A 72,089-nucleotide genomic window follows, 5' to 3' on the forward strand; every position below is an offset into this window, starting at 1 on the left:
GTTTTCATTTGATACGCACAGGAGCAAGACAGGTTGTATTTTTCCAACCAGTTTTTCTGTTAAGTTTTTGTTAAATTTGTACACTAAAACTGTTTTGCAGTAGCGTTCCATCTCTCAGAGGTCCTGACGAAAGCTAGGGACAAAAATACCCTTAAGCTGAATCATGTAGACCTGCCATTATATATGACCTTGAAACAGTTATTTGTTACAAACTGTTAACGCACTGTTTTTATCTTTTGACACTAGGATAGCACTTAATAAACACTTTTAGTATCTTAGGAGTCAATTTTAAAACACCACTTTTTTCACTAACACTCATTTTGCACTGCAACCCTCACCCATGACATAAATTTGAGACAACTCATCTTGGGTTTATTGTTATCAACTATTTGTGTTTTATCTGCTTGCTCCCTTCAATACTTTGGAAAGGTTGTAGCATACAGACACACTGGGGCTATTACCCAGTGGGATCCCAAATGATGAAGCATTGCCACGGAAGTGGGTGATGGGATTCTATCCTCATAGGAAGACTCTTCTAAAAAATCCAGTTTGACAGTTTGTTGTAGTTTAACCATTTTTTCCTAATCTCTTTTCTAGACCAGTAGTTTTTCTATTATTGTGTTATGTAGGTTGGGGACTTTATTCTGTTTGGTCTTTAAAAATACTTTCCCTTGGACCCTTTCTTTAAACGAATGGTGTAGCAGGTGAATGTCATAGCCATTCCTTCCAAATCCCAAATGGATATCACATATCTCAGTGTTTTACAATGGAAATATATTTACAAAACACTGAAAAATTACAAACCCCCGAATTGAGGTGTTAAGCCCTTTGCAAAAGGGAAGAAGTCCCCATGTGCACCTCCTTACCCTTTGTGAATGTTAAAAAATGTTTGTTGGGGAGTAGGGCATGGGCCTGGGGCCACTGCCAACTCTCAAATTAACAAATAAACATTAAACATTTTTGTTTAAATGCAGCACCATTGTCTTAAAAGGAAAACGGGCTGTATTAAGCTTTATAAAAGATATAGCTTTATTAGAAGGCAGTCACCCAAGCAGGCTACCACCTCTGTGATGTGCACCAATCAGAGTGGGTCACAATTTGCAGCCTACCTCATTGATAGTCAGGAAGTTCGTTTGATTATGACCCACTCCAAATCAAAATTTTATGAACCGACGTATTAGTACATAGATCGGTTTGTGAAATTCTTCAGTAGTCAGAAGAATGCTATTTGTACATTGCAATCAGTTTTTCTTTTTTTTACCAGTAATTCATACAACTAGCCTTTAGTCTCTGAAATGAAAGTCAAAATCTTCAAGCAGGGCAAAGTCCAAGGCTGTGGCTAGAAAGATTCCTTTGAAGTTTGATAAGTCATCCATGAGTTCCTGCTAAATACTTTGGTTTTGACACTAAAATCTCAGAGCGTAATAAAGCTGGATTTTGTGACCGCCGATGGTGCTTTGCCTGCTAGATAGATTTGCCACCGAACCAGGGTCCAATGTTGCGTTCAGTCTTAGTCACCTTTTGGAAGTCTGAATGTCCCAGTGGGGCAAGGCTTGAAGCTGCAGCTGGACAGGGTTCACATGGTCAGACACCTTTATCTCAAGGTTTTTCTGAACCTGCTTTAAGAGGGCAAAAAGCTCTGAAAGGAATTAACCTGTTTTTCTTGCCCATGTAGGGAGAAACCCTCTAGTCAAGACTCATCACTATGTACCATTAGTCTACAGGTGGGAAAAATGACTTACTCCCACTTTGTTCAACTGTGGGTAAAATTCCTTTTGGTCAGCCCTTCACCCCATATCTCCTCAGGGCAGGCTTCTAGGTATTAGGTCCATCTATATCCAGGTGCAATCTCCTGTGGTCAGCTGGTTGGAGTTCTGAAGTGAGTCCATCTTGGAAATTGGATTCCTGGTTAAGGGGGGTGAAACCTTACTCAAGCAGATGCTGCATTTGCTGTCAGGGTGAAGTCACAAGCAAACCCCATTTTAACCTGTGCTTAACCCTCTAGTAGCTTGGTACACAATAGTCCAGCTAAACATAGAGACAATGTCTAAAGTATTTATGCAGCACTTCAAACAGTTATAAAGTGGAAACACAATGGAAGAAAAATACCAGACCAATTTAGAAAAATAGAGTAAAATTCATTAAATGTTTTGAGATCAAAATTACAAAATCCAATCAGTAGACCTGGAGATATGTAATTCCAAATTTGCACCTAAAAATAGTGTCTAGAAGGACTAATCACCAACTGTGGTTATCAGGGAGCGCTGGTTCGGTACAAATGCAAAAACAATTGATGGACAGGATGCAGAACAATGTCATACATTCACCCCAGTACAGGGATCTGTGCCTAAATCCATTGTTTTTTTGCTCCCCATGCCATTCTAGTTTGAACCCAACCATATGCAAATCAGTCTTGACCCTGCGCCGAATGGGAACAGTCCAGCCCAAACTGCCAGGCCAGGTCCTCCCTGGACTAGAAACAAGAATCCTGGGACACATTTCGGGGTTCCACCCCTCATTAGCCAGGATAGCTTGACTCCGGTGGCATGGAGAGCATGGGACCCACGTCTGGGCACACTCTTTCCACTCGGGGTGATGCAAAAGCAACAATTGATAAACAGAATGCAGAACAATGTCATAAATTCACCCCAGTATAGAGATCTGGGCCTAAATCCATCGTTTTTTTGTTCCCTATGCCATTCCAGTGTGAACCCAGCCATATGCAAATCAGTTTTGACCCTGGTCCAAATGGGAACAGTCCAGCCCGAACTGCCAGGCCAGCTCCTTCCTGGACTGGAAACAAGCATTCTAGGACAGGTTTCGGGGTTTCACCCCTCATCAGCCAGGATAGCTTGACTCCAGTGGCATGGAGAGCACCTGACCCACATTTGGGCATACCTGTCCCACTCGGGGTGACGAATGCAAAAACAACAATTGATGGACAAAATGCAGAACAATGTCATACATTCACCCCAGTACAGAGATCTGGGCTTAAATCCATTGTTATTTTTGCTCCACATGCAATTCCAGTTTGAACCCAGCCATATGCAAATCACTCTTGACCCTGCACCCAATGGGAACAGTCCAGCTCAAAATTCCAGGCCAAGTCCTAGGCTGCTTGTTTCCTACTAGAAACAAGCATCCTAGGACCGGTTTTGGGGTTTCACCCCTCATCAGCCAGGATAGCATGGAGGGAAATGATGGATTTAACCCAGATCCTTGTGACTGGGGGTGAATGTTTGCATTGTCCAGCATTCCGTCCCTCAATTGTTTCTTTGCATGGTTCAGTACAAAGGTACAAGTTCAGGCAGGTAGCTATGGAGTGCGGGCCAGATACAGGGATCCAGCTAGGCTCACTGAACAAAGCACCTTAAATCCTGGTTGCAGAGCATTGCTAGTACCCACATCGAGAATGCACCACACAGCAGCAGTTGTGGGGACGCTGGGGGACTGCATTGGTGATTCCTGTATTGTTGTTCAGGATGCCATCAACGAGGGGCGTTCAAAGTGACGTCCTGCGTTGGAGATGCGTCACATAGAGATGGTATAAAAAATAGGTGCGGTGCTGCGATGCAAAGTCTTGCGTCATCGTCAAGGCCATAGGCAAGGGGCTTGCAATGTGAAGGCCTGTGTCGCGGATGTATCATGCAGAGGTGGTTCCAAGGAAACTGTGGGCTGCGATGCAAGGTCCTGCTTTGGGGAAATATTGCACTGCGGCAGTTCCAAAGCAGAGCTGCGCCATGCTAAATCAATCCTCGCACAGGACTCCACCCGGGCTGGCAGGTCACCTTCAGGCCCACTTCCAAGGGGGGAGGACTGGGGTGTCACCACTTGGAGGACTAGACTTACAGCAAGTAGAGTACTGGTGCTGGGTTTAAGATAGTTGGAGGTTTTTTCTGTCTTTGGGGCTTTGATCGGGAGGCCAACCAACTAACCCTTAGAGTCACTCTGGTGGTCCTGGAATCAAGATACAGCTGCAGTCCTTACACTCAGGCAGCAAGGAAGTAGAGCAGAAGACAGCAGGGCAACAGAGTATCAGCCCTTCTTGCAGAGCAGCACAGTAGTCCTTCTGAGTCTTCCATAGGTCCAGAGGTGTACTGAAGAGTTGGGTCTCAGGGTCCACTATGTATACCCAGTTCCCACTTTGAAGTAGGAGAAGGTTCTGGAGGTTTCCTCCCCCAATGGAGGGTTAGAGTTTCCTGCCTCCCTGCCCAGGTCATAGCTTGTTTGGGGTCACAAAAGACTAGTATCAAAACCCTTTGTGAGTGCGCTGGGCAGAGCCTTTGTGATGTGCAAGTGTGGTAGGTGACAGCTCCTCCCCCTCATCAAGTCAGAGAGGACCCATCTTGTCAACATCAATTCCCCTTACTCTCACTGTCTGGGAGTAATACACAAAATCAACTGCCAGTTACACCTAGTCATGTGAACAAGGATACAGGCTGCAGGCACCCAATGGTTAGGACAAAAAAATGCCAACTTTCTAAAAGTGACATTTTCAGAATTGCGACTTAAAATCCGCTTTTAACATTAGAGAATGATTTAAATTACAATTATTTATACACCAAACTCGAGATTCATACTTGCTCCCAATTGAAAGTTATCACTTATTAAATGTATTACGTTAATCCAATGTTATTCTATGGTAAAGGCAAGTCTTGCAGTAGTGAAGAACGGATTTAAGAGTTTTTCACTACCAGGACATGTAAAAGCTAAAAGTACATGTCTAACCTTTTGAATACACTGCACCCTGCCCTATGGGCTCTTTTAGGGCTTACCCTGAGGGTGATTGATATGTATTAAAAAGGGACTTTTAGGCTTGGTAAAAGGGTTATTTTGCCAGGCCAAATCGGCAGTGTAAACTGCAATCACATGTTGCCATGGCAGGCCCGAGATATGTTTAAAGGTCTATGTAAGTGACAGGCACAATCAGTACTGCAGGCCCTCTAGTTGCGTTTAATTTACAGGCCCAGGATACAAGTAGCACCACTTTTTTTTATAAAATACAGAACGGGAATATTGTATTAGATATTACATTAATTGCAATACAAAATTTACATCATATGTAAATAGTTGCAAGTGCATCATAATATATGTGGGAAGTACAGTTTGATCTTTAAAGTCTCTGATGCAGGAAAATGTAAGGGCACTGAGGAATGGGGATAAGAAATATTCCATGACAAATCATTACAGTGAAAAACATGCGAGCGATTTTGGACTATGGTTTCATAGAATTAACCTTAAATCTGCCTATGGGCGTGGTGGGAGCAGAGAACTACTTCTTAGATGGAATGAAGGAGGATCGATATGCTATGTAAGGTCTATTGAAAGTGTCATAATACGGACAGTGAATTCCATTATGTTTGATGATAATCACTGATAGATTGTGTAAATTGAAGGACAAGATTGATTGGAATAGATTTTTTATAAGGTTGAAGATGTGTGTGGCATCATATACAAGGTATTTTCAAATATGCAATTAAGATGTATCCAGGTAGTTAATGGAATGGTTTGGTGTATATGACTTTAAAACAATGAAATACGATGATTTGGTGAATGTTTCTATTTATAGTGGTTTCATTTTATTTGCTAAGTGTCCCTAATGAAGTAGACCTAGTCCTAAATATGAGGATCTGGGTAGAAGATATGCAATTTAAATAATTCATTGATGTGCTACACAAAGGAATATACAGAATAGGAGACCATATTATGGTGTGTGCAGGATCACCAATTAGTGATTAATATTTGAACTGGAATGTATAAATTAATGATGGTATATATGTATTGAGTTGTATAGGTATAGGTATTAGAATCTCAATTGGACAACAAAACTATTTAACTTGCCTTTCTCATGTTCCTTTCAATATTTGGGTGATTATGATCATTGTGTTTTTAATGTTGTATTAATTGTACAATTTTTTATATAGAATTTTGTATGGATCAAATGATCATCACATGATAAGGGATGTTATCACAGGTACAATTATGTTGTTTTTATGTGATTTTTGTATATGTTTCTTATATATTGTATGGTACTGTAGTCCTGAATAAGTTCACAGGGTTAACTGACAAAAAATCTACCCTCAAAATATCCCCTTACAAAATATCATTACCAAATATCGATGTCAAAAATATGGACGTCATATACTTATAATGGTAAGTACAACAATATATAAAAAAATATAATTGTAATAAATATCGTATTAAATATTGTTTTTTAAATATATATATATATTAGATATTAAGGGGCTGATTACGATGGCGGTCGGAAGTCCCTCCCCGGTCCTGTCGGAGGCGGTCGGCCCGACTGAACTCGCTTCGGGTGCGTTCGATCCGACCGCTACATTATGATAGTCAAAACTAAGCCCGGGCGGAGTCTGGGTAGCCATACTACGTGGAACTCCATGAAGTGAAAAACTCACTCCACAGCGCTACATGGAGTTCTGCTAGCAGGTGGAGTTACATAACATGCACTAAGGCAAGGGCTAAAAGCTGAGCCCATTCAGGGTTCGGAGGAGGCAGCCATAGGCTTGGGATCTTCCTTACCTTTTCGTCCAGCGACGATGCGAGAAGGTCCTTCGGGACTCAGGCTCCAGCAGTGGCAGCCGCAGGAAGAGGTTTGGTCACTTGTCTAGCGTTCGCCTGCAGGCAGCACTCAAATCTTTTCTCGCCGCTGCTCCTGATCCTTACTGAGTCCTGCACCGGAAGTTACATGACCGGGTGGGACCGGTAGTGGTTGTACTCTGCCGGCCCCTGGTTTCCTTGGCAACTGCGAGAAGCCACTAAGCCAGCATCTGCGTGATCGAGTGGTCAAGCTTGGCCAGAGTATTGGGTGGTGGTATAAAAAAAACGGGCCGGAGTCTGAGGCGTGGAGTGGTAAAGCTCTGCTAACTCCGTCCGCGGTAAGTAAGACACCTACCCCTCCATATCAACCTAAATAACCTGCAAAAGTCAATAGAGTAGAAAGTGTTCCGTAACATGTTGAGCATGGCAAATGAGAGGGAATGTCATCATCAGGTATCTACAGTCTGACCTGTAAATACTGGGAGAAACACAAATTGTGCATTTTAACAGGAATGCCCAAGGCTCCAAATATGTATGTATACCGAAATAAATGGATGAGTACACCACAGCACACAAAGAAACATTACATGGCATCAGAACATCAGACACCACTCCTAGATTCATCATTTGGCCGGGCAGAACCTAAATAACTGAAACGCATATAAATACCACAAGATGTCATATCATAGGAGGTCACATTGCAGGAAGTGACATAATTCACCATAATTACCTTGCCATTTCTCAAACACCATAGTAAGAAGCACCTGATCTAGTCTGTATATCTTGAAATTGGCCAACAACATGTATAAACTCCACATGAAAATGATGTCAAAATATATGGCTAATCTACCAAGTAGCAATACAATACATCCACCCAATCAGATGGAAATGCTAGGCCTATCTTGTTTACAATCTCACACCTCACTTAACCTGATGCACCAATTGTTGACAGATCAATACATTGCTCGAAACACCAAATTGACTACTGTAGTCCAACCTGGCCTGCCACTCTCCCATCAGCACAATTGCGTTGTCCCACATCCTGTGTCCTGATAAGTCCAGCAGTGTCCGAGCAGGCATCCACCAAGGCCTCGGCTCTTCATTATCTCAGCCTCGCTGAATGGCAAGTAGACAGGTCATCATAGGGAGTCACAACCAGCATGGGATGTTGGATGTGTCAGGAATTACAAAATGTAAAGGATCCAGCACAGACCCAGAGCAGGACTCAAACAGATGAATCCCTTAAATACAATCCCTAGCATGCACCCAGGTCTGCTTGCATGCACATCTCACTCAAATACATTAGGACGCAACTATCTTGGGGCCCCATTTGCTTTGCCAGGCCAGGTTTTTATACCCCTGGTAGACATGTGCCATTCCTCCACCATTGTTCACTGAGGCCAGCCTGTGGGACATGAGATAGGATACCTATCTGTACAGTCAGGACATGGTATCAAAATGTCCCACTTAAGTTACAGCACTCAAAAAGATCTACAGTGATAACAGTCCACACGAGCAAACTTCAAATCTGCAGGTACATAAAGGATGGTTCATTATCCAAAACCTTTGGGGAATGAAGATGCACATACCAAAACTAAGACAATTTCTTACATACAAAAGAAAGAGACACAGAATTGCGTTCGCTGGCATATGGCTCAATGCATGTACCTGCACACAAGTCACAAGACATTTTAACATCCAAACAAATCCCTTACTATCAGCTCATTATCATGTCTTGGGCACAAATTGGGATGGGTGTATATCATCTTATGTTAAGCAGGCAATGCATATCTAGTCATCTGGGCGAAACAGACATTAATCATTAAGTTAGGCATACCACAACAGGAACAAATGGTACAATATTGAACAACTTCAAAAACACGATAATCATAACAAGATGCATCCCCTCTAATGGAAGGAGGTTGAACCAATCCCTCACTGGGCCAAGTAGTTCTACAACTCCGGACCACAAGTTAGCAGCATACAGCCATGCCCAAAACATACGTATCAAATGCAAAATAGGTGCATTACATCATGGACACTAAGGGCAGGACACAAATTTCAGGCGTCGGACAGCTAAGGTGAAACATGACCTGTGCCAGATGTATAATTGAAGAGACTGGAGTTTGGCATCACAAGATACTTTATATCCGTAGTGCCTAGTGTATTCCTACTCCTCGGCCATGAGAGCTAGTAATATATCAGTGTCCCATAGCCAGTGAGAGGGTGACAGTGGGTTATTCTTCATGTGTTCAAACAAATAAGGTCACCAGTCTCTGACCTACAACCATGACGTGCAGGGCGTGGGTTGGGGGGGTGCGCTGATTCAGTGTCTGCAACTCTCCACAGGTGTCCCATCTCAGCTATCAGTGTGCCATGTGCAAAGTAATGGCCTCCTGGAATGTCAGGACCTTCCTGCAACAGGCCAAATGTAATGTGCTCCCGGACCCTGAATAGGTCCCCCACTGAGCTCAATCCCATGTCTGTTCATGCCGTCAGTCTTTCCCAACAATGCTTCAATGGAAAAGTGCTAGGAAGTGCAAATAACAGATGAAGAGTATGGGATTATGTCCCTTACTAGCCTCAGGCCCTTTTAGCTCAAATAAGCCACTTTCACCAGACTGTCAGCTCCATAGAGATAGCTACGCTCCAGGAAGCAACATTGATCCCACCAACTCCTCTGCCCAGCATGTTGGGAACATGCCCACTTCGTACAAGTGCCTCCCAGCCAAACAGCACACCGGCTATTGCAGCGGTGCTGACACATAACATCCAATAAACAATTATTCTGCAAATCTGATAGTCTCACAGAAACTCTTGAATGTCTATACAGACTGAACATAGAGCAGCATCTTGTCTGCATCAATGGATACTACATGACCCTCATCGCCTAATGGAACTCACCATACTTACCACCCTTGACAAATTTGCTGGGCTAGCAGCTACATTGTCATGGCAAAAAGCAGCGGGGAAAGGGGACAGCCCTGATGAGTCCCCCTGCCCAATCTAAAAGGTGACATGTCTATTAGAAACTTGACTTGGGCAGTTGGCTTGGTATGAAAAAGACATGTGTTGTTGCAGCTGCCCTGCAATGTCCAGTTTTGACAGAGTGGTAAACATCTATACCCAATCAACTGTATTGAATGCCTTCACCAATTCCAGCACTAAGCAAGCTATGTAGGGACACCTCCCCCTAACCAGCTACAGCACCTGATTTTGGATATGAATGTTAAGCGTTGTGGATCTATCAGGGGTAGAATGTTTTTGGACACCATGCACTAGATGCAGTATATGTACCAGCAGGCGAGGCGCCAGTACTGTACTAAGGATTACAAATCCATTACAAGCATAGACAATGGATTGTAGGATGTCAGTTAGGCCAGACCACTGTTGGGTTTTACCAACGATCACAAAAAAGATCTCCGCATGGATTGTGGTTGTCTTTGATCACTCAAGGTGGCTGGAGAGAGCTACAGTCACCTGTGGGCCAGTACAAGCTCATAGGCCTTGTCAAGCTTGGACGGGAGCCCGTCCAAACCTTGAGTTGTCAACTTGGCAGTGTGCATAATCACTCTGTGTATCTCTGGTACCAGCCAACGGGTTTTTGATCACTGCATGTGCTGTCAGATCAAGTACAGGTAGATTCAATCCAGTCAGGAATTAGCAAACATCTACCTTGCATTCAGACTCGGGGGGAATGTATAGGCCACAACAATACACCGTGAAGGATTCATGGAGGGCTGCCTGACTATTGTGGATCTGGTGCAGGTGATCCCTAATCATCTTCATCTGCTGGGTTGTTGTTATGCAACAAAGGAGGCAGGACAGGAGTCGCCCATACTTATCTTCCCCCGCATGCATTTCAGCTTGTCATATTTCAAAGTAAAAGCAATGCAGTTGCTCAATTAGATGGGTGTGGTGTGTTTGAGCATCTGTCACCGTGGGTAAAATCACAGCCTGCACCTGGACCACAGTCTCCTGCTGATCTAGTGGTGCCTCTGTTTATATCAGAGCCCTGTGGGTATTGGTCCTAAACCCCACCCAAGCCCCAATCACCCGCCACTCAGAACTGCTTTCAGTGCTTCCCACTCCAACAACCTACAAGTGGCTGTGTCCCAGTTGTCTGTGAAATATTTGGAGACGGAATCCCTCAGTACTGAGCAAAATGCATGGGCCAACAACAAAGTAGGATGCAGTCACCATGTGTGGACTGGGGGGTGCTGCACACTACACCCAATGCGTATGAGTATAGGATTATGTTCTGAAAATGTTCTTCACAGGTATTCAACATCTAGTACCTTAAGTTGTAGTGTGAGCTGCTGACAAATAATTCCATTCAGAGTGTGCAGGTTGTGTACTGCAGAGTAGTAGGAGTACTCATGGGTCTCAGGATCCACCAACAATATCGGAGGGAACAGTGTGCAGCCTATCGTGTGAGGCATGCTGCCATCATTGGAGAGGAGGCTGGGGGCAGGGGTTGGGGGGTGACAGTTAATATGTGGCTCTTGGACACAATTGACATTGCCATCCTCAAGCCAGGGGATATGGGTGCACCTCATGAGTATGAGGGATAGGTGCAGAATGAAGTCTGGTTTGTCCACATTCAGCACATCTTGCCCCATAATCTTGTAAAACATCAATGAGCCCCTCTACAATATTGCCCTTCGGCTCCATGGCAGTGTCTAAAGGGCTAAATGGGACCCCCATATGGACCCACACATGGCCTACCCTTGCCAAACCAGAGTAGATTATGCAAAAATAATGGCTCTGCAAACACTTCTGTAACTGGGTCTAATGTTCCGGTGTCACATGTGTCTCTTGTAACAGTGCAAAGTTTTTTTCAGAGCGCATTCAGATATATCGTCACAATACATGTCTCTTCCTTGTCATCCCCATAGCTCTGTCATTCATAGTCATAATGCCATGAGTACCCATGTGTGTAATGTACAGGTAAGTGTTGGGAGGCAATTCTGGAGTAGTCTGCCACCAGGTGGCCCACCAACACACATCCTATAAATTTCACTTGTGTGGGGGCATGGGCCTCTAATCAATGGACTGCCATTCAATGGTTCTGCCTCATGAAAGTAAACATGAACTGTCAACACCTCCATCCCAGTATCCAAGGGTAAGACTGAGCAATCAGTGACAACATCAACCTACAAAGGGTAACTTAGCAACTATATCCACACACAACTCAGCCAAGGCAAAGCTAGGTGGAGGGAACGTGTCCTGTGATGCCAATAGGTTTTGCATATGCTAGTGTTCTCCTAGAGGTCTTGTCAACAATCTGTCACAAACAATCAGTGTCTTACTGCAAGCAGCAGCTAATACATACTACATCCTAAACTTTAACCTGGCAACTGTTTTTGCATACTTACATCTACCTATCCTCTCCATGTGTACATTTCAACATTACCACTTAGCCTACATAATCTCTACTTGTGCTGGTCTGACCCCTCTCACATCCACCTTAAAGTACATGCTCATCTCTCAACCTATCTTTCATACACAAGCTCTTTACAATCACCCTCTTTTTCATCCTTCCTTAAATCTATTTCTGCCCTCCTAGCTCTACCCTTGTACTCTAACTCTTCCACCCAAACTCTCACATTCTCATTCTGTTGCCACACCTCTTACATCCACACATACATTCCCAGCCCTGCTCTTCACCACCATGTACACAACACCTCTCCTCTTCATGCTACGTACACAATGTACTGTACTCCTCAGCAGACGATGACCGTACTATCTCAGATGTACACCTCAAATCCCCATTTTTCCCCTCACTTATGGCTTTAACCGTACTTTTTTAACAAGTTTCAGCATCATATCCAACTCTGACATTCACACTTAACACCTCACCACATCTCTCATCCAAACACTTACATTGCTCACTGAATATGTCCTCATTCATTTGCCTCTCATCATTCACTCACCCTACCCTGCTTAAGGCCTACTAATAGTCATTTGACAAACCAGTGCATCCACATATTCAAATTAACATACATCTACAGTCCAACACCTCGCATATCCCCATCCAGCACCCTAACTTTCACAACTGGTGTATACCCTTGACATACGCCTATCCGCTTTGTTTTACCTAAAAACTTTAGCCTTTTCTCACTGTGAGTCTGTCACATCCACATCTCAGTTCCTTGCTCCATACCTCTATTCACTTCTGTACATTAACAACTACCTTTCTCAATGAAACTGCCCTATCACAGTCATCTCTCACCGTAGTGCCACAGACTACAGCTCTCGTCTCCTGCCAGCCTTAAACTTGTCTAGCTGGTTCTAACTCACACACATCTACCTGATCCTAGCATACCTCACCCAGGCTTTAACCAGTTTTTCAAAGTCCCACACTCTTATTCACACACCCTAGCATTTCCAAAAATGAACATAGTACTAATGAGGATACTTCATGTATCCTATCCAAGAACTGCCTTTGACCTTAACCCTTTCGCTGCTAAGCCTTCCCCCCCCCCCCACCCACCCCTGTTCTAAGCCTTTTTTGGGCTATTTGGAGTAGTTCACGCTTAGACCCCTGTAACCTTTTGACCACATAAGTGAGGGATAAAAAAGTAGATTTCTTGTATATAAGTAGTGTCGGACCTATATTATGTTAGCATGATGCATCTATGCGTATACTCCCTGTTTGATATATATACATTTGCTTGGAGGAAACTTGTTTATTTCCTCCCTGTATATCTATTGCTAAAAGAGTAGGCTGGGAACCATACAGACGCCATCTTCTGAACATATGCTCGAGCACGGGCCAAGATCACGCGTTGATCACGTGCAATTGTCAGGCCCCAGTTCATTTGAGTTACTGGTAGCAGCTGAAGGTAGGCTGATTTACTTTTACTGTTCTTAGACTCAAGGTCGCATCTGGCTTTGGGGGCGATAAGCGCATTCCTGGAGGCGCCGTGTCTACACTCCCAGGCACCAAGAGGAAAGGGAGTCACCCCTCCTGACCTCATCAGTAATAGATAGTCAAGCCTTTGTACTGATCGGATGTGTGCCATATATGGTCCTTTCCTGGAGCTCGAGGGCCAACTGGTGTTTTTCCTTTTACAGGGATTGTATGTATTGAACCGAAAAGTATATAACCTCATGTTTGAATACGAGCCAACAGTCTTCTTGGCGCACCTGATGGGTGAGGTTCAGAGAGGTTCCTCTATAGAGTATTTTGCTTAATAAACAATTGAACCTTCTTCACTGCCAACTGGCTTATTATTTGGTAATGGTGTTGGGACTATTGGGAGGTATAGCCCTTTAGTTAATTTTTATGGTACATCAGTTGGCGACTCCGCCAGGACACCGTGACTGGGTCGTCCTCCCCGTAAATGGGTGATAAGGACAAGGGGTGATTCTGGTCGAGCGGGTGGACGAAAAAAGGATCCTTTGAAATTTAGCCATCTTTGGTATGAACTTACTCCACCCTCATGATCAGAGAATCCCCAGCTGCTAGTGACCCTTCACCGGAGTCCTACGGGCGTAACCCAGGAGCTGACCGTGTTGGTCTTCAGGAGTTGGCAGTGGAGAACACGCAATTGTACCTGTGTGCACCAGGTGAGTGGAATGTTTTGGTGTTCTTGGTATGCACTGTTGAGCAGTGCTTTTGAAGCAGTTAACTGTGTAAGTATTTGGTGGTCAGTGTGCCACGGAGAATCTTGGGGGTCTGACGGGGCAGCATTGTGGGGGCTGCACGTATAGATGCTCCACTGACCTTTTGTGAATAATATAGACGCCGATCAGACACCCGGTGTGGCACGTGTGGTGTGCGCCCAGCCGGACTGCTCTCGGAAAAGCCTGTGGCTGTACCTGGGTAGCCTTGGGAACACATCTGAAGCAGTGCTAATGAAGCAGGCTTAGTCAGAATAGTCCCAAGAGTGAACCAGGAAGGCTGCAGGATGATCCATAGGTCGGTCTGTGGTTGTACCTGTCTGACGATCTCTTGGTAGTCTTTGGACTGCTTGATTTTGGTATCTGTCGGTCTTGGAATCTGAATTTGATTGGTTCTCCATGAACAGGAGTCGACGGGCTCTGTTCTTTGTTTGAAAAGACGTCATTTTTTTAATATCTTTGTATGTATATATATATTATTGTCTTGTGTATGTTTGAATGAGCGTGAGGTGGTATGTTTTATCAATGTTTGAACATGGCCATGTTTGGAAGTTTATTTTTATGATCGAATGAGGAACGCGTGACGATAATCACCATGCTGTGTTTTAGCAAATTGAGTTGTTTTGGGTGTTGTTGTCTCCCTAATGATACGCGTTTGGCTGAAAGTCAACCTGCCCCACCTGAGGGCAGCTCAAGTTATGATATGTACGTAAAGCATGGTATTACACCTCTCTTGTTTAATACACTATGGCATAAATATACTAAAGATAATGTGGAATTGCAATGGCCTTTAACCGGGTCTTTTGATGAAAAAAAGATAAGCTTCCTGCAGGATCGATTATTTTCTAAACGTAGTCGACAGTCAATGTTTGACTCTCTAAATCTGTGGCAGAGGGAAGCAAAGCGTAGACGTATGCGGGAGGAGAAAGTATGTAGGATGAGAGGAAATCAAACGATTACACAGAAAGCTATAGCTTATGATAAAGCACGAACTGAACAAAGGAATGTGCAGACAGACAATTTAGACTGCAAGTGGATAAGACCTATGTGGCTAGGACTGGACGAGTCTCGCGAGAAATGCGCATGCGCAGGCGTCCGCGCATGCGCATTTGTGGAAAGAAGTTGTCAACTAGGAAGAGGGAGCCCCGGAGACGCCGCGCTACAGGTAAGGCATTATATTTAATGTTTTTATAACAGTTTTCATTATTTTAAAAGGAGGACGGACGGGAGGCGGGCGGCGCGTAGTGGGGCTACGCGGAGCGCGCAAGTGTGCGTAGATTTGGGCACACTACGCGCTGCTCCACGTAGCCCCACTACATCCACTATGCCCAGGCTTGGTAAAAATTGGTGTGGTGGAAGAGACAGCTACTAATGTGTGCACCAGCCCCATTTTGCCTATCTTAAAGAAAGCCACTGTTGGAAGCGATCCTGACTATGCTGATACCTATTGTTTTGAGATTGATTTGCGCGAAATTAATAAAATAGTGGTGCCTCAATACCCTGTGGTTTCAGACTTCACTACTATTCTCATTATGATTCTTTCTACTGCTAGATATTTCTCTGTGGTTGATTTAAAAAATGCTTTCTTTAGCATTCCGATTCATTCTGATAGCCGCCATATTTTTGGCTTCTCATTATCTGGTCGCAGCTTCCGGTTCTGCCGCGCTCCCCAGGGGTACACAGAGAGTCCTAGTATTTATAGTCAAGCTTTGAAAACATTTTTGGATGATTTGGTCTTGCCCCCTGGTAATGTACTTTTGCAATACGTAGATGATCTGTTAGTGGCCTCTGATACCGAGGAAGGTTGTAAGAAGGCCACTGTACAATTATTGTCTCATTTGGCTGCTAATGGCAATAAAGTATCCCTTTCTAAATTTCAATATTGTCGACAGGAGGTGACGTATCTCGGTCATCTACTGTCGAAGAAGGGGAGGAGACTAACCCCTGAGCGTGTGACTACCATTTTTAATATGTCTGTACCTCGAACTCAGCGTGATGTTCGCGCATTTCTCGGCATAACTTCCTACTGCTGCCAATGGATCCCTAATTTTTATTTATGAAACCTCTTCTGTACTTAACCACTAACGATGTGCATGAACCTTTACCCTGGACTGATGCTTGTCAAGATGCTTTTGACTCTTTGAAAAATGCGCTTTGTTCTGCACCTGTTCTTGGTACTCCTGACTACCGAAAACCTTTTGTGCTTTACGTACACGAGGTGGACGGTTGCTCGCTTTCTGTGTTAACACAAGAATTTGGTGGTAAGCACAGACCTTGTGCTTATTTCTCGGCGGTGTTGGATAACGTCGCCAGAGCACTCCCTAACTGTTTAAGAGCTACTGCTGCGTTTGTGGTGGCTATTCAACAGTCGGAAGGGCTCGTTCTGAACACTGACCTCACAGTGATGGTACCGCATGCTGTGGATACATTATTGAACGAAACAAAGACCCAGCACCTTACGAGTGCGCGTCTTACCGGATATGAATTGACTTTGTTTGCTCCACACATTACGATTAAACGATATGCCACTCTGAACCCTGCTACGTTACTACCCCTCCCTTCGAATGAAACGAACAATGATGTTCATGATTGTATATTTCGGACTGAGGAAGAAACGAAGGGACGGGTAGACCTGATTGACACTCCTCTATCTGACCCTCAAAGGGAGTTGCATGTCGATGGCTCTTGTTTCAAGTTACCAGATGGCACGACAACTGCTGCATATGTGATAACTACTCTTCACACTATAGTTGAGGCTTCTGGAGTACCCTATCAGTCCGCACAGGCGGTTGAATTAGGAGCATTGTTTCGGGCCTGTGAGTTAAGTGCAGGACTGAGAGTAACTATTTACACCGACAGCCAGTACGCCTTTGGCGTGGCTCATAGTTTTGGCCGACTTTGGTCAGAGAGAGGTTTTGTTACTTCTCATGGTCAGCGAATACAGCATGGCCCTTTGATTTTGCGATTACTGACAGCATTGACGTTGCCGGAAATAGTGGCTGTAGTCAAATGTAGTGCACACAAGGCAGTGGTTGATGCAGTGGGGGAGGGTAATGCCTTTGCCGATCAAGTAGCTAAGGAAACTGCAAAATCCAAATTGACCTCAATGTTTGTGACAAGCTCTGCTAGGTGGGTGGCTGAAACAGAGATGTTTGATAATACCATGGAGAGTGTCCGAGAGATACAGAAAGAAGCTACCCCTATTGAACTGGCTCACTGGAAAGAGCGAATTGGGAGATTAGAGGCAGATGGTTGTTGGATTGATCTGACAGAAAAGCAGCGGTGGCTATTGCCTAATGCATTAGTGAATGCGGTGGTGGCAATGGCACATCGTTACGCTCATATTGGGGTTGAAGGTATTTGTGCATTATTAGATCCTGTATGGTACAACCCCAATATTGCGAGGACCGCTATTCATTTGGTACAATATTGCATGGTTTGCTTACAGCATAATCCAGGGGGCAGCAAGCCTGTTCTGAGTGGAAACTTTGCACCACCATCTTTGCCTTTTGAGGTGCTTCAAATGGATTATATCCAGCTGGAGCGCGTTAACAATTTGAAGTATGTTCTGGTTTTGGTATGCGCTTTCAGTAAGTGGGTGGAAGCCTACCCGACAAAAGAAAACACTGCTTTGGCAACGGCAAAAGCGTTGGTGAAGGAGTTTTTCCCGTGCTGCGGATTGCCTCGTGTGATCTGGAGTGACAATGGAAGACATTTTAATGCAGAACTCATCATGGACTACAGATTAAACAGAAATTCCATGCGGCTCGATACCCCCAGACCGCTGGGTTGGTCGAGAAGTATAATGGGATATTAAAGCTCAAATTAGCTAAAATTCAAGAAAGTACTGGATTGAGGTGGCCAGATGCTTTGCCGCTGGCATTAATGTCAATACAAGTTACCCCACATTCCCGTTCTGGTTTATCTCCGTATGAGGTCATTTTTGGACGCCCTGCTAATGTTTGGGGAGTCCCGAGACCCAGAACGTTTCGTGATATAGAGTATCCTATGCTGACAGACTATTTGTATGCTTTGACTAAAGATCTTCGTTCCATTAATCAACAGGTCTCAACAGTTTTGCAGCCCCTGCTGGAGGGTCCTGGACATCGCTTGGAACCAGGACAGTGGGTTCTGGTCCGTAATTATCAGCGAAAATCCAGTTTGGATCCTCGATGGTCTGAACCGTTTCAAGTCTTGTTGGCCACGCGGACGGCGGTAAAGGTAAACAGCAAGCGACACTGGATTCATGTGTCACATCTGAAAAAACGACCCTTCCCGCTTCCATATGATCAGCGAATCCAGGACGGGGTTCTGACTCAGGAAAGTGAGCGAGTTCCTCAATTCATCCCTTATTCTGACGCCCAGGTAACTAGAGAAGGGCAAGGAGAAGGTGCACCAGGCTCGGAAGGGGTGCTGTCAGCAGCACAATTGATCGCCCCAGATTCTGTTGTTCCTACAGCTAATCCAGAGGCTCGCAGTACCCCTGTTTCATCAGATTCATCATCCTCTATTTTGTTCTCTGATCAAGAAGTGCCTGGCCATACTCGATACAACCTGCGGCCCAGAAAACAACACGGTACACCAGGTGAACATGGTAGGAGATAGGGAGAGACTTGAGTGATAGGGTACAGACCTGTGCTATGAATGTCTGTTAGATACGCTTCTGGTGTACTGAGCGAGACACTGGACTGAACGCGCTGAGAGCCTTGAACATTTGTTTGCTCTGTTCAGAAAGAAAGACTGAATTTCATGTTCAAAGGGGCCCAGGTTGTGTTTTTCTTCAAGGGTTTTGCGAGAACATAACTCCAACGTGAGAAGTTTGTTTTGATATTATCTGTGATGAACGATAGGAGCCTGCCTGTGAGGCTCTAAACAGACGCAGGAAAGAAGCACCCTCTGGCAGGTTGGACTGCATTGCCCTAGTTTATTGTTGGACTTTTAGTCAGCATGTATCCCTTTGCTCGTTTTGTTCCTGAAGAGGAACGTCCTTTTGTACCACGCTATTTTCCTACATTTATGCCTGTCTTTTCTAGTTGGGCCAATCATGTTAAAATTGCATTTATAGTTACTATAGCAATATTGCTAATTATATTACTGGGAGTACTCATATATCTAGAATTTCGCCATCCAATGCATACTGTTTTAGGAACAACTACCCCACCTTTGGAACATGTGTTTCATACTTTAGCCCCTCATAAGGAAAGGCATCGTCAGACCTATGTGAAAAACGCATTCGTTGAAATGCTTCATCAAACACACAGTGCCACCAATACTAGAAATTGTTGGGTTTGTGGTCTTTTACCATATGTTATGCACAAGCACGACCTATTTATATCTCTACCTTTGTCTCATTTGGGAAGTTGCGAGGCTTGGTTCAAATTGCTTTCTATGATGTATATGCATTACACTGTGGACGCTCAAAGGTTTTCAGAGAGAGATTATGAAATGATTTTAGCTTATATTGAGGTTCATCAAGGATTCAACCCCGATGGGAATAATGGAGAGAGAACCTTAGATCCGAACGCCTGTATGAATATGTATATAACGTACGAAAATACCACTTGGTTGGAAAATGAAATTTTGGACTTTGTTGAATTCAAATTCAATATTTTCGACACTTTCAGGACCGTAATGTTAACGAAGATAGGGCTATTCCAGTGCCGGTATTAAACAGTACCTCTGCGTTTTGTGTTCAAGGAGCAGGGTACATATCAGTAGGGAAAAGCCGGTGTAATTACGCATATCGGTTGCATACCTTTAGCAGCCTTCCGTTGTTAACCCCTCCTAATGTATATTTTGTCTGTGGAGAAAGTGCCTACACTTGGCTTCCAAGAGGTTGGAATGGGCGTTGTTACCTATCCTTCCTGTACCCTCCAGTCTATATTGCCCCTTCTGACTATCACAAGAATCACAGACTAGATAAGCGTAGCGTGCTTATTAGGAGAAAGAAAAGAGTGATAGATACCACTGATATAGATCAGACCGATACTCCACTGCAGTATTTCACCGACATTATGAAGGGAGTGTTACCCTTTTGGGGGCCTGTGATCACTAGCCAAGAAGTACGACGTTTGTCTAGAGTAGTTGAAGGGGTAATTTTAACACCACAGCAGGAATACTGACTAATATAACAGCAGAGGTACAGGTGACCAGACTCGTTTCGCTTCAAAACCGTATGGTTTTGGACGTTATCTTGGCAAATCGAGGAGGAGAATGCCTTGTGATCGGCAGCTCTTTCTGCGTTTACATTCCTGACTCCGTCCCCTCCGTTCATTTGGCTATACAGAAGCTACATCGTTTAGCTTCCGAGATACATGCAGAAACTGGTACGTGGTCTCTCTCTGGTTGGTTCTGGGGTTTGCTGTCTACTTGGGGATGGAAAATTTTGATGGTGCTGGCATGTATAGCCGGTATCATTTTCACGTGTTGTGTTTGTGTACAATGTGGACCTGCATGTTGCTCTTATTGCGCGACAAAACTCACTTCCTCTGTGTCTGGTCCATCCCCAACAGCGGTAAAAGCTCAGCTAGTTCAGCAGGAGCTCAAAGACTTAATGCAGATTGATGAGGGAATATTTGAAGATTGAACTGTTTTAGTTAGCTACATCATGCTAAAAGGGCCGTTCTGAGGGATAAAAAAGTAGATTTCTTGTATATAAGGAGTGTCGGACCTATATTATGTTAGCATGATGCATCTATATGTATACTCCCTGTTTGATATATATACTTTTGCTTGGAGGAAACTCGTTTATTTCTTCCCTGTATATCTATTGCTAAAAGAGTAGGCCGGGAACCATACAGACGCCATCTTCTGAACATATGCTCGAGCACGGGCCATGATCACGCGTTGATCACGTGTAATTGTCAGGCCCCAGTTCATTTGAGTTACTGGTAGCAGATGAAGGTAGGCTGTTTTGCTTTTACTGTTCTAAGACTCAAGGTCGCATCAGGCTTTTGGGGCGATAAGCGCATTCCTGGAGGCGCCGTGTCTACACTCCCAGACACCAAGACGCAAGATAGTCACTCCTCCTGACCTCATCAGTAATAGATAGTCAAGCCTTTGTACTGATCTGATGTGTGCCATATATGGTCCTTTCCTTGAGCTTGAGGGCCAAGTGGTGTTTTTCCTTTTACAGTGATCGTATGTATTGAACCGAAAAGTATATAACCTCATGTTTGAATACAAGCCAACAGTCTTCTCGGCGCACCTGATGGGTGAGGTTCAGAGAGGCTCCTCTATAGAGTATTTTGCTTAATAAACGATTGACCCTTCTTCACTGCCAACTGACTGATTATTTGGTAATGGTGTTGGGACTATTGGTAGGTATAGTCCTTTAGTTAATTTTTATGGTACATCATAAGGTATCCACCTCAAATTTGCATCCTTTTTGTCCAACATCATGGGGATTCTAAAGGTACCCAGGGTTTGTGGGTTTCCTTGGAGGGGAACCAAAAACTTGCCAAAATACAGCAAAATTTAGTTTGGGGAAAAAAGAGCTGCAAATGAAAGCATCTCTTTTTTTTCCCTGCAAAAAGTATCAACAAAGGGGTTGACAGACTTTTGTCAGAAAATCAACATTTTTTACACAGTTTCGGCATTTTAGTGGGACATAGCCTAGTTTTGCTATTTTTTGTGCTTTCAACCGTCTTCCAGATAATGGTAGAAATTGGTATGAAAGCAATAACGGATCCTGGAATGCTATACATTTGAGAAAAGTGGACAAAATTGTGAATTCATCAAGGGGTCATTTGTGTAGATCCTTGAAGGTTTCTTTATAGAAACTAACAGTTGAAAATAGGAAAAATGTAAAATGAGTTGAAAAAAACAGCCATTTTTGCCAACGTTTTCCCCTGTAACTTCTTCTAATTATGACAGATGTTTGAAAGCAATATACCGTTACATATCTTGGACCTTTATGGTTGAGGGGATATATAGGACTTGTAGGTTCAGCAAGAACCCGGTGAACCCAGAGCCAAAAAATTGAGCACCGTCTTGCAATGTTTTTTATTATGTACTAGGTATATAGCAATTAATGAAAAAAGTCCTAACTATCGTAAAGGAAAATTTCAATTCTATTAAGGACGCGGAGGCGAGGATTAGGCTGTTCTTTCTCACTTTATTACTCCAGCAGCCATAACAGCATAACAAAACTACATTTCCCATGAGCCCATGGGGAAATAGAAATAGAAAAAAGTCCAACAAATCGTCCAATCCTGGTCCGGATGTGCTGTGACCTTCCCCTGTGGCCGCTCTAACCTCCTCTTTCTTCATGCGACCGCAGCTTGCCAGTCATCGGGTTATTCCTGTTTATTGACATCCACACCTAAGTTAAATAAGGAAAAGTGTTGAAATTCCGTAATATGGAACAACATGAACTTATTTTAATCTCGGAGATTCTACAACAAACATAGACTGAGAAAACCATCAATGCTCTAGCAATTATTAGGAAGATTCGAAAACAAGTTACTCACCATGCGTACAAGGATGTTCTAGGAGGGTTCTGCAATTGGGTGGGCTAATCCTCGCCTCCGCATAGAATTTAAACTTTCGTTTACAATAGTCAGGAAATTTTTCATTCCATATCAGGACCGGAGGCTTCGGATTAGGCTAGTTTAAAGCTTATCTACCACCAGCGACACCAGTGAGGGAACTGGTTTGAAGTAAAACCTTTTGAAGATGGAATTAGATGACCAGTTCACGGCATTTAGGATATCCACCAGCCGTGCCCCCAAAGAAAAAGCCTTCGATGCCATCACACCCCGGACCGAATGAGCTGCAAAGAGAGAAGTGTCTATCCCTGCCTCCTGTATAATCCAGCGGACCCATCTGGCAATCGTAGGTGAGGAGATCCCTCCATGTGGTTTAGTAAGGGCTATAAACAATTGTTTGATGCCCTGTGGGCGTATGTCAACTGTCGCCACCTCATAGGCTTTCAGTGCCCTGACCACACATAACTTTGGGAGATCCGGGAAGGCAGGATAGGACACACACCTTGAATTACACTTCGTCCTTCTAGAGATATGAAAAGTAACCCCCTCTGGAGTGAATACTCGACCCGTAAGGTCTAAGGCTTGTACATCTGAAACCCTGCGACAAGATATTAGGCACAAAATGGTCGCCAATTTCACCAACAACTGTTTCCTGGAAAGATACTTATTCGACGGCCAAGACTGGAATAAATTCAGGACTTTATTGACATCCCGAAGGATAGAATACCGAGGCTCCGGTGGTTTAGAGAGCCTGATACCTCTTAAAAGTTTGCACACAAGTGGGTGCTCCCCAATAGAATGGCCGTCCACCGGTATATGGCCCGCTGATATAGCGGATCGGAAGATATTAAATGACTGGTAGGCCAGGCCCGCTTTGGCCAGAGAAGCCAAGAAATTCAGGAATTCAGGACATGGACAACGTCTCCTCCCATTGGATCAACCTGCTGTCGAAGACACCAACCTCCCCATCTGGCCCAAGCCGAGCGGTACCTCTTGTTGGTACTCTCTGCCCAGGATTGTGAAAGTAATGAGGCAGCGTCCTCCGAAAGGCCTGGCACCTTCCAACATTGCCTGTAACCTGCCAGGCCATCAGCTGAAGGCCCCCGAGAGAAAGAGGTGATGGGGAGTCCCCTGTGGATCCATGAGGAGATCTTGAAACTGGGGTATATGGATTGGAAAATCCCAAGAAATTTCCATCAGAATTGGAAACCAAGCTTGAGATCTCCATATCGGGGTGATCAATACCATATCCGCTAGCTGTCTTCTCATCTGGGATGACACCCTCATGATCATCACAAAGGGCGGGAATGCGTAGCCCCGTTCCATGCTCCAGTCGTGCAGGAACGCATCCGTTGTTAAAGCTTCTGGATCCGGGTGCCAGCTGTAATACCTCTGCAACTGAGTGTCTAGCCGAGAGGCAAAGAGATCTATCGAGAAGGGGCCCCAGAGAGACTAGAGTATGTGAAAGACTCCCGGATGCAGACGCCAAAGGCTGGTATCCTCCCAGTGGTGGGAGCACCAATCAGCTACCTGATTTGAAGTCCCAGGAAGGTGCTCTGCTGAAAGGGGAAATCTGATTGGATAGACAGTACATCCAAAGGTCCTGTGCTAGGTCCGACAATGCTCTGGATCGTGTCCCCCCTAAGTGGTTAATGTAGTGTATTGCTGCCACATTGTCCAACTTGAGAAGGACACAACATTGGACCTTGTCTTTGGTCCAACATTTCACCGCAAAAGAGCCCGCCATCAGCTCCAAACAATTGTTGTGAAGGCCTTGCTCCGCGGAGAACCATTTTCCTCCGGTAGAAATATTCCCACAACGGGCACCCCAACCGGAACCACTAGCGTCGGATTCGATTACCAGGTCGGGTTGTGACCCAAAAATCACCCGGCTGTTCCACACCTCTATGTGTGAAATCCACTTGCGTTGGATTCGATCACCAGGTCGGGTTGTGACCTGAAAATCGCCCGGCCGTTCCACGCCTCTAAGTGTGAAATCCACCATTGAAATTCCGTTTTGGCTTCCTCCGAGAGGGGAAAAAACTGGGAATAAGTGAGGCCCTTGCCAAGGTGCCATGCTTTGAGTCGTTGAAGGGCTCTGTGGTGTAAGGGGTCCAGAAATATGGCTTGAATTGATGACGACAAGAGACCCACCACTCTCGCGAGTTGGCGAAGAGATATTGTGGGTTTGGCTAGAGTTCGTCGTAACTCGTGCCTGATCCTCGCCAACTTGCGAGACGGAAGGCTCAGAGTAGCCTCAATCAAGTCTTCTAGGAAACCTAAGAATTGCATCTTCTGTGAAGGAAGGAGGTCTGATTTGGATTCGTTGATCACAAATCCCAGTGACTCTAAGAGATCGCTGTAGGTGGACCGACAGGCTCCGGGGACACTGATTCATCAACGGGATGTCATCTAGGTAGACAATCATCTGTATGACCTCCGATCTGAGGCGCTCCACCACTGGTTTCATCAGTTTGGTGAAGCACCACGGAGCGGAGGACAGACCGAAAGGAAGTGACGTAAATTCAAATGTCTGCGAATTCCATTGAAACTGAAGGAAACGCCTGTGAGGGTGAAAAATCGGGATTTGCGAGATACGCATCTTTGAGATTCAGGCGGACCATCCAATGCCCTGCCTGAAGAAGGTCCCTGAGGAGGTGGATACCCTCCATCTTGAAGTGGGGGTAGATTGGCCACCCGTTGAATTCTTTGAGATTTATTACAGGCCGATAGCCCCCATCCTGTTTCACCACTAAGAAGATGTTGCTGAGGAAACCGGGGGGTGAGGAGTCGAAATGGCTATTGCCCTCTTCCTCAAAAGGTCGGAGACGTCCCTGTCTTTCTGATCCCTCTGCTCTCCTGAAAAAAGGATGGGTCATGGGGAATACATTGGGTAGGGTGTTCGATGTATTCTATCTGAAACCCCTGCACCGTTTGAAGCACCCAGGCGTCTGAAGTTAAAGAAACCCAAATGTGATAGAAACTCTGCAATCTTCCCTCTATCACTACATCTACTGAACTCTGAACACTCCTCTTGTTGAGGATTGTAGCCGCCATTTCCTTGTCCTCTACCACCTCTATGGCGCTGCTGTGTTCTGGTCGGGTAGAAGTTTCCAAACTTGTTGGGGTCTTGTCACTGCCCCCTGCGGGGTTCAGCTGAACTCGAAGGAGGCTTGATGGTAAGGACAGCCGGTCGATCGCCCCCTTCCATGACCGTCTGCTCCAAAAACACACGGGGTAAAGATACGTTTACTAGAGGACTGGGCCTTATCCAAGGAAATTAATGTGTTAACGAATTTTCCCAACTCTCTAACGAATGGATCTCCGAAGAGATTGCCTTCCGCCACTGGCCCAGCTTCTAAAGTGGTCAATTCCCCTAGTTTACGATCAATTTTTATTAACAGGGATCTGCAGCGTTCTGTATAAATGGCCGCATTAGCATTCCCCAGAAAAATGACTGCCCTTTGGGCCCAGCTGGAGAGAATGTCGGGGTAGATGAGCGTACCTTAGGCCTTAGCATCTTCCGCCATGTCCAAATTTTTAGCTAATGGACCGGCCGTGTCCAGGAGTTTATCCTGGCACGCTCTCCATGAACGATCGATGCCTTTCTTTGGATCTCTAATGAATTTCGCCAAGAAGGTAGCCATCTTTGGGTCTACCTCGGGAGTGAAAGCAACCTTTACCTCTAAAGACGGTATGGAGCATTCTGCCCTTAGGCAACTCCTAACCTCCTTATCTAAAGGCTTGCGCAGCCTAGACACCATGTACGCATCTACCTTATGGGCTGGAACCCACTCTGCTGATCTGGAGTGAAGTAAGTTGTCCGGGTTCAGCATGTCACTGCTCACATCCAGTTCAGCAGGTTGGTCTGATTTCGCTGTTCGCCATGGCCTGCCCGAGTACCCAGAAGTCTGGGGGGAATCGTCATAGTCTGTTGCCGGCAGGGTGTCAGGAAGGTCCGATGGTCCCACCAGTTCGACGTGAAGCAACAGGCAGGGGGGTGGGTTGGGTATCCATGAATGCCTTCTTTAAGCACTCAAACGCATCAGTGTCTACCCCTGCGTCATCAACGCGTTTTCTTTTGGGGTCAGGTACTGAAGTTGAGGGTTGCCCTGGAGGTAAGAGGTTTCTCTCCCCGACTGGTCTTCCCTGGAATCCATGGGTAACAGGCACTGGGCCTTCAACTGCGTAATTTTCTTCTCCAAGGGCGCTACCACCATTGACACCGCCTGGAGGAAGGAAGAATCCATAATCTGGCAAAAGTGATCATCAACAGGTAAGTATGTCACTTCTTCCTCCTCCTCCTCATAATACTAGTCATCATAATCCTCCATAATTAAGGAGTAGGACTGAGGCACCAGAGAAGGGGTTAATAAGCGGGATTTCCCCTGCACAGCATAGAGAAATTAAAAGGTATTAGGGCCTTAACTCCCTTCTTATACAGAGGGTTAAAATTGCTTGGGAGGGCCCCTTTTAAACAATATGTCCTACCCGAGACACGGGTGTAATGCTCCAGGCAAGTGGCTCTGATTACTGGCTTCAGTCTCTACTGAGTATAGGGTTAAACTTCTTCCCATGCATGTATAAAAGATACAAGCTGCAGAGCGATGTCTCTCCGCGTCAGTTACACAAAAGGACTGAAGCAGAGAGAGACGCCGGCCGCGGGGGGTCGAGTGCATGCAAATATTACAGAAGATGTGGTCCGCTAGCGGCGGGAGGGCCGCACCCCGCCGGAGCCAGCCGGGTGAAAGAAGACTGCATAAGGAGCGAGAGCGTTCCCGCGGTCCAAACAAAATCGACAAACATGACAATTACATGCCGCGAGAGGCAATTAGCAACCAAGGAAGCATACTGTAGCACATAACGCTCGCGCGGACAGCATTAGAGATAAAAATATTACGATGTATGCATACATTCTGACTGAAAATATACAGAGAAAAAAGCAACCTAACTGAATGCTGCTGGAGGAGGGTAGAGGGTCCACAGGGGAAGGTCACATCACATCTTGACCAGGATTGGACGATTTGTTGGACTTTTTTCTATTTCCATTTCCCCATGGGCTCATGGGAAATGTAGTTTTGTTATGCTGTTATGGCTGCTGGAGTAATAAATTGAGAAAGAAAAGCCTAAACTGAAGCCTCCGGTCCTGACATAGAATTTGGTAACATGAATACCGGGAAAAATCTTAATGAAAGACACCTATGTATTTCTGAAATTGAAATAAAATAGAGAGTTTAGAAACAGTAGCTATTTGCACATTTCTGAAAATATGAGTACCCATACTAGCAGGAGAATTATATGACATTTTTCAAAGTGACTTCTTTTTTACACATTGTCTTTCATTTGGAAGGCAGAAATGCATCAAAATTCAATAGGTAATAACAGTTGCTCTACAATTCTGTGTTAACCTAAGTCTCCCAATAAAAATGGTACCTCACTTGTGTGGGTAAGCTTAGTGCCCGTGACAGGAAATGGCCCAAAACGCAACGTGGACACACTTTATTTTTACAGTGAAAACTAACCCTTTTTTTGCAAAGTGCCTAGCTGCAGATTTTGAACCCTAGCTCTGCTGTCATCTAGGGAAACCTAGCACACCTATACATTTCTGAAAACTAGACACCCAGGGGAATCGAGGATGGGGTGACTTGTCTGGCTTTCACCAAGTTCTGTTACCCAGAAACCCTTGAAAACCTCAAACTTTGTAAAAAAAAAACACATTTTACTCACATTTCTGTAGTTGAAAGTTCTGGAATCTGCATGGATCAACAAAATTTCACCCACCCGCATTCACCGAATTCTTTCAAGAAAAATGGTACCTGACTTGTTGTGGTAGACCTAGTGTCCGCGACAGGAAACAGGCCAAAACGCAACGTGGACGCACCACATTTTCACAGTGAAAACAGACCCTTTTATTCCAAAGTGCCTAGCCTAAGATTTTGAACCCTAGCTCTGCCGGCACCTAGGGAAACCTAGAAAACATATACATTTTTTAATACTGGACACATAGGGGAATCCAGGATGGGGTGACTTGACTGGCTCGCGCCAGGTTCTGTTACCCAGAATCCCTTGCAAACCTCAAAATTTGTTTTAAAAAATATATATTTTCCTCACATTTCTGTGGTGGAAAGTTCTGGAATCTGGGTGGATCGACAATTCCACCCACACCGCATTTCCCAAAGTATTCTGAGAAAAATGATACCTCACTTGTGTGCGTAGGCTTAGTGGCCAAGACAGGAAACGGCCAAAAATGCACAGTGAAAATTGACCCTTTTTTTGCAAAGTGCCTAGCTGTAGATTTTGAACTCTGCGGGCACCTAGGGAAACCTAGCAAACCTATACATTTTTGAAAAGTAGACACCCAGGGAAATCCAGGATGGGGTGAGTTGTCTGGCTCTCACCAGGTTCTGTTACTCAGAATCCCTTGCAAACCTCAAACTTTGTCAAATGGGTAGAACCACAAAATTCTAACCACCCCGTATTCCCCAAATTCTTACGAGAAAAATGATATCTGACTTGTGTGGGTAGGCCTAGTGGCCATGACAGGAAACGGCCCAAAATGCAACGTGGACATACCACATGTTCACAGTGAAAACTGACCCTTTTTTTGCAAAGAGCCTAGCTGTAGATTTAGTTAGACACTAGATAAAAACTAGACACCCAGGGGAATCCAGGATGGGGTAACTTGTCTGGCTCTCACCAGGTTCTGTTACTCAGAATCCCTTGCAAACCTCAAACTTTGTAAAAAAAACCACAATTACCCAACATTGCTGTGGTGGAAGGATCTTGAATATGAATGTCTTCTGAGACAAATGATACCTCACTTTTGTGGGTAGGCCTAGTGGCAGAGAGACAGGAAATGGCCCGAAATACAATGTGGACACACCACATTTTCACAGTGAAGACTGAACTTTTTTTTGCAAAGTTCCTAGCTGTAGATTTTGAACCCTAGCTCTGTCGGCACCTAGTGAAACCTAGCAACCTCATACATTTTTGCATCAGTACAATGGTTACGGTGGTTGGAATACGCTGACGCACTTTTGTTTTTTAGAAATTGTGAGTGGAAACAAAGTTGTGTTCTCCTGAACCTCGAGTCAACAGTATGGATGGGACTGAATATCGAGGTCAGAATATCGAAAATAAAATACTGATAGGACCTGTGGCTTTGTGATCTGGTCACAATGTTGACGCACACACATTATGTCCAGCTGATCCGTGAACCAGTGGAGCGGGTTAGCGGGTTAGCAGGCAGACTGGTGTACCGGCGTTCCAGTGAGACAGTTGGTTCGCAGTGATCAAACCGGACACTTTGCTTGGGGATAGAGTGAAAACGAGCAAAAATGAGAGCTGAAACAGAGAGCAGTGAGTGGGGGCGGAGAACGGACTACAGAGCACGGAGCTCTAAGCTGTGCCAAACCCACGCCATACCTCCCAAAACTCTGTTATCACCACTTACAACATTACGCCTTCCGGATGTGCTCTTAAGATTACCAACGCATCACAAACGCTTCACCCCTGACTCCTTTGTACTTTGGGGGAAGGGGGGTCTCGGACAAACAGACCTCTGACATTGTGGCATACTTAGGGTGTAATTTCCTATATCACCAATGCCCCTAGCTGCCCATTGCTACATTACGGCCATCTGGGCATCTGATCCATTACATTCCGCAAACATAACTCACTTTACTCCAAGATTGGAGCACTCAAGAAGGGTTGTATGACGTGACAGCGCATTTCGTAGCAACGCATGCCTTTACCACGCATGGGTTACAACGCGAATCCCTTCTCCACGCATATCCTTTACCACGAAAATGCCCTTAACAAGTACACTTTTACAACAATTTTCGTTGTTAAACTATGCATGTTTATGGCATTTATATGTTAAAGGATATCTCCGATCACTATTTATTAACCCTAAAAATTAACCTTTATAATTTACCCCTGCGCAACACCACCCCCTCATTCCCCCTTACCTCTCCACGTCCTCTCCACTCCAAGCACTTCCAAGGTGACGTTTCACGTCAATAAGAGGAAACGGAAGTGTCTTTCTGTTTCCTCTAACGACTCCGATTGCCTCCACATTTTTTTTCTTCAGATTCATAAATTGACGGAATCAGGTGCTTTTCTTTTTTTGGGGGGGGGAAACCCCCCAAGCCTCCTTTTTTAAACCCACGTTTTTTTTAAAATCTTTTTTTAAGATTTTTTTAATCTTTAGCACACATGCCTTTACGTGGTAAAGGCTATTCGTTGTAACCATGCGTGGTTATGGTTACGCGTGGAAACGGCCGCGTTGTAGTAGCTGTTTCCCCTCGAGAAGCAGTGTACAACAGGATAATTTAAATTTGATGTTGAGTTTGGATAAAGCAAATAAAACAAATGATTTATGGCTTGAATCTATTTTATTGACAAACAATGTAGATATAATACACGCATCAGAAACTTAAATAAAAATTCCAGGCACTAAATACCTGTGTAATCCAGTTAAAGATCAAACGGAAAAGGAAAAACAAGGAATAATTGAGATTTCAAGCCTATTAGAACAAGCAATCAGTGATGATAACAATCTGTTTCATAAGCATCAAATATTAAATTATCAAATAATAAACCTGACTGACATACAGGACAGCAATTGCCTCCTGGGTAGTAGAACACCAGCAAAAGTGATAAGAAGGAAAAATAAAGCAACTACCCCAACAATGACAAAAGTAAAAGATATTAAAGAGGACATTTCAAAACTCTTTGCAAACTACTGTCAATGCACTCAACATGCAGTCGGACAAACTGGATATCCAGATTAATTTAATGGATATAATTGCAGTCCATATAGCGGACATAAAGTCATAGATTGAAATGCTGACGGACTTTATAATGCAGAAAGACAAAGTTGCCGTGACTATAACAGAGGGTCGTTGTGCATGTGGGCCAATAGTGGACAAATTAAGTACTGTACCAGTAATCCTAATGAGTATATTGAATGAAAACAAACTGACCAATAAGTTGACTGCTGCATCTGGAATTCCGCAGCAGGAGATAACAAGAGTCAGTAGAACAATGCCACAGAAAACACATGTATTAACAAAGAAACAGGAACCAAAGAGATTCACTCGATTAAACGATCCAAGTGAAATTGATCAGAAATCACTACAATTAAAAAATCATTCATCAACATCAAGTATCTCAGCTATTAGTAACATAGATTCAGCAGAGAAAATGATAAAACAACAAAATGATTCAGGTAAATTTCCAAATTCTCATCAGACTAAAAGGCAAAAGAAACGCGCTAGGAAGGCCAGGAAAAATCAGCAAAATAAAGGAAGTGTGATTTAATTGGCGAATAGATTCTACCCAACATTTGCCCGAAAACCCAAGGAGCAAAACTTAACCAATCAGGAGCCCACGGAAGAACGAAAGTGCACCATGGTAAATGCTCCGCAATTGAAACAACCAATTAGTGAAATCAGTACTGTGAAAAAGGCATGTGAATCACCAGATAATTTCACAAAATTTACAACAATGAGTAGTTCAGTAGGAACAAAGACCGGTCCTGATCAAAGGATGCAGACCCTTATGCTAGAAGGGAATACTGAATATAGTAACCGGTTCAGAACTCATACAGGCCTATCCGCAATTGGTGAAAACTCAGTGCCCACAGTAGCTGAAGAAATGAAAGAGGGAAAAAAATTGGACGTAGCCCAAATCAATAAACTAAACAATAAACTCTTTGCAAAACAACAAGAAGTGGTATTACAGAATGTACCCCAACCATGCCGGGATTTAAAGGAACGGTTGCTAATCAAAATAAATCCATCCGATAGTACCATGATGCAACAATCACCAGGACAGCAACTAATGAAGACGGACTTGACCACACATCCGTTAACTCAGTTAAAAAATCAGGAGCAAACACAGAATGTAAACAATCAGATTATATTACCTCCACAATATATATCACAAGGTCCTCAGGATTATTTGAACAGAGGTAACATCTTAAGTCTAATGGCAGCTATATCGTCACTAAGCCACCTCAATGCGACTGATCTTCTTTCTTTGAGTTTATTAACCAGGGAACAATGAACCAAAATGAGCAAACTCGATCTACTTGGAAGTCATCCGAATTAGTCTCATTGATCTTAAAAGCAGATCAGCAGTTTAAGGACTGGGGCATAACACTCTCTAAACCTGCAAAGCAATGTTATCCTTTACCTCTGCTATGTCTACTTAACAATTAAAGACATACACAAAGCTTAACCTCAGTTTATTCTGTACTAAAAAATGCAAGAGGTGACTCGAGAGGCATTGAGTTCAAAACACAACGAAAAGTTGATGTGGTAAATGGCGGATCGAGTACGGCTAGACTAAGAGATAAACATGATAATGACAGAAATCACGAATTCCAGCCATCGTTAAAACTTTTATCGTGGAATATTGCAGGAGCAAAACAAGATCTACAGCATAACGTGGGACCAGATGATTGGGAAATTTTTTATCTAATCGCCCTTCAAGAAACCTGGCTGATCACGCCAGTACAGAGAGCAGGCTACACCTTACATCATGTAGAGGCAACAAGAACTTAACGATATGGCTGGCCAAAGGGTGGCCTTGCCGTTTACATCTCTACAGCATTAAAAACTGCATAGGTGCAGTTGCCAGCAACAACATCTGACATGCAGTTGATCAGTATTGGGTTGGGGCATTGCAATGTAGTAAATACCATCATTCTTATAAATTTGTACACGCATCCAAGCAACGAGAGGAAGAAGGCACTATTTAGCAAATTAGTTAATGTAATAACTGAAATAAGGTTAGAGAACCCCTCATGGGAAATAATTATAACAGGTGACTTCAATTCTAACTTAATATTTCCACCAGAGGAAAATGGTCACTTAAATGCGGAAAATGCAATCTGGGCAATGAATGAAAACACAAGCTGCACCATACCTTAAACAAAGCAACTGGCAAGGGCAGAATTTAGTGACAAACTTAGAACACCTCGGTATGAGAGTAATTATTGGAAGAACCCAGAGTGATACCCCTCCAAACTTTACATACCATGGGATGAAGGCATGGTCCACTAAAGACTGCACAATACTCACCCTGCCACTGCTCGCATTAGTAAAGGACTTTTCCATTAAATATACCATCAAAAGTGACCACACGCATCAGCGCCTCAGATTACTAATATCCCCACCAAGGCTTATGGAAGCCCTGCCATCAGTAGGAGAAATATCAACAATTAATCTAAAGCGTATAAGATGGACGACCGACACTCTACCCGAGATAGCTGTCAAAGCAGAGGAGCTGGTAACAATGCACCATCCCAGGGAGGGGCCCTTGATAGCCCGCTGGGAAATGTGCCAAAGAAATCTGCTAAATGATGTTTCTACAAGAAATCGTGCCATAAAAGTGCAGAAGACACCTCTTAAAAGTATAGGGAATAAAGCTTGGAGTACAAGGAAAGAACTGAGAGCATTGGCAAAATCTACAAAGGCAAAAACTGTCTCTAATAGTACCTGGGAAAAAATAAAATCTCTTAAAAAACAGTATAAAAAGGATATTTGGGAGGACAGAAAGGTGCTAACAGATAACTTCTGGTCCAAGCTGCTTTTCAACGCAAACCAATCAAATGCCAAAGCTTTCTGGGAACAGGTCAACTGCCTAACGAGACCAAAAAAGATAATCAACGCCCCCTGTCTCTCAGTGCAAGTTTGGATACATCACTTGACAAACACCTTTGGGAAAACGGAAAACAAGATAAATTAAGTTATAAACATCACTAAATATTTGCCAGTGAAGGATGACAATGCAATTTTAGAACTAATAACAAGGGACACAATCCATCAGATTTCATATAGCCAAACTGGACAGAATAATCCACCTTATATCACTGGCAAGACATCGGGAAAATTCCATGATATAAAAGCAACTGTAAACAGCATAACTGAAGACCCTCCAATACAATATACAAAAAATTATGTTTACAAAATAATAAGATCAGGCAGAACGGATGGTGCTCCAGGACCAAATGGAATCCCACACGCAATTTTTAATTTGGACCCGGATTTTTGGGCCACTCCTTTGTCTCATTTATACAACGAGGTGAGCAGTTCTGGTATTTTACCTGAAAGTTGGAGAGGCACTATACTCAATCCTGCGTATAAAGGAGGCAATTTGGAGGAACCAGCAAATTACAGACTGATCTTGCTAATAGACTCTGAAGCTAAATATTATGCCTCCCTAGTTCTCAGAGACTTGGTACATTGGTCGGAAATTAATAACATAATTCCCATGAATCAGACTGGATTTTACAGGGGTTCGGGCACAATTACAAACATCCAAGCTCTAGAATTTGGTATGCTGCAGCAACGTCTAGCAAGAATGTATGCGACAATAAAACTATGGTACAAAATCCAATTCAACTGCCAGAACCCACTAAATAGTGCCATCTGGGAAGCACTGAAGAATAATCCACGATCAGCTTATCATAAGTATTTGAAGCTATCAATAAAGTTAACAAAGGTGTCGGATTTATGGAACCTGAACTTACCATTCACAACATTTTGACAAATAATAAATAAAGCAGCAAAAAGGCACTTGTTAACGGAGGATAAAATTAAATTCAGCAAGCGCTCTCATGCCTGGATGGTTCTACAATCTTATACGATCTTACAACCAGCAGCTTACTTGAACATAACAGGAAACTACTAGCAATACATCGTGGGTCACTTCCGACTAATGCTCATCAACCACTCTGGAAATAAAGTGGCCCGACGTCATGCACTCTATGTGGTGCTCCGAAGCAGGATTTTGTTCATTTGATCTGTATATGTCCCGTTTTAAAATTAAATCGTCTTTTATTGTTAAAAAATCCTTTTAACGCACTTGTAGATCAGCCATACTAAAGTGTCTTGATCCAAATGACCCACAACTTAACTGCAAAATTGGTAAAATGTTTCATTATATATGAGGAACTAACTTGAATTGGTATTTTAAATGGTATTTTATCAAAGAGAGAAAAATCCTTGATGCACTGTTTAATATTGTCTTATCTACTTGTAACCGGTTCTCTGGTGGACCATCAGTAAATCTAACATTTATACAATATTTGTGATAATACCGTCTTGATAAGATTTTAGCAAAAGCTGTAAACCTTATTAATGGCAATTCATTATTTTAATATGCACATTATATTTTCCTCTACGGATTGTTTAATTTTATCGAAAATGTTATGGCTTTAATTCACTTAAACAATAAAGAATATTTCATTTCATATACATTTTTGCAAAGTAGACACCCATGGAAATCCAGTATGGAGTAAATTGTCTGACTCTCACCAGGTTCTGTTACCCAGAATCCCTTCCAAACTTCAAACTTTGTCAAAAAACCCACATTTTCCTCACATTTCAGCGGTTGAAATGTCTGGCATCTGCATGGATCCACAGAATTCCCCCCACGCTGCATTCCCCAAAGTCTTCTGAGAAAAATGATACCTCACTTGTGTGGGTAGGCCTAGTGGCCACGAGAGGAAATGGCCGAATACGCAACGTGGACACACCACATTTTCAGAGTGAAAATGGACACTTTTTTGCAAAGGGCCTACCTGTATATTTTGAAGCCTAGCTCTTCCAGCACCTAGGGAATCCTAGCAAACCTATACATTTTTGCAAAGTAGACACCCAGGGGAATCCAGGATGGGGTGACTTGTCTGGCTCCCACCAGGTTCTGTTACCCAGGATCCCTTGCAAACCTCACACCTTGTAAAAAAAAACATATTTTCCTCACATTTCTGCGGTGGAAAGTTCGGGAATCTGCGTGGATCCACAAAATTCCACTCATCCCGCATTCCCCAAAGTGTTCTGAGAAGAATGATACATCACTTGTGTGGGTAGACCTAGTGGCGGCAACAGTAAACGGCCCAATACGCAACGTTGAAACACCACATTTTCAGAGTGAAAACATACCCTTTTTTACAAAGTGCCTAGCTGTAGATTTTGAACCTTAGCTTTTTTTGCAAAGTGCCTAGCTGTAGATTTTGAACCCTAATTCTGCCGGTACCTAGGGAACCCTAGAAAACCCATACATTTTTGAAAACTAGACACCTAGGAAAATCCAGAATAAGGTGACTTGACTGGCTCTCACCAGGTTCTGTTACCCAGAATCCCTTGCAAATCTCAAACTTTGTCAAAAAAACACATTTTCCTCACATTTCTGTGGTAGAAAGTTCTGGAATCAGTATGGATCCACAAAATTCCACCCACCCCACATTCCCCAATGTCTTCTGAGATAAATCATGCCTCACTTGTGTGGGTAGGCCTAGTGACGGGGACAGTAAACGGCCCAATACACAACGTGGACACACCACATATTCAGAGTGAAAACAGACCCTTTTTTGAAAAGTGCCTAGCTGTAGATTTTGAACCCTAACTCTGCCGGCACCAAGGGAACCCTAGCAAACCCATATATTTTTTTAAAATAGACACCTAGGGGAATCCAGTATAGGGTGACTTGTCTGGCTCTCACCAGGTTCTGTTACCCAGAATCCCTTGCAAATCTCAAACTTTGTCAAAAAAACAAATTTTTCTCACATTTCTGTGGTAGAAAGTTCTGGAATCTGCATGGATCCACAAAATTCCACCCACCCCGCATTCCCCAAAGTCTTCTGAGATAAATGGTACCTCACTTGTGTGGGTAGGCCTAGTGGCCGCAACAGGAAAAGGCCCAAAATGCAATGTGGACATACAACATTTTCACAGTGAAAACGGACCCATTTTTTGCAAAGTTCCTAGCTGTAGAGTTTGAAACCTAGCTCTGGCGGCACCTAGGTAAACCTAGCAAACCTATACATTTTCAAAACTAGACACCCAGGGAAATCCAGGATGGGGTAATTTGTCTGGCTCTCACCAGATTCTGTTACGTAGAATCCCTTTCAAACCTCAAACTTTGTCAAAAAAAGCACACTTTCCTCAAATTTCTGTGGTGGAAAGTTCTGGAATCTGCGTGCATCCACAAAATTCCACCCACCCCACATTCCCCAAAGTCGTCCCAAAAAAATGGTACTTCACTTTTATGGGTAGGCCTAGTGCCTGCGACAGGAAATGGCCCAAAACGCAACCTGGACACACCACATTTTCACAGTGAAAACTGATCCTTTTTCTGCAAACTGCCTAGCTGTCGATTTTGAAGCCTAGCTCTGCCGGTAGCTAGGGAAACCTAGCAAACCTATGCATTTTTAAAAACTAGACACCCAGGGAAATCCAGGATGGGGTGACTTGTCTGGCTCTCACCAGGTTCTGTAGCCCAGAAACCCTTGCAAACCTCAAACTCTGTAAAAAAACAAAAACATATTCCTCACATTTCTGTGGTGGAAAGGTCTGGTATCTGGGTAGAGCCACAAAATTCTAACCACCCCGCATTCCCCAAAATCTTATGAGAAAAATGATACCTGACTTGTGTGGGTAGGCCTAGTGGCCGCTACAGGAAACGGCCCAAAATGCAATGTGGACATACCACATGTTCACAGTGAAAACTGATCCTTTTTTTGCAAAGAGCCTAGCTATAGATTTTGAACTATACCTCTGCCGACACCTATGGAAACCTAGTAAAACTATACATTTTTATAAACTAGACACCCAGGGGAATCCAGGATGGGGTAACTTGTCTGGCTCTCACCAAGTTATGTTACTCAGAATCCCTGGCAAACCTCAAACTTTGTAAATAAAAACAGTATTACTAGAATTTCTGTGGTGGAAAGTTCTGGAATCTGCGTGAATCCACAACATTTCAACCACCCCGCTTTCCCTAAAGCCTTCAGAGAAAAATTATACCTCACTTGTGTGGGTAGGCCTAGTGGCCGCAACAGGAAAAGGCCCAAAATGCAACGTGGACACACCACATTTTCACAGTGAAAACTGATCCTTTTTTTACAAAGTGCCTAGCTATAGATTTTGAACCCTTGCTCTGCCTGCACGTAGTGAAACCTAGCAAACCTATACATTTTTGACAATTAGACATCCAGGGAATTTCAGGATGGGGTGACTTGACTGGCTCTCATCAGGTTCTGTTGCCCAGAATACCTTGCAAACCTCAAACTTTGTCAAAAAAATTTAATTTTCCTCACATTTCTATGGTGAACGTTCTTGGAATCTCGGTGGATCCACAAAATTCTAACCACCCCGCATTCCCCAAACTCTTACGAGAAAAATTATACGTGACTTGTGTGGGTAAACCTAGTGGTCGCAGCAGGAAACGGTCCAAAATGCAACCTGGACAAATTACATGTTCACAATGAAAACTGACTCTTTTTTTGCAAAGTTCCTAGCTGTAGATTTTTACCCTAGCTCTGCCGGCACCAACAGAAACCTAGCAATCATATACATTTTTATAAACTAGACACCCAGGGAAATCCAGGTTGGGCTGACTTGTCTGGCTCTCACCAGGTTCTGTTACCCAGAATCCCTTGCAAACCTCAAACGTTGTCAAAAAACGAACAATTACCTGATATTTCTGTGGTGGAAAGTTCTGGAATCAGCGTGAATCCACAAAATTTCACCCAACCCGCATTCCCTAAAGTCTTCTGAGAAAAATGATACCTCACTTGTGGGGGTAGGCCTAGTAGCCGAAACAGTAAAAGGCCCAAAATGCAACGTGGACACAGCACATTTTCACTGTGAAAACGAATCCTTTTTTTTCAAAGTGCCTAGCTGTAAATGTTTCCCTAGCACTGCCGGCACCTACGGAAACCTAGCAAACCTATACATTTTTATAAACTAAACACACAGGGAAATCCAGGATGGGGTGACTTGTCTACTTCTTACCAGGTTCTGTTACCCAGAATCCCTTGCAAACCTCAAACGTTGTGAAAAAAAAACAATTACATGAATTTCTGTGGTGGAAAGTTCTGGAATCTGCATGAATCCACAAAATGTCACCCCCCGCATTCCCTAAAGTCTTCCTGGAAAAATGATACCTTACTTGTGTGGGTAGGTCTAGTGGCCACGGCAGGAAAAGGCCCAAAATGCAATATGGACACGCAATATTTTCACAGTGAGAACCGTGCCTTTTTTTGCAAAGTGCCTAGGTGTAGATTTTGAACCCTAGCTCTGGCGGCACCTAGGGAAACCTAGCAAACCTATACATTTTTTAAAACTAGACACCCAGGGAAATCCAGGATGGGGTAACATGTCTGGCTCACACCAGATTCTGTTACCTAGAATCCCTTGCAAACCTCAAACTTTGTCAAAAAAGCACATTTTCCTCACATTTCCTTGGTGAATAGTTCTGGAATCTGCGTGGATCCACAAAATTCCAGCCACCCCACATTCCCCAAGGTCGTCCAAGAAAAATGGTACCTCACTTGTGTGGATAGGCCTAGTGCCTGCGACAGGAAAAGGCCCAAAACGCAATGTGGACACACCACATTTTCACAGTGAAAACTGATCCTTTTTTTGCAAACTGCCTAGCTGTCGATTTTGAACCCTAGCTCTGCCGGCACCTAGGGAAACATAGCAAACCTATACATTTTTGAAAACTAGACGCCCAGGGGATTCCAGGTTGGGGTAACTTGTCTGGCTCTCACTAGGTTATATTACTCAGAATCCCTTGCAAACCTCAAACTTTGGGGAAAAAAATGAATTTCCTCACATTTCTATAGTAGAAAGTTCTGGAATCTGCATGGATCAACAAAATTACACTCACCCCGCATTCCCCAAAGTCTTCCAAAAAGTTATACCTCACTTGTGTGGGAAGGCCTTGTGGCCGCGACAGGAAACGGCCCAAAATTCAATGTGGACACACCACTTTTTTAAAGTGAAAAGTGAGCCTTTTTTTGCAAAGTGCCTAGCTGTAGATTTTGAACCCTAGCTCTGCAGGCCCCTAGGGAAACCTAGCAAACCTATACATTTTTGCAAAGAAGACACCCAGGGGAATCCAGGTTGAGTGACTTGTCTGGCTCTCACCAGGTTCTGTTACCCGGAATCCCTTACAAACCTCAAACTTTGTCAAAAAACAAATTGTCTTAACATTTCTTTGGTGGAAAGTTCTGGAATCTGCATGGATCCACAAAATTCCACACACCCCGCATTCCCCAAAGTCTTCCGAGAAAAATAATACCTCACTTATGTAGGTAGGCCTAGTGGCCACAACAGGCCCAAAATGCAACGTGGACACACCACATTTTCACAGTGTAAACTGGCCCTTTTTTTGCAAAGTGCCTAGCTGTAGATTTTGAACCCTAGATCTGGCGGCACCTAGGGAAACTTAGCAAGCCTATACATTTTTTTAAAATAGACACCCAGGGGAATCCAGGGCGCAGTCACTTGTCTGGCTCTCATCAGGTTCTGTTACCCAGAATCCCCTGCAAATCTCAAACTTTGTCAAAAGAAACAAATTTTCCTCAAATATCTGTGGTGGAAAGTTCTGGAACCTGGGTGGATCCACAAAATTCTAACCACCCCGCTTTCCCCAAAATCTTACGAGAAAAATGATACCTGACTTTTGTGGGTAGGCCTAGGGGCCGTGACAGGAAACGGCCCAAAATGCAACATTGACATACCACATGTTCACAGTGAAAACTGACCCTTTCTTTGCAAAGAGCCTAGCTGTAGATTTTGAACCTTAGATCTGGCGGCACCTAGAGAAACCTAGCAAACCTAGAATCCAAGATGGGGTGACTTGTCTGGTTCTCACCAGGTTCTGTTACCCAGAATCCCTAGCAAACCTCAAACTTTGTCAATAAAAACACATTTTCCTCACATTTCTGTGGTGGAAAGTTCTGGAATCTGCGTAGATCTACAAAACTCCACCCACCCCACATTCCCCAAAGTCTTCCTAGGAAAATGGTACCTCACTTCTGTGGGTAGGCCTAGTGCCCGGGCCGCGATGGGAAACGGCCCAAAACGCAACGTAGACACTAGGGGTGGGCGGAATTTGCGTAATTGCGTTACGCAAATCTCCGCGAAACGGTAAAAAATCTCCGCGAACACGCAGAAATTCCGCGAACACGCGGAATTGCTTGTTCGCGATGCTTTTTTCCTGTTCACAATCGCTGTTTGCGTGCTCGGGGAGAAATATCTCGCGAACACGCATTTGAGAACGCGAACAAGCAAAAAATTTCGCGAAACCGCGGAAAGCAGACTTTTGAGCAATTTCGCGTTCTCCGCGGAACGCGAAATTACGCAAATTGCGCAAATTCCGCGAGCGGAACGGAATTTACCGCACAGGCCTAGTAGACACACCAAATTTTCACAGTGAAAACTGATCTTCTTTTTGCAAAGTGACTAGCTGTAGATTTTGAACGCTAGCTCTGACGGCACCAAGGGAAACCTAGCAAGCCTATACATTTTTTAAAAGTATACATCCAGGGAAATCCAAGATGGGGTGACTTGTCTGGCTCTCACCAGGTTCTGTTACCCAGAATGCCTTGCAAATCGCAAACTTTGTAAAAAAAACAAATTTTCCTCAAATATCTGTGGTGGAAAGTTCTGCTATCTGGGTGCATCCACAAAATTCTAACCACCCCGCATCCCCCAAAATCTTACGAGAAAAATGATACCTGACTTTTGTGGGTAGGCCTAGTGGCCGCGAAAGGAAACAGCCCAAAATGCAACGTTGACATACCACATGTTCACAGTGAAAACTGACCCTTTGTTTACAAAGAGCCTAGCTGTAGATTTTTAACCTTAGCTCTGCCGGCACCTAGAGAAACCTAGCAAACCTATACATTTCTGTAAACTAAACAACCAGGGGAATCCAGGATGGGGTAACTTGTCTGGCCCTCACCAGATTATGTTACCCAGAATCCCTTGTAAACCTCAAACTTTGTCAATAAAAACACATTTTCCTCATATTTCTGTGATGGAAAGTTCTGGAATCGGCGTGGATCCACAAAATTCCACCCACTCCACATTCCCCAAAGTCTTGCAAGGAAAACGGTACCTCACTTTTGTGGGTAGACCTACTGCCCGCGAAGGGAAACAGCCTAAAACACAACCTAGATACACCACATTTTCACAATGAAGACTGACCCTTCTTTTGCAAAGTGCCTAGCTGTAGATTTTGAAACCCTTGCTCTGCCAGCACCTAGGGAAACCAATCAAACCTATACATTTTTGAAAAGTAGACACCCAGGGAAATCGAGATGGGGTGACTTGTCTGGCTCTCACCAGGTTCTGTTACCCGAAATCCCTTGCAAACCCAAAACTTTGTCAAAAAACAAAATTTTCCTCACATTTCTGTGGTGGAAAGTTCTGGAATCTGCGTAGATCCACAAAATTCAGCCCACCCTAAATTCCCCAAAGTCTTCCCAGAAAAATGATAACTCACTTGTGTGGGTAGATCTAGTGGCGGAAACAGGAAAAGGCCCAAACTGCGAAATGGACACCCCACATTTTCACAGTGAAAACGGACCCTTTTTTTGCAAAGTGCCTAGCTGTAGATTTTGAACTCTAGCTCTGGCGGCACCTAGGGAAACCTAGCAATCCTATACATTTTTATAAACTAGACACCCAGGTAAATCCAGGAGGGGGTGACTTATCTGGCTCTCACCAGGCTCTGTTACCCAGAATCCCTTGCAATCCTCAAACTTTGTAAAACAAAACACATTTTCCTCACATTTCTGTGGTGGAAGTTTCTAGAATCAAGGTGGATCCACAAAATTCTACCCACCCCGCATTCCCCAAAGTCTTCCAAGAAAAATGATACCTTACTTGTGTGGGTAGGCTTAGTGACCACGGCAGGAAACGGCCCAAAATGCAATGTGGAAACACCACATTTCCAAAGTGAAAACTTACTGTTTTTTTGCAAAGGGCCTACCTGTATATTTTGAACCCTAGCTCTTCCAGCACCCAGGGAAACCTAGTAAACCTATAAAAAAAAAATTCAAAGTAGACACCCAGGGGAATCCAGGATGGTGTGACTTGTCTGGCTCCCACCAGGTTCTGTTACCCAGAATCCCTTGCAAACCTCAAACCTTGTAAAAAAAACATATTTTCCTCACATTTCTGTGGTGGAACGTTCGGGAATCTGTGTGGATCCACAAAATTCCACCCACCCGGCATTCCCCAAAGTGTTCTGAGTAAAATGATACCTCACTTGTGTGGGTAGACCTAGTGGCGGCGACAGTACATGGTCCAATACGCAACGTGGACACACCACATTTTCAGTGTGAAAACATACCCTTTTTTACAAAGTGCCTAGCTGTAGATTTTGAACCCTAGCTTTTTTTGCAAAATGCCTAGCTGTAGATTTTGAACCCTAGCTCTGCCGGCACCTGGGGAACCCTAGAAAACCCATACATTTTTGAAAACTAGACACCTAGGGAAATCCAGAATAGGGTGACTTGACTGGCTCTCACCAGGTTCTGTTATCCAGAATCCCTTGCAAATCTCAAACTTTGTCATAAAAGCACATTTTCCTCACATTTCTGTGGTAGAAAGTTCTGGAATCAGTATGGATCCACAAAATTCCACCCACCCCACATTCCCCAATGTCTTCTGAGATAAATGGTACCTCACTTGTGTGGGTAGGCCCAGTGCCCGCGACAGGAAATGGCCCAAAATGCAATGTGGACACACCACATTTTCTCAGTAAAAACTGACCCTTTTTTTGCAAAGTGCCTAGCTGTAGATTTTGAACCCTAGCTCTGCCGGCACCTAGGGAAACCTAGCAAACGTTTAGATTTTTGCAAAGTAGACACCCAGAAAAATCCAGGACGGGGTGACTTGTCTGGCTCCCACCAGGTTTTGTTACCCAGAATCCCTTACAAACATCAAACTTTGTTAAAAAAAACAAATTTTCCTCACATTTCTGTGGTGGAGAGTTCTGGAATCTGTGTGGATCAACAAAATTCCACCCACTCCACATTCCCCAAAGTCTTCCAGGAAAAATGATACCTCACTTGTGTGGGTAGGCCTAGTGGCCGCAACAGGAAAAGGCCCAAACTGCGACATGGACACACCACATTTTCACAGTGAAAAGTGACCCTTTTTTTGCAAAGTGCCTAGCAGTAGATTTTGAACGCTAGCTCTGGCGTCACCTAGGGAAACCTAGCAAACCTATACATTTTTGAAAAGTAGACACCCAGGGAAATCCAGGATGGGGTGACTTGTCTGGCTCTCACCAGGTTCTGTTACCCAGAATCCCATGCAAACCACAAACTTTGTAAAAAACAAAAACATTTTCCTCACATTTCTGTGGTGGAAAGGTCTGGTATCTGGGTAGATCCACAAAATTCTAACCACACCGCATTCCCCAAAATCTTATGAGAAAAATTATACCTGACTTGTGTGGGTAGGCCTAGTGGCCGCTACAGGAAACGGCCCAAAATGCAACCTGGACATACCACATGTTCACAGTGAAAACTAATCCTTTTTTTGCAAAGAGCCCAGCTATAGATTTTGAACCGTACCTCTGCCGACACCTAGGGAAATCTAGCAAAACTATACATTTTTGCAAAGTAGACACCCAGGGGAATCCAGGATGGGGTGACTTGTCTGGCTCCCACCAGGTTCTGTTACCCAGAATCCCTTGCAAATCTCAAACCTTGTAAAAAAAACATATTTTCCTCACATTTCTGTGGTGGAACGTTCAGGAATCTGCGTGGATCCACAAAATTTCACTCACCCCGCATTCCCCAAAGTGTTCTGAGAAGAATGATACCTCACTTGTGTGGGTAGGCCTAGTGGCGGCAACAGTAAACGGCCCAATACGCACCATGAACAGACCACATTTTCAGAGTGAAAACAGACCCTATTTTGCAAAGTGCTTAGATGTAGATTTTGAACCTTAGCTTTTTTTGAAAAGTGCCTAGCTGTAGATTTTGAACCCTAGCTGTGCCAGCACCTAGGGAAACCTAGCAAACCCATACATTTTTGAAAGCTAGACACCTAGGGTTATTCAGAATAGGGTGACTTGACTGGCTCTCACCAGGTTCTGTTACAAAGAATAAATAGCAAATCTCAAACTTTGCCAAAAAAACATATTTTCCTCACATTTCTGTGGTAGAAAGTTCTGGAATCTGCATGGATCCAAAATATTCCACCCACCCCGTTTTCCATAATGTCTTGTGAGATAAATGGTGCCTCACTTGTGTGGGTAGGCCTAGTGACGGCGACAGTAAACGGCCCAATACGCAACGTGGACACACCACATATTCAGAGTGAAAACAGACCCTTTTTTGCAAAGTGCCTAGCTGTAGATTTTGAACCCTAGCTTTTTTTGCAAAGTGCCTAGCTGTAGATTTTGAACCCTAACTCTGCCGGCACCTAGGGAACCCTAGCAAACCCATACATTTTTTAAAACTAGACACCTAGGGGAATCCAGAATAGGGAGACTTGTCTGGCTCTCACCAGGTTCTGTTACCCAGAATCCCTTGCAAATCTCAAACTTTGTCAAAAAAACAAATTTTCCTCACATTTCTGTGGTAGAAAGTTCTGGAATCTGCATGGATCCAAAAAATTCCCCCCACCCCGCATTCCCCAATGTCTTCTGAGGTAAATGGCACCTCACTTGTGTGGGTAGGCCCAGTGCCCGTGACAGGAAATGGCAAAAAGTGCAATGTGGACATACCACATTTTCACAGTGAAAACTGACACTTTTTTGGCAAAGTGCCTAGCTGTAGATTTTGAACCCTAGCTCTGCCGGCACCTAGGGAAACCTAGCAAACGTATATATTTTTGCAAAGAAGACACCCAGGGAAATCCAGGACGCAGTCACTTGTCTGGCTCCTACCAGGTTCTGTTACCCAGAATCCCTTACAAACGTCAAACTTTGAACAAAAAACACATTTTCCTCACATTTCTGTGGTGAAAAGTCTTGGAATCTGCGTGGATCCACAAAATTCCACCCACTCCACATTCCCCAAAGTCTTCCAGGAAAAATGATACCTCACTTCTGTGGGTAGGCCTAGTGGCCGCAACAGGAAAAGCCCCAAAATGCATCGTGGACACACCACATTTTCACAGTGAAAACTGATCCTTTTTTGCAAAGTGCCTAGCTGTAGATTTTGAACCCTAGCTCTGCCGGCACCTAGGGAAACCTAGCAAACGTATATATTTTTGCAAAGAAGACACCCAGGGAAATCCAGGGCGCAGTCACTTGTCTGGCTCCTACCAGGTTCTGTTACCCAGAATCCCTTACAAACGTCAAACTTTGAACAAAAAACACATTTTACTCACATTCCTGTGGTGAAAAGTCTTGGAATCTGCGTGGATCCGCAAAATTCCACCCACTCCACATTCCCCAAAGTCTTCCAGGAAAAATGATACCTCACTTCTGTGGGTAGGCCTAGTGGCCACAACAGGAAAAGCCCCAAAATGCATCGTGGACACACCACATTTTCACAGTGAAAACTGATCCTTTTTTGCAAAGTGCCTAGCTGTAGATTTTGAACCCTAGCTCTGCCGGCACCTAGGCAAACCTAGCACACCTATACATTTTTGACGTTTAGACACCCAGGGAAATCCAGGATGGGGTGACTTGTCTGGCTCTCACCAGGTTCTGTTACCCAGAGAAACTTGCAAACCTCAAACTTTCTAAAAGAAAACACATTTTCCTCACATTTCTGTGGTGGAAAGTTCTGGAATCTGTGTGAATCCACAAAATTTCATCCATCCCACATTACCTAAAGTCTTCCGAAAAAATGATACCTCACTTGTGTGGGTAGGCCTAGTGGCCGCAACAGGAAAAGGCCCAGAATGCAACGTGGACACAGCACATTTTCACAGTGAAAACCGATCCTTTTTTTGCAAAGTGCCTAGCTGTAGATTTTGAAACCTAGTTCTGCCGGCACCTAGGCAAACCTAGCAAACCTATATATTTTTGACAATTAGACACCCAGAGAAATCCAGGATGGGGTGACTTGTCTGGCTCTCACCAGGTTCTGTTACCCACAATACCTTGCAAACCTCAATCTTTGTCAAAAAAACCCACATTTCCCTCACATTTCTGTCGTGGAAAGTTCTTGGAATCTCGGTGGATCCACAGAATTCTAACCACCCCGCATTCCCCAAAATGTTACGAGAAAAATTATACCTCACTTGTGTGGGTAGGCCTAGTGGCCGCAACACGGAAAGGCCCAAAATGCAACGTTGACACCACACATTTTCACAGTGAAAGTTGATCCTTTTTTTGCAAAGTGCCTAGCTGTAGATTTTGAACCCTAGCTCTGCCGGGACCTAGGCAAACCTAGCAAACCTATACATTTTCGACAATTAGACACCCAGGGAAATCCAGGATGGGGTGACTTGTCTGGCTCTCACCAGGTTCTGTTAACCAGAGTACCTTGCAAACCTCAAACTTTGTAAAAAAAAACGCATTTTCCTCACATTTCTGTGGTGGAAAGTTCTTGGAATCTCGGTGGATCCACAAAATTCTAACCACCCCGCATTCCCCAAAATGTTACGAGAAAAATGATATCTGACTTGTGTAGGTAGGCCTAGTGGCCGTAACAGTAAATGGCTCAAAATGCAACATGGACATATCACATGTTCACAGTGAAAACTGACCCTTTTTTGCAATGTACCTAGCTGTAGATTTTTACCCTAGCTCTGCCGGCACCCACGGAAACCTAGCAAACATATACATTTTTATAAACTAGACACCCAGGGAAATCCAGGATGGGGTGAATTGTCTGGCTTTCAACAGGTTCTGTTCCCCAGAATCCCTTGCAACGCTCCAGCTTTGTAAAAAAAAACACAATTACCTGACATTTCTGTGGTGGAAAGTTCTGGAATCTGGGTGATTCAACAAAATGTCAAACCCCCCCGCATTCCCCAAAGTCTTCCAACAAAAATGATACCTCACCTGTGTGGGTAGGCCTAGTGGCCACAACAGGGAAAGGCCCAAAATGCAACGTTGACATACCACATTTTCACAGTGAAAGCTGATCCTTTTTTTGCAAAGTGCCTAGCTGTAGATTTTGAACCCTAGCTCTGCCGGCACCTAGGCAAACCTAGCAAACCTATACATTTTTGACAATTAGACACCCAGGGAAATCCAGGATGGGGTGACTTGTCTGGCTATCACCAGGTTCTGTTACCCAGAATACCTTGCAAACCCCAAACTTTGTAAAAAAAATAGAATTACCTGACATTTCTTTGGTGGAAAGTTCTGGAATCTGTGTAAATCCACAAAATGTCATCCATCCCGCATTCCCTTAAGTCTTCCGAGAAAAATGATACCTCACTTGTGTGGGTAGGCCTAGTGGCCGCAACAGGAAAAGGCCCAAAATGCAACGTGGACAAGCACATTTTCACAGTGAAAACTGATCCTTTTTTTCCAAAGTGCCTAGCTGTAGATTTTGAACCCTAGCTCTACCAGCACCTAGGGAAACCTAGCAAACCTTTACATTTTTGACAATTAGACACCCAGGGAAATCCAGGATGGGGTGACTTGTCTGGCTCTCACCAGGTTCTGTTAACCAAAGTACCTTGCAAGCCTCAAACTTTCTAAAAAAAAACGCATATTCCTCATATTTCTGTGGTGGAAAGTTCTTGGAATCTCGGTGGATCCACAAAATTCTAACCACCCCGCATTCCCCAAAATGTTACGAGAAAAATGATATCTGACTTGTGTAGGTAGGCCTAGTGGCCGTGACAGTAAACGGCTCAAAATGCAACATGGACATATCACATGTTCACAGTGAAAACTGACCCTTTTTTTGCAATGTACCTAGCTGTAGATTTTTACCCTAGCTCTGCCGGCACCCATGGAAACCTAGCAAACATATACATTTTTATAAACTAGACACCCAGGGAAATCCAGGATGGGGTGACTTGTCTGTCTTTCACCAGGTTCTGTTACCCAGAATCCCTTGCAACCCTCAAACTTTGTCAAAAAAACCACAATTACCTTACATTTCTGTGGAGGAAAGTTCTGGAATCTAGGTGAATCAACAAAATGTCACCCCCCCGCATTCCCCAATGTCTTCCAACATAAATGATACCTCACTTGGGTTGGCAGGCCTAGTGGCCGCAACAGGGAAAGGCCCAAAATACAAAGTTGACACACCACATTTTCACAATGAAAACGGATCCTTTTTTTGCAAAGTGCCTAGCTGTAGATTTTGAACCCTAGCTCTGCTGGCACCTGGCAAACCTAGCAAACCTATACATTTTTGACAATTAGACACCCAGGGAAATCCAGGATGGGGTGACTTGTCTTGCTTTCATCAGGATCTGTTACCCAGAATACCTTGCAAACCTCAAACTTTGTGATTAAAAAACACATTTTCCTCACATTTCTGTGGTGGAAAGTTCTTGGAATCTCAGTGGATCCACAAAATTCTAAATACACCGCATTCCCCAAAATCTTACAAGAAAAATGATACTGACTTGTGTGGGTAGGCCTAGTGGCCACGACAGGAAACGGCCAAAAACGCAATGTGGACATATCACATGTTCACAATGAAAACTGACCCTTTTTTTTGCAAGGTGCCTAGCTGTAGATTTTTACCCTAGCTCTGCCGGCACCCACGGAAACCTAGAAAACATATACATTTTTATAAACTAGACACCCAGGGAAAACCAGGATGGGGGGTGACTTGTCTTGCTCTCACCAGGTTCTGTTACCCAGAATCCCTTGCAAACCCCAAACTTTGTAAAAAAAAAACACAATTACCTGACATTTCTGTGGTGGAAAGTTCTGGAATCTGTGTGAATCCACACATTTTCATCCAACCCGCATTCCCTTAAGTCTTCCGAGAAAAATGACACTCACTTGTGTGGGTAGGCCTAGTGGCCGCAACAGGAAAAGGCCCAAAATGCAACGTGGACAAGCACATTTTCACAGTGAAAACTGATCCTTTTTTTCCAAAGAGCCTAGGTGTAGATTTTGAACCCTAGCTCTACCAGCACCTAGGGAAACCTAGCAAACCTTTATATTTTTGACAATTAGACACCCAGGGAAATCCAGGATGGGGTGACTTGTCTGGCTCTCACCAGGTTCTGTTAACCAAAGTACCTTGCAAGCCTCAAACTTTGTAAAAAAAAACGCATTTTCCTCACATTTCTGTGGTGGAAAGTTCTTGGAATCTCGGTGGATCCACAAAATTCTAACCACCCCGCATTCCCCAAAATGTTACGAGAAAAATGATATCTGACTTGTGTAGGTAGGCCTAGTGGCCGTAACAGTAAATGGCTCAAAATGCAACATGGACATATCACATGTTCACAGTGAAAACTGACCCTTTTTTGCAATGTACCTAGCTGTAGATTTTTACCCTAGCTCTGCCGGCACCCACGGAAACCTAGCAAACATATACATTTTTATAAACTAGACACCCAGGGAAATCCAGGATGGGGTGAATTGTCTGGCTTTCAACAGGTTCTGTTCCCCAGAATCCCTTGCAACGCTCCAGCTTTGTAAAAAAAAACACAATTACCTGACATTTCTGTGGTGGAAAGTTCTGGAATCTGGGTGATTCAACAAAATGTCAACCCCCCCCCCCCGCATTCCCCAAAGTCTTCCAACAAAAATGATACCTCACCTGTGTGGGTAGGCCTAGTGGCCGCAACAGGGAAAGGCCCAAAATGCAACGTTGACACACCACATTTTCACAGTGAAAGCTGATCCTTTTTTTGCAAAGTGCCTAGCTGTAGATTTTGAACCCTAGCTCTGCCGGCACCTAGGCAAACCTAGCAAACCTATACATTATTGACAATTAGAACCCCAGGGAAATCCAGGATGGGGTGACTTGTCTGGCTATCACCAGGTTCTGTTACCCAGAATACCTTGCAAACCTCAAACTTTGTAATTAAAAAACTCATTTTCCTCACATTTCTGTGGTGGAAAGTTTTTGGAATCTCAGTGGATCCACAAAATTCTAAACACCCCGCATTCCCCAAAATCTTACAATAAAAATGATACCTGGCTTGTGTAGGTAGGCCTAGTGGCCGTGACAGTAAACGGCTCAAAATGCAACATGGACATATCACATGTTCACAGTGAAAACTGACCCTTTTTTTTAAATGTGCTTAGCTGTAGATTTTTACCCTAGCTCTGCCGGCACCCACGGAAACCTAGCAAACATATATATTTTTATAAACTAGACACCCAGGGAAAACCAGGATGGGGTGACTTGTCTGTCTCTCAACAGGTTCTGTTAGCCAGAATCCCTTGCAGACCTCAAACTTTGTAAAAGAAAAAACACAATTACCAGACATTTCTGTGGTGGAAAGTTCTGGAATCTGTGTGAATCCACAACATTTCATCCAACCCGCTTTCCCTTAAGTCTTCCGAGAAAAAAGATACCTCACTTGTGTGGGTAGGCCTAGTGGCCGCAACAGGAAAAGGCCCAAAATGCAACGTGGACACAGCACATTTTCACAGTGAAAACAGATCCTTTTGTTCCGAAGAGGCTAGCTGTAGATTTTGAACCCTAGCTCTACCAGCACCTAGGGAACCCTAGCAAACCTATACATTTTTGACAATTAGACACCCAGGGAAATCCAGGATGGGGTGACTTGGCTGGCTCTCACCAGGTTCTGTTAACCAGAGTACCTTGCAAACCTCAAACTTTGTAAAAAAAAACAAATTTTCCTCACATTTCTATAGTGGAAACTTCTTGAAAGGCCCAAATTACAAAGTTGACACACCACATTTTCACAGTGAAAACTGATCCTTTTCTTGCAAAGTGCCTAGCTGTAGATTTTGAACCCTAGCTCTGCCGGCACCTAGGCAAACCTATACATTTTTTACAATTAGACACCCAGGGAAATCCAGAATGGGATGACTTGTCTGGCTCTCACCAGGTTCTGTTACCCAGAATACCTTGCAAACCTCAAACTTTGTAAAAAAAAAACACATTTCCCTCACATTTCTGTCGTGGAAAGTCCTTGGAATCTCGGTGGAACCACAAAATTCTAACCAACCCGCATTCCCCAAAATGTTACGAGAAAAATGATACCTGACCTGTGTAGGTAGGCCTAGTGGCCGTGACAGTAAACGGCTCAAAATGCAACATGGACATATCACATGTTCACAGTGAAAACTGAACCTTTTTTTGCAATGTGCCTAGCTGTAGATTTTTACCCTAGCTCTGCCGACACCCACGGAAACCTGGCAAACATATACATTTTTATGAAATAGACACCCAGGGAAATCCAGGATGGGGTGACTTGTCTGGCTTTCACCAGTTTCTGTTACCCAGAATCCCTTGCAACCCTCAAACTTTGTCAAAAAAAACAGAATTACCTGACATTTCTGTGGTGGAAAGTTCTGGAATCTGTGTGAATCAACAAAATGTCATCCCCCCCCCCCGATTCCCCAAAGGCTTCCAAAAAAAATGATACCTCACTTGTGTGGGTAGGCCTAGTGGGCGCAAGAGGGAAAGGCCCAAAATGCAACGTTGACACACCACATTTTCACAGTGAAAGCTGATCCTTTTTTTGCAAAGTGCCTAACTGTAGATTTTGAACCCTAGCTCTGCCGGCACCAAGGCAAACCTAGCAAACCTATACATTTTTGACAATTAGACACCCAGGGAAATCCAGGATGGGGTGACTTGTCTGGCTATCGCCAGGTTCTGTTACCCAAAATACCGTGCAAACATCAATCTTTGTTATTAAAAAACACATTTTCCTCACATTTCTGTATTGGAAAGTTCTTCGAATCTCAGTGGATCCACAAGATTCTAAACACCCCGCATTCCCCAAAATCTTACAAGAAAAATGATACCTGACTTGTGTGGGTAGGCCTAGTGGCCGCGACAGGAAACAGCCAAAATTGCAACGTGGACATATCACATGTTCACAGTGAAAACTGACCTTTTTTTTTTTGCAAAGTGCCTAGCTGTAGATTTTTACCCTAGCTCTGCCGGTACCCACGGAAACCTAGCAAACATATACATTTTTATAAATTAGACACCCAGGGAAAACCAGGATGGGGTGACTTGTCTGGCTCTCACCAGGTTCTGTTACCCAGAATCCCTTGCAAACCCCAAACTTTGTAAAAAAAACACAATTACCTGACATTTCTGTGGTGGAAAGTTCTGGAATCTGTGTGAATCCACAAAATTCCATCCATCCCGCATTCCCTTAAGTCTTCCGAGAAAAATGATACCTCACTTGTGTGGGTAGGCCTAGTGGCCGCAACAGGAAAAGGCCCAAAATGCAACGTGGACAAGCACATTTTCACAGTGAAAACTGATCCTTTTTTTCCAAACAGCCTAGCTGTAGATTTTGAACCCTAGCTTTACCAGCACCTAGGGAAACCTAGCAAACCTATACATTTTTGACAATTAGACACCCAGGGAAATCCTGGATGGGGTGACTTGTAAGGCTCTCACCAGGTTCTGTTAACCAGAGTACCTTGGAAGCCTCAAACTTTGTAAAAAAAAACACATTTTCCTCATATTTCTGTGGTGGAAATTTCTTGGAATCTCGGTGGATCCACAAAATTTCATCCATCTCGCATTCCCTTAAGTCTTCCGTGAAAAATGATACTTCACTTGTGTGAGTAGGCCCAGTGGCCTCAACAGGAAAAGGCCCAAAATACAACGTGGACAAGCACATTTTCACAGTGAAAACTGATCCTTTTCTTGCAAAGGGCATAGCAGTAGATTTTGAACCCTAGCTCTGCCAGCACCTAGGCAAACCTAGCTAACCTATACATTTTTGACAATTAGACACCCAGGGAAATCCAGGATGGGGTGACTTGTCTGGCTCTCACCAAGTTCTGTTACCCAGAATACCTTGCAAACCTCACACTTTGTCACAAAAAAACAAATTTCCCTCACATTTCTGTTGTGGAAAGTTCTTTGGAATCTCGGTGGATCCACAAAATTCTAACCACCCCGCATTCCCCAAAATGTTACGAGAAAAATGATACCTGCCTTGTGTAGGTAGGCCTAGTGGACGTGACAGTAAACGGCTCAAAATGCAACATGGACATATCACATGTTCACAGTGAAAACGGAACCTTTTTTTGCAATGTGCCTAACTGTAGAGTTTTACCCTAGCTCTGCCGACACCCACGGAAACCTAGCATACATATACATTTTTATAAACTAGACACCCAGGGAAATCCAGGATGGGGTGACTTGTCTGGCTTTCACCAGGTTCTGTTACCCAGAATACCTTGCAAACCTCAAACTTTGTTATTAAAAAACACATTTTGCTCACATTTCTGTGGTGGAAAGTTTTTGGAATCTCAGTGGATCCACAAAATTCTAAACACCCCGCATTCCCCAAAATCTTACAAGAAAAATGATGCCTCACTTGTGTGGGTAGGCCTAGTGGCCGCAAGAGGGAAAGGCCCAAAATGCAACGTTGACACACCACATTTTCACAGTGAAAGCTGATCCTTTTTTTGCAAAGTGCCTAACTGTAGATTTTGAACCCTAGCTCTGCCGGCACCAAGGCAAACCTAGCAAACCTATACATTTTTGACAATTAGACACCCAGGGAAATCCAGGATGAGGTGACTTGTCTGGCTATCGCCAGGTTCTGTTACCCAGAATACCTTGCAAACATCAATCTTTGTTATTAAAAAACACATTTTCCTCACATTTCTGTATTGGAAAGTTCTTCGAATCTCAGTGGATCCACAAGATTCTAAACACCCCGCATTCCCCAGAAAAATGATACCTGACTTGTGTGGGTAGGCCTAGTGGCCGCGACAGGAAACAGCCAAAATTGCAACGTGGACATATCACATGTTCACAGTGAAAACTGACCTTTTTTTTTTTTGCAAAGTGCCTAGCTGTAGATTTTTACCCTAGCTCTGCCGGCACCCACGGAAACCTAGCAAACATATACATTTTTATAAATTAGACACCCAGGGAAAACCAGGATGGGGTGACTTGTCGGGCTCTCACCAGGTTCTGTTACCCAGAATCCCTTGCAAACCCCAAACTTTGTAAAAAAAAAAACACAATTACCTGACATTTCTGTGGTGGAAAGTTCTGGAATCTGTGTGAATCCACAAAATTCCATCCATCCCGCATTCCCTTAAGTCTTCCGAGAAAAATGATACCTCACTTGTGTGGGTAGGCCTAGTGGCCGCAACAGGAAAAGGCCCAAAATGCAACGTGGACAAGCACATTTTCACTGTGAAAACTGATCCTTTTTTTCCAAACAGCCTAGCTGTAGATTTTGAACCCTAGCTTTACAAGCACCTAGGGAAACCTAGCAAACCTATACATTTTTGACAATTAGACACCCAGGGAAATCCTGGATGGGGTGACTTGTAAGGCTCTCACCAGGTTCTGTTAACCAGAGTACCTTGGAAGCCTCAAACTTTGTAAAAAAAACACATTTTCCTCATATTTCTGTGGTGGAAATTTCTTGGAATCTCGGTGGATCCACAAAATTTCATCCATCTCGCATTCCCTTAAGTCTTCCGTGAAAAATGATACTTCACTTGTGTGAGTAGGCCCAGTGGCCTCAACAGGAAAAGGCCCAAAATACAACGTGGACAAGCACATTTTCACAGTGAAAACTGATCCTTTTCTTGCAAAGGGCCTAGCTGTAGATTTTGAACCCTAGCTCTGCCAGCACCTAGGCAAACCTAGCTAACCTATACATTTTTGACAATTAGACACCCAGGGAAATCCAGGATGGGGTGACTTGTCTGGCTCTCACCAAGTTCTGTTACCCAGAATACCTTGCAAACCTCACACTTTGTCACAAAAAAACAAATTTCCCTCACATTTCTGTTGTGGAAAGTTCTTGGGAATCTCGGTGGATCCACAAAATTCTAACCACCCCGCATTCCCCAAAATGTTACGAGAAAAATGATACCTGCCTTGTGTAGGTAGTCCTAGTGGACATGACAGTAAACGGCTCAAAATGCAACATGGACATATCACATGTTCACAGTGAAAACGGAACCTTTTTTTGCAATGTGCCTAACTGTAGAGTTTTACCCTAGCTCTGCCGACACCCACGGAAACCTAGCATACATATACATTTTTATAAACTAGACACCCAGGGAAATCCAGGATGGGGTGACTTGTCTGGCTTTCACCAGGTTCTGTTACCCAGAATACCTTGCAAACCTCAAACTTTGTTATTAAAAAACAAATTTTGCTCACATTTCTGTGGTGGAAAGTTTTTGGAATCTCAGTGGATCCACAAAATTCTAAACACCCCGCATTCCCCAAAATCTTACAAGAAAAATGATACCTGACTTGTGTGGGTAGGCCTAGTGGCCGCGACAGGAAACCGCCAAAAATGCAACGTGGACATATCACATGTTCACAGTGAAAACTGACCCCTTTTTGTTTGCAAAGTGCCTAGCTGTAGATTTTTACCCTAGCTCTGCCGGCACCCACAGAAACCTAGCAAACATATACATTTTTATAAACTAGATACCCAGGGAAAACCAGGATGGGGTGACTTGTCTGGCTCTCACCAGGTTCTGTTACCCAGAATCCCTTGCAAACCCCATACTTTGTAAAAAAAAACACAATTACGTGACATTTCTGTGGTGGAAAGTTCTGGAATCTGTGTGAATCCACAAAATTTCATCAATCCCACATTCCCTTAAGTCTTCCGAGAAAAATGATACCTCACTTGTGTGGGTAGGCATTGCGGCCGCAACAGGAAAAGGCCCAAAATGCAACGTGGACAAACACATTTTCACAATGAAAACTGATCCTTTTTTTCCAAACAGCCTAGCTGTAGATTTTGAACCCTAGCTTTACCAGCACCTAGGGAAACCTAGCAAACCTATACATTTTTGACAATTAGACACCCAGGGAAATCCAGGATGGGGTGACTTGTAAGTCTCTCACCAGGTTGTGTTAACCAGAGTACCTTGGAAGCCTCAAACTTTGTAAAAAAAAAACACATTTTCCTCACATTTCTGTGATGGAAAGTTCTGGAATCTGTGTGAATCCACAAAATTTCATCCATCCCGCATTCCCTTAAGTCTTCCGAGAAAAATGATACATCACTTGTGTGGATAGGCCTAGTGGCCGCAACAGGAAAAGGCCCAAAATGTAACGTGGACACACCAAATTTTCACAGTGAAAACTGATCCTTTTTTTGCAAAGTGCCTAGCTGTAGATTTTGAACCGTAGCTCTGCCGGCACCTAGGCAAACATAGCAAACCTATACATTTTTGACAATTAGACACCCGGGGAAATCCAGGTTGGGGTGACTTGTCTGGCTATCACCAGGTTCTGTTACCCAGAATACCTTGCAAACCTCAAACTTTGTTATTAAAAAACACATTTTCCTCACATTTCTGTGGTGGAAAGTTCTTGGAATCTCAGTGGATCCACAAAATTCTAAACACTCCGCATTCCCCGAAATCTTACAAGAAAAATGATACCTGAGTTGTGTGGGTAGGCCTAGTGACCGCGACAGGAAACTGCCAAAAATGCAACGTGGACATATCACATGTTCACAGTGAAAACTGACCCTTTTTTTTTGCAAAGTGCCTAGCTGTAAATTTTTACCCTAGCTCTGCCGGCACCCACGGAAACCTAGGGAAACCTAGCAAACATATACATTTTTATAAACTAGACACCCAGGGAAAACCAAGATGGGGTGAGTTGTCTGGCTCTCACCAGGTTCTGATACCCAGAATCCCTTGCAGACCTCAAACTTTTATCAAAAAAGCACAATTACCAGACATTTCTGTGGTGGAAAGTTCTGGAATCTCTGTGAATCCACAACATTTCATCCATCCCGCATTCCCTTAAGTCTTCCGTGAAAATGATACCTCACTTGTGTGGGTAGGCCGAGTGGCCGCAACAGGAAAAGGCCCAAAATGCAACTTGGACATAGCACATTTTCACAGTAAAAACAGATCCTTTTTTTCCAAAGAGCCTAGCTGTAGATTTTGAACCCTAGTTCTACCAGCACCTAGGGAAACCTAGCAAAGCTATACATGTTTGACAATTAGACACCTAGGGAAATCCAGGATGGGGTGACTTGTCTGGCTCTCACCAGGTTCTGTTAACCTCAAACTTTGTAAAAAAAAAACACATTTCCCTCACATTTCGGTGGTGGAAAGTTCTTGGAATCTCGGTGAATCCACAAAATTCTAATCACCCCGCATTCCCCAAAATATTACGATAAAAATGATACCTGACTTGTGTGGGTAGGCCTAGTGGGTGTGACAGTAAACTGCCCAAAATGCAATGTGGACATATCACATGTTCACAGTGCAAACTGACCCTTTTTTAGCAATGTGCCTAGCTCTAGATTTTTACCCTAGCTCTGCCGGCACCTGGGGAAACCTAGCAAACATATACATTTTTATAAACTAGACACCCAGGGAAATCCAGGATAGGGTGACTTGTCTGGCTCTCACCAGGTTCTGTTACCCAGAATCTCTTGCAAGCCTCAAACTTTGTCAAAAAACCCACAATTACCTGACATTTCTGTGGTGGAAAGTTCTGGAATCTGCATAAATCCTCAAAATTCCACCCACCCCGCATTCCCCAAAGTCTTCCGAGAAAAATGATACCTCATTTGTGTGGGTAGGTCTAGTGGCCGTGACAGGAAACGGCCAAAAATTCAACGTGGACACACCACATTTTCACAGTGAAAACTGACCCTATTTTTGCAAAGTGCCCAGCTGTAGATTTTGAACCCTAGCTGTGGCAGCACCAAGGTAAACCTAGCAAACCTGTACATTTTTGAAAAATAGACACCCAGGGGAATCAAGGATGGGGTAACTTGTCTGGCTCTCACCAGGTTCTTTTACCCAGTACCCCTTGCAAGCCTAAAACTTTGTGAAAAAACCCACATTTTCCTCACATTTCTGAGGTGAAAAGTTTTGGCATCTGCGTGGATCCACTAAAATCCACCCACCCCACATTCTCCAAAGTCTTCCAAGGAAAATGGTACCTCGCTTGTGTGGGTAGGCCTAGTGCCCGTGATAGGAAACGGCCAAAAACGCAACATGGACACACCACATTTTTACAGCGAAAACTGATCCTTTTTTTTGCAAAGTGCCTATCTGTAGATTTTGAACCCTAGCTCTGCTGGCACCTAGGGAAACCTACAAAACCCACACATTTCTGAAAACCAAACACCCGGGGGAGTCCAGCAAGGTATGGCTTGCATGGTTCCCCCAACGTTTTCCTACCCAGAAACCTGCAAACCACAAATTTAGCTGAAAAAATCACTTTTTTCTCAAATGTCTGTGTGGGAAAGTTCTGGAATCTGCGTGGATCCACAAATTTCTCACCACCCAGCATTCCCCAAGGTCTTCCGATAAAAACGGTACCGCACTCGTGTGGGTGGGTCAAGGTCCCGCGACAGGCAAGGGCCCAAAATGTATTGAGGCGACTTCAAAATGACCTATCTCAAAACAACCTGGTTTTGCAAGGAGAGTCACCTGGGTTTTTGGCCCTGGGCTCAGAGGCCATCTTCGGAAACTACCAAACCCACACATTTCTGAAACCAGGGGAGTCCAGCGAGGAATGGCTTGCGTGGATCCCCCGACGTTTTCCTACCTATGATATCCTGCGAACCTCAAATTTAGCTGAAAAAAACACATTTTCCACATATTTTGTATGGAATCACCGTGCCGGCACAAATGTCCTATCCCTCAGCATTTTCCTTAGTCTCCCGAGTAAAATGATTCCTCACTTTATTCCAAACCCAGGTGACCCCCCCCTGCAAAACCAGGTTGTTTTGTGGTAGGTAATTTTGATGTCTCCTAAATACGTTTTGGGCCCTGCCTGTCGCGGTTACTTGACCCACCAATGCAAGTGAGGTACCATTTTTATCTGGAGACCTGGGTAAATGCTGGGTGGTAGAAATGTGTGTATCCATGCAGAATCCGGGTCTTTCCCACACATAAATATGTGGAAAATGTGTTTTTTTCAGCTAAATTTGAGGTTTGCAGGGGATTCTGGGTAGGAAAACATTGGGGGTTACACGCAAGCCATACCTCGCTGTACTCCCCTGGGTGTCTAGTTTTCAGAAATTTGTGGGTTTGGTAGTTTCCCAAGATGGCCAGCGATCCAGGGGCCAAAAACCCAGGTGACCTCCCTTGCAAAACAGGTTGTCTGTCAGGAAACTGGTGAGAGTATGTGCGTAAAATTCCAGCTTACCTAGCCATGAACCGTTTGGCACAGCAACGGCCGACACAATGGAGCGCGATTTTCCACCTCTTCTGCTCGACGGCCTCCAATTTACCAAGCACAGTCGCATGACATTGAGCTCACTGTTTCACATGCTGCTCTGTCCGCGTCTGCTGTGACTTACGTTACTCCAAGGATGCTACAGGAAGTTACATGGCTTGCTGAGTATACAGGAAAGGTCACGCAATGTGACACGACATACCGCCATCTTGAATCGGGATCCACATGGTGTTTTAATTTAAACTTATAGCAATATCCAATGGCATGAGCAAATTATATGAGTAGGCTTTGCCTTTATGTAGTAAGCAATCAGCAGTTGGTCTGCAGAGAAGATTTTTACCCGTTTGGTCTGTATATTGGACTTTTACCAACACACTAAAGAAATATGCGGTGAGATTTATAGTTTGGTTACTGTCTTTTGGCACATTGATCGACTCTGATGTTGTATGATTGTTTTTTTGCACATTTATGGATTATGACTTCATTAGCATGGGTGCACAGAATTTCTCTCTATCCCTGCCTCAGGCAATTTGGCCTTCAAGAGGCAATCCCTGCATGAAGTAGCCAGAATGTTATGCATGTTTTTTAAACTACATTGCCACCATTGAGGAAGAAGAGAAAATGTCAGCAGAACAAAACTCTTACATTCTGTGGATCTAGAGGGCTTAAAAGACTATCACTAAGAAAGGCTAAGAATACTGGGGAGGTGGTGATGTGAATGTATTTGATAAAGCCATTAGTGGTTTTGCCCCAAATGAATTCATGGGTATAATATGACATACGCTTTTCCAAAGGAAACAAGAACCTTATGAATCAATTGATGAGTATGCAGCAGCCCTTAAAAAGTTATCTTCGGATTGGAAGTTTGGGAATTTGTAGGAAGCGTTAACAAGGGACCACGTTTTCATGCACGCTAGATGCCGTGCTGGAATGGCTGTGGGAAAGTTGAGATGCAGAGTTGAAGGACATTTTGGCGATAGTCAGAAAAGCAGAACTGTAAAGTAGGAGTGTGAAAGCTATTAATACTGAGGCTAGTGATAAACACAAGAAAGTGGTTGGTAGAGTGAAGGGTAAAGCGAGTTCAAAGAGTATCAATACTCAGAGAGATAATTCAAAGTTTACTGGGAAGAATAGAGATGGCATGAAATGTTATCACTGTGATAGCAGTTCATATTTGGCGTACAGTAAAACATGTCCTGAATTATGGCAGAAATGCTTCACATGTGGTATTGTGGGCCATTTCTTAAAAGTTTGTAAAGAAAGAAAAACTTGAACGTTAAATGCGTGGAGGGTAACAATTCTAGTGAAGAAGAGTTTACATCATGTGTGCCTGCACAAATCAACAATGTGAATGAAGGCTAAGGGTGTTTTGTGCTAAACATCAGTGACCAAATGTTATGGAAAAAATAATGTGAAATATGTCGCTAGGAGGTGTGAGTGTGCAAATTTAAAGATGTTTGCAACAAGACATTTATGAACAAATTAGGCCCGAGGTTGGACAAACCTGATATTAATCCACAAGGGTACTCAGGAAAACAAATTGATTTGTTGGGCTTTAGAACTTTAGTATTTAGGTTCAAAAACTGCACAACTGTGGGCAGGTTATGTGGCAAAGCAGATAAAACTTTTAAAAAACTGAGACCAATAAATGCTCGTATACTTGGGAGTAGTATAATTTCCTCATGTCATAAAGTGCTTTCTTGAAATCAAAAGTAACCCACTACGTAGTACTGGGACTGCAGGCCCTCTCTTCGCATGCAAGAACCTAGTAATAATGAAGAAAAATGATAATCATCCGCACTCTCTTTCAAGATTCAAAAAAACTTTCATGCCAGGTAAACAGATATTTTCATACATACCACAAAACAAAGGGAATTTTAATAAGGGCAACTACTCCTTGACCATACAGAAAAGTTGCTTATGGATTTGATGGTTCATAGATTTCACCAAAATATCAAGAACTGCACTTCCGCCATTGCAGTAATAATGAAGGATATTCTGGAATTCTTAATTAAACAAATCTCATAGTCAAGATAGAAAGCTTGCTGTTATACCTCATAGTCATATTTACCAATTAGCAAGGCACACAGGTGCTGTATTCCAAAAGATATTCCCAGGTAATGTCACTGAGCCACTTGCACCAAAGATAACGTCCCTTAAAATTGCCAGATAAATGATATAGTTACCACGTGTAGCACTACAAGTCCCAAACGTATGCAAAGTACTTGAGTAAACAAAAGAACAGACAAACTCAGCCAGCGGTTACTCTAGCACTGAATATAGGATATAAACTGAGACAGCTTAGCACCAGACTTTAGTTCAAACCCCCACCTCCAGTAGCGTAGTCCTTCGTTCATCAGGGAGTATGCCGCAGAAGTAATTAAGGCAGGCACAGCTTCAAGCAAGCTCACCCAGAGTTTGTTAAAACCGGCCCCAAAATGCAGCCTCTGATCGTTGCTGAAGAATTCCTACCTGAGATCCAGACACCGCTACTGTCCAAGAGAGCGGATAACAAAGAAATTCTCAAAAAACGGCCCTGAGACGAATGTGTCTCTCCAGCACCACATGGGCCAGGCCGGCTACTTGAACAAACGTAACATACTGACTCTCTCCTCCACAAGAAAACCAATCCACGATTCAGAATTACGCAGAACCCTGGTTGACGTGCAGCCTCAGCCTTTAATTTCATGTTTCCTTCCTCCGGCCAATCGACTTAAGCCTCCCCTGGAATCATGGGGCTTACAGTTCATGCGGCATCTACAAAAGGAATGCCATTAAAAAATTACAAACCGTTCATTCTATGCTAATCACAGTGTGGAAGCATAATCTCTATGTCCTGCTACCCCTAAGATGAAGGCGCTAATGAGGCTGAATCCCGACACAAACTGTGTATAAGTGAAGGATTACCAGTGCAGGTTATGATGGATCATGGTGTACAATTTGTTTCTGGCAAGGCTAAGTCTTACTTTAATAGGGTGGGTATCAAACACCGTACTGAATCCGTATGTAAACCCAGTTTGGCTAAATGCCTGAAACATAAATGACACACATAGACCATGCAGCACCCAGTAGTGTCCTGAAACAGATGACATATGTTGGACACAACCAGCACAATTCACACCTGACAGTATTGTAACAACTTCTAATCCCTATGTAGCTAGTTCACATGTGTGCCACCTAACTGATATGACTATCACAGCTTTTGGCAAATACAAACTGTCTGCCATCTTAGTTACAATGTTAGGCATGTTGTATCCCATCAGAGTCATTATATGCCTGAAACGACAACATTTAGAACTAGTGCCCAGATGTGAAATGCACTAGCAAGTTGCTCAGTTGGGTGGGAAAGGTAGACGCATAATCATGATACACATCCCTAGGACTACACACAAACAAACCCTTGTCAAACCAGTATAAACAATAGGTTTAATCGAAGGAAAAACATAAAGCTTGTCACAATGCAAAAAACAAAACCTCACAAGCCTGAAGTACCACACATTGTGTCTTGGTCACTGTTAGCTTGTCACACATCCTCTCTGGCCATGTAGACACACTCAACTTCACTTATCTCACAAATACATTGAAAAGCTTGGACAACATATTGCAACTAACATCAGACTGGGATAGGCCACACATCCCTATCCTGCTGCTTACCATACTCTGGTCTGGTGCATCATATTTCTGGGTATACTAGCAAACGCACATCCATGTGTGCACCAATACAGAATCAAAAGGAACATCACATGAGCATGATGTGGCCTATGTCCAGTTCATAGAATTGGAAAATGCCCAGACTCTCACACTCTCACTGTGGAATAAAGCCAGAATGAGATGTACATTACAATGCTAGGTACTGTACAACACTACAATCACAGCATGTCCTCACGAGCATTCTAATTGTGTGGCAACCATTCATGTTCCATATACTGTGTACACATTCAACTAACACATACAACATGTGTGTCCCTGTAAAGACAGTAAAACACTGTAACTTACCGAGACATGTCCTGGACACACACACCATCCACATGATGTACCCCCAAAAAATCAGGATGTAATGACTGACATCTAATTTTAAAGGCACTTGACAATACAGACTACAGACACCTTGCCTAACAGGAATGTCTGCAGAAAGTGTATTCTTGGAAGGCAACAGGGTCAGGACACTGTCAGAACAATGCCTACCTTACACTCACCATAGGCACAGGAAATGTATTGTATTGGTTCACAGCCTTGAATGGGTATTGGCTTACAGTGGCATCCCACCTGTGGCAAGGTTTTCATTCCAACTAGTCAACTAGATCCATAGAAGGCACAGACATGGGTCCACCACTAACAAATCACATACAACAAATGTACCATTACTTTGTGTACATATGGTTTCCCAAAGTCACTTCCATGTAGTCAAAGTCCATTTGTATCTAGGTGTATTGATGGGACAGTTGTCTTTCAGTCCATTACAAACATATGCAGCATGCTTCTCCTAAACTGTTGTACTCTGCCACACTTGCACTATGTTAACATCTGAAAACATGACCCATGTGGAAGTGTGTTTTCCTAAACAAAGCTTTGTGACTTCATGTCACACCCATCGACAAAACCAATGTTGACATTGACATCTAGCCAAAATAGCCACGAAAATCTAGGATACATACTAACCAAGTGCTCATACTCCATGGACCATATGCATTCCATGCCATACTAACATCATTGTATACTCACATCACAATTCACACATGAATGACAGTTATCAACATATCCAATTTGGGGACACACAAATCTGGAATCAAAATCATAGCATGCTTTATTCATCAAAATATGGTGAATATTTGAATGTGAAAAAGGCCAATGGTCAGTCCAATTAAGTTTGTTCAGTTCATGGGCCCCAAACATCATGCCCTTCATCACTTGCATGCACTAGTCATGCAAAGGGACACCTCCCACAGGAGAGGCATCAAGGGGGCAGGCCAAGCACCAAGGGGACAAGACTAGAGAGGACTGGGTTGGGTTTTGGGAGGGATGGAATCAGGAGGGGGGGTTGGACAACTTTAGTGGTAGGGTCAGATGGGGAGGTGGGACAACTGCAGTGGTAGGGTTAGATGGAGGGGGTGGGACAACTGCAGTGGAAGGATCAGATGGAAGGGGTGGGACAACTGCAGTGGGAGGGCTAGATGGAGGGGGATGTGCTGAGTTAAACGAGTTTGGGGATCCGATAACATGTGAGCGCCTGCAAGGGAATATGGAGAGTAGGTGATATCTTGGCGCTGGAATTCTTGGGTGTGGAGGTACTGGGATGGGATGTGGAAGTCTGGGTTTCAGGAGCAGGTGGGACTTTTTGGACTAGGGGGATTTTCTTTTTGGTGAAGCTTTGGGGGAACTTTTTTGTGGTGGACAGGGGGTAATCTGAAGTGAATGGCAGGGGCGTCAGGGTAATTTATTTCTCTTTGGGATTGGGAGTTTGGGTAGGGAAGAGGTCTAGGGCAATGAGGTGGAGTTGCTGTGCAGAGTGGGCATGAGGAGAGGCAAGGGTAGGGGTTGTGGAGGCAGAGGGGTTGAGGTCTGCAGCATGTCTGTGGATGCTGCTGTGATATATGTTGGCATGTCTGTGGTGGTGAGTGCGATGTCTGTCTTGTGAGTTTGCATGTGTGTGTGTCTGCCCTTATGTCTGTATGTATGGGTGCTGAGTTTGGATATTGAGTTGGATGTATGTTTATTTTTGCTTGTGATTGGGTCAGGGAGGGTACTTGGACTGTGGATGGGGAAGAGGCAGGAGGGGGGTGGGACAGCTGAATTTGGGACAATGCTGCCATCAGTGTGGAGGTTAGAGTCTGATTGGATCTCTGTAGGGCAGACATGTCTAAGTGAATGGCCTCCAGGAAAGACACCATTTGGGTAAGGTGATTGGTATGCACCTGGAGGATATTCAGCACTGCTGTCTGCCCCACAGAGATCTGCCTCAGGATGTCGATGTCCTCCACACTTAGGGCAGTAGGGAAGACTGAGGCAGGGGGTAAGGCCCCTGGTGCAACAGAGAGGCTTCCTCTTCTAGGGTAGTGGCCACAGACAGTGTGTTGGGGAGCAGCTGAGAGGGTGGAGATGGGAGTCCTCACTGGAGCTTGAGTCCATTGTCGAGCTGACAGATGTGACTTCAGACGTGCCCTCAGGGAGGCTCCTCTCACCCTCTGTACCATGGTTCTCTCTTGCTCAGTCTCAGCATAGGAACCACTCTGGCTAGCTGCTTAACCAAGTTCTGTTCGTGCTGTCTCCTCCGCTGGCCGGTTCTGATGCAGTAAACAAGAAGTAAAATGAATCACATGAGTCGTCCATGTGTACTTGACACATGCTTTTCATCAAAACTCTTCCAAGATTACACAACTACATCAATCGAACTTGTGGGTAAAATATTTCATACTGTTCCATAAATCCCACATGTTAGTATGCAAGTAAACCTTTTTACCCTCACACATGATGATGTCAGCGATATTGTGTGTAGCACATTCAAATTACGCATCCACAATGTCTACTACATCAATATGTACCAGCTGATGTTTTGTCTTACGGTACTGACGGCCTTGTGTCATAACATACCTGTCTCATCTAATGCAAGAGAGTTTAAACCTCATAATGGGAAAATGAGTCACACAATTGATTTGAGACATGGTATCCATTCTGCAATCCCTATTAATCAACTTGGAAACCATTAGGTCTAGTGCATATCTTTCTTGTCATACATCAAGCTGGTGTACTCATTGCGTAGGCTATTTCACACAGATTATATTGATTTTGCTCATCTGTCCAGTAGCTGAATTAGTTTGTCAGATCACATGTCTAACTCTTATCGTGGAGACACCAATGTAGTAGGCATAACTAGGGTGAAAGTTATATGGCCCACAGTCTTGTCTCATTTATTGACAGTGTCAGAAAGATTAATCTGATTATTGCCTACATTGAATTTTCCAGTTTGCCATGTAAACACAGGTCAGCACACTGCCAAGTCCAAAGACTGCATCTTCCCCATGATTCATGTGGATCACTATGCCACTGTGCCGTCTGGATGCATAGTCTGTGCAAACTTTTAGTCCTGAACATCTTACTTGTAAATGCATATTCAACACTATGTACCATTTTATCAAGACTGCTGAAGTCCACATTTGTAAAGACCAAGTCTGAATGTCCCTCATTTCTTTTTTGCATCGTGCACAGTTTGTGCAGCTTAAATACTATTGCTTTCCATCTCATTTCGGTAAATTACTTCCAAATGATGCTCATGAGACATCTCTGAATCTAACAGTAAGGCAACCAAAGCATGGTTTAAAAAGCTTCAAATATGAGCAGTCAAGAGCATTTACACACATGAGAACCGTTGTGAATGTATATCTGATATCATCCCTTACAATCAGAAATATGGGCTCACTCATTGGAATAGAGAGGCTGGAATCTTACACCCAATCATGTGAAAGGCCAGTGTGACAGGTGACCGGAGTTAACACACCTGTAATTTGCCCATGGGGTACATTGGAGTACACCGGGCAGCAGTGCTGGGACCTGAACATAGACTTTACCTGCTACCTGGATGTATAGGATGTATAGCATGGGATTTCACCTTTGAGTGCTCTAACATCAACATACTTCACAGAGTTGGTGTAACCACACAGAGAACAGTCCAGACATTTGTCAATGTGCTGACACATGTTGAGCACTTACAATATTTCTGAAGGTTATCTCCATGCATATGTTGTTCTTATGCGTTCAGATTACATGAGCATGGCACTACTGGCAATACCCTGACCATGTTCCAGATGAAAGAGGCATAACCATGCATCTACTTATCCTTGTGCATATGCATCTTTTAACACTGAACAGTGGTTATGGATGTGTTACAACCTGAAAAAGTGCCAGCAGGCTAAGATACTTGCATATGCATCGGTTAATATGTTGTGCAACAAAGCACACACTCACCCCCTACCTGCTGCTGTTTGGGTCTCAACTGCCCATCTAGTTAAGGGAAGACCACCGCGAGAATGCCTAGCATTGGAGGGGTCAGGGTGCAGCATGTCCCCTCTTGCCTAGAGGCGACAGGCCCAGCTGGACTCTTGTGATCCTCTTGGTCTAGCCTCTCAAGTCCTGCCACAGTTTCCTGCAGTGGGCACTGCGACGATGGGTGATCGCGACGGAGCGCACCTTCTGGGCTATGGTCCTCCACAGCTTGGCCTTCTGATAGGAGTTGACCTGTAATAATGACATAGTGATAGGCCCTTATTTCACATGCAACATGTACAGCTACAAATACTGGTACACATAGGTCATGAGCAGCTTGCCCACACTGTCTAAAGGTTAGCAAAGTGGCCTTCTGTGCACTTCACCAGTGTTCAATGATGACTCTTTCCCATGAGAACAGTGATATGATGTTTACACCAGTACATACACTTCTACAGCAGTGTACTAGCCCAGCACAGTTATATACACACTTTGAAACTTTAAAAATAGAGTTTAAATGCTTGACTCCAGGATTCCTAATGCCAGTAGTGCATGGTTGTTGCACATGTAAACTGACAATACTGTCTGATCATCACTTACCTGCTCCTCTGGTTTGCCATAGAGCTACCTGTACAGAGGCAAACGTGTGCCCAGCAGCATCTTGTTCTCCTCAGCTGTGAATGCTGGGGCCCTGCGCTCTGCACTGTGTGGCATTGTAGCTCCTAGAGGATGGGGACAGTAGCAGAGAGGTAGGGAGGTCCTGCAATCATGCAGTTGTTGTAGGCAAGTGCACTCTCTAGGGAGCCGACAGACTTATATCTAAACCGCAGAGGCAATCTTCAGTCCATGCGGCCAAAGCCATAGGTCTGCGACAGTCGCATTTTCCGAATCAGTCTAATGCATTCCATTGCTTACTGACAACACGCCTACCACGTGGTTAAAAAAATATCTTTGGACCGCAAGTGACTTTCATACATTACCAATGGGATTTTACCGTGTCGGTTTACACGTGATGCGGACACTATCCGAGACCCGCGACTGTCATCATAACAACTACCTGCCTATGGTTGTGACCGATTCGGTTATGATGCGCCTACCATGAACTTTGAACAATCGATTGGCAGGGCAAACACTTACCTTTCAAACACGCCTAACAATGACCTGTATGCTGTGATATGTATTTACGGTCAACATTGCCCGTTGAAATGTGTATTTTCAATGACATGTAGTTTAGGTGTGGTTATTTTGTCTTGCCTGTTGGTCTAAGTTCATGTTGCTTGGTACATTGTGAACTAACACCAACTGTGTATACACTTTACACATAGGTATCGCAGAGGAGGCGGCAGACAGCCTCCTGTGTACAGGCCCTTTCCAGACCTACAAACATTGGAAGAACGAGACATCATCATGAAATACCGTTTCACAAGGGCAACAATTGATAAGTTGTGCCAGTAGTTGTCACCTCATTTGCGGCCGCAGCACACTTATCCGACAGCACTAACCCCCAATGTGAAGGTGATGGCAGCATTACATTTCTTTGCCATGGGTACATTCCAGTACACAGTGACAACATCAGGTGGAATGTCCCAGCCAATGTTCAGTAATGTCCTTTATGATGTTTTGCAGGCATTGACCCGCTACATGGACCACTACATCAAGTTTCCTAAACCTGGAGAATTGTCTGGCATCAGTGGTGTTTTCTATGCATTAGGGCTGATACCCCATGTAATTGGATCTATTGATGGCACTCATGTTGCGTTGTTACCACCACAGGCCAATGAACAAGTGTATTGCAACCGCTAACATTTCCACTCCATCCATGTCCAGGTGGTGTGTTTGGCTGACGTGCATCTCACACGTCTGTGCCCATTTCCCTGGCTCCGCATATGACGCATATATCCTGCATAATAGCATCATCCCCCATTTGATGACTCAACTGCAACATGACCGGGCCCGGCTTGTTGGTAGGTGATGTTGCACGTGGTTGTTCTAGTGTGTGTTGTTTGTATGCCAGATAGTGATATGTTATTAGACAACTGAACTATTTGCTGTGTTCAGTGTAGGAGACTCTGGATACCACAACCAGCCATAGTTACTGACACCACTGCGCAACCCAGTCACCTCAGCAGAAGTGCGCTTTAATGAGGCCCATGGCCGGACCAGGCAGATAGTGCAGCAGACGTTTGGCCTACTGAAGTCAAGATTCTGCTATCTGGATAAGATGGAAGGAGCCCTCCAATATGCCCCAGGAAATGTTTGTCAGATAATCATGGCTTGCTGCATGCTACACAACGTAGCAATACGTAAGGGCATACCTCTGATAGTGGACGAAAGAGACCAGCAGGTGCCACCGATGGAGGATGTGTGAAGGCCCCTTTTCCAAATTGGGAGACACCTAATCTCCACCTTCGGGTAAGGGTGTTTTACCGGCCTAGCCTCTGCCTCCCTCCTTCCACCCATAGGCACTGAATACCTCTTCCTCTAAACTAGATCCAGGACTGGGCCATGATGACAGTAGTGATGATGAAGATGGAGTGGATTTGAGACAACAGCTTATCTCTAACTTTCTGACATGAGTGTAAGTATACAATGAGAGGATGTGACTAACCACCATTGCTTGTTTTTGTGTTGCTGGTGGACAATGTGTATGTATGCTTGAGAGTGTATGATAAGTGCCCTGAAGTTTTTTCGAAGACTGGTTATTGAAATGGTCAAATTTACATTGACAGTGTTTCAGTGAAGCCTCGCTAGTGTTAACAATGACATTGTTGTGCTTCAAATATCATACTTCTCTGACATGTGCTACCTTATTTCTGATTGCTAAACTCTTTTTTATGCTTTTTTACCAGGGTAGAGTGGACTTGCAAGTTGTGACCTCACTAGACATATGATGCTGTGACACACATCGACATGGAAATTTTGTTGAACTCCCTGGCACTCACTTCCTTCACACATGATAGTCTGGTGATTTTGCTATAAGTGTCTTTCAGTACTGTGTGATGTGATTTTACTTTGTGTTCAGGCACCAGGTTGTATCTGGAAATAAAAATGTGTTCCAGATTGAGGTGTGCCTTGTCTGATATCACACATCCAAACATGTTCAAATCAAAGTTTATGATTATGGGGTCAATTTCAGTTACCAGCATGCATCTCTTATATTTTCAGCATAATGTGGCAAACATGAGTTATTTAAACACACAACCTAATAGTTATGTTTTAAATTTTGTAGATAACCCCTGACGAAGTGCTGAAAATGGCTCGAAATGCATTGGGTATGGAAAACAATTCATGAAAGAGGAATTATGTAACACGCCATGCTCTAGAGTAAGGCCCGTATCGGCATTTCTACAGCATTAAGGCGGATGTAAACATAAGAGTCCTCCGTGTGACTGGACGAA

This window comes from Triturus cristatus, chromosome 3_1, assembly GCF_964204655.1.
Source record: "Triturus cristatus chromosome 3_1, aTriCri1.1, whole genome shotgun sequence".
NCBI classification, from domain to species: domain Eukaryota; kingdom Metazoa; phylum Chordata; class Amphibia; order Caudata; family Salamandridae; genus Triturus; species Triturus cristatus.